At 37.2% G+C, this 72,089-nt stretch overlaps 2 protein-coding genes and 2 pseudogenes across 2 annotated transcripts; 1 reads left to right on the top strand and 3 right to left on the bottom strand.

Annotated features, from left to right (window-relative positions):
- Nucleotides 1-19,063: 19,063 nt before the first annotated feature.
- On the bottom strand, nt 19,064-20,829 carry LOC107766410 (alkane hydroxylase MAH1-like; annotated as a pseudogene).
- Nucleotides 20,830-24,676: 3,847 nt separating this feature from the next.
- LOC107766409 (rhomboid-like protein 20) lies at nt 24,677-38,353 on the bottom strand. Its single transcript, XM_016585188.2, has 8 exons — nt 38,110-38,353; nt 37,894-37,994; nt 35,704-35,844; nt 35,408-35,474; nt 28,399-28,547; nt 28,206-28,307; nt 27,270-27,398; nt 24,677-25,221 (listed from the first exon to the last, which is right to left on the bottom strand). The coding sequence occupies exons 1-8, from the start codon at nt 38,132-38,134 to the stop codon at nt 25,054-25,056; spliced, it is 882 nt and encodes a 293-aa protein (XP_016440674.1). The 5' UTR covers nt 38,135-38,353; the 3' UTR covers nt 24,677-25,053.
- Nucleotides 38,354-55,294: 16,941 nt separating this feature from the next.
- Nucleotides 55,295-55,744, top strand: LOC107805690 (uncharacterized). Its single transcript, XM_016629763.1, has one exon. It carries the CDS (start codon nt 55,295-55,297, stop codon nt 55,742-55,744), a length of 450 nt encoding a protein of 149 aa, XP_016485249.1.
- A 15,704-nt stretch (nt 55,745-71,448) lies between these two features.
- On the bottom strand, nt 71,449-71,581 carry LOC142181397 (U1 spliceosomal RNA; annotated as a pseudogene).
- Between the last annotated feature and the right edge of the window lie 508 nt (nt 71,582-72,089).

Raw genomic sequence — 72,089 nt, forward strand, 5'->3', positions numbered from 1 at the left:
ACCCGACCCCAGGGCCCACGTCTCAGAATTCGATAAAATTTTACATCAACAAATTCCTTATCTCGCCACGAGTTCATACATATCAAAAGTCCTAAAATCTGACTACAAATGGCCCCTCAAATCCCCAAGTCAAGATCTCCAATACCAAGCCCTAATCCCCAATTTTTAACCCTTGATTTCCATTAATCGTAGGCTAAATCAGTGAAATAATGCCATAGGATCGATTATTAGGTTCAAAAATCTTACCTCCAAATGTTATCCCTTGAATCCCTCTTCAAAATCTCCCAAAAAGCTCCAAATCCGACTTGAAATGATGAAGAACAACTCAAAAATCGCGAAGGAAATCTTTTATACCTTCTGGCCCAGGCTTTTCGCACCTGCGGACCATATCTCGCTCCTGCGCAACCGCTTCTACGGTCCGAGCACTGCTTCTATGGTCATCACTTAAGTGGCCATTTACGCATCTGCGATGCAATTGCCCGCACCTGCGCTATCGCAGGTGCGCTCCCTTACCGCTTCTGCGGTTCTAGGTGATCCTCCTCTTGGCCGCATTTGCGGCTCCTTCCACGCTTCTGCGAGCCTGTACCTGCGGTCCCCTAGCTGCAGATGCAGTTATGAGAGCAGACTTAGCTTCAGCTGCTACATCCAACATACAAACTTTCCACCAACCATCCAAAATCACCCCGAGGCCCCCGAGACCTCAACCAAAAGCACCAACAATCCATATACTACTATTCAAACTTACACCAATCTTCAAAACACCTCAAACAACATCGAATTAACCAAAACACGTTGAATTCAAGCCTAAGGTTCTCAAAATCTCTCGAATTACACTTTTGATCAAAAAGTCTACCAAACCACGTTCGAATGACCTGAAATTTTGCACACACATCTCAAATGACACAACGGAACTACTGCAACTTCCGGAATTCCATTTCGACCCCTATATCAAAATCTCACCTATCAACCGGTAAACGCCAAAATTCCAATTTCGCCAATTCAAGCCTAAATCTACTCCGGACCTCCAAAACACATTCCGATCATGCTCTTAAGTCCCAAATCACCTCCCGAAGCTATCTGAACCATTGGAATTCACATCCGAACCTTTAACACATAAGTCAACATTCGGTTGACTTTTCCAACTTAAGCTTACTCAAAAGAGACAAAGTGTCTCAAACCTTACCAAAACCTCTCCAAACCCGAGCCAACCAACCCGATTACACATGATACCGATAACCAAAGCAAAGAAGCAGAAATGGGGGAAACGGAGCAGTAACTCATGAAACGACCGACCGGGTCGTTACATCCTCCCCCTCTTAAAGAAACATTTGTCCTCTACCGCTCAGTCTCCCAGGTAGCCTCCTTTACGGGCCGACGTCTCCACTGCACTTTCACTGAAGCTATATCCTTTGATCTCAGCTTTCGAACTTGACGCTCCAAAACAGCTGTTGGCTCCACATCATAAGTCAAATCACCATCTAACTGCATCGTGCTAAAATCCAGAACATGAGACGGATCCCCAATATACTTCCGGAGCATAGAAACATGAAATACCAGATGCACACTCGACAAGCTGGGTGGCAACGCAAGTTCATAAGCCACCTCCTCAATCCTCCGAAGTACCTCAAAAGGCCCAATGAACCGAGGACTCAACTTACCCTTCTTCCCAAATCTCATAACACCCTTCATGGGCGAAACCTTCAACAGAACCTTCTCACCAACCATTTAGGACACATCCTGAACCTTCCTGCTGACAATTAAGACACCGAGCTACAAATCCCACAATGTCCTTCTTCATTCTCCTCCACCAATAATGTTGTCTCAGATCCTGATAAATCTTCGCGGCACCCGGATGAATGGAATTCCGCAAGCTATGGGCCTCCTCCAGAATCAACTCTCAAAGTCCATCTACATTGGGCACACATACCCGGCCCTGCATCCTCAATACCCCATCATCACCAATAGTCACATCTCTGGCATCACCGTGTTGAACTCTATCCTTAAGGACAAGCAAATGAGGATCATCATACTGGCGCTCTCTGATGCGATCATATAAGGAAGACCGAGAAATCACACAAGCCAAAACCCGACTAGGCTCTGAAATATCTAACCTCATGAACCGATTGGCCAAGGCCTGAACATCAACTGCAAGTGGTCTCTCCCCAATTGGAATATATGCCAAACTCGCCATACTCACCACCTTCTGACTCAAAGTATCGGCCACCACATTGGCCTTCCCCAGATGGTACAAAATAGTAATATCATAATCCTTTAACAACTCCAACCATCTCCGCTACCTCAAATTGAGATCCTTCTGCTTGAACAATTTTTGGAGGCTACGATGATCAGTAAGTACCTCACAAGACACACCATACAAATAATGCCTCCAAATCTTCAATGCATAAACAATGGCAGCCAACTCCAAATCATGAACGGGTTAGTTCTTCTCATGGGGCTTCAACTGACGAGAAGCATAAGCAATAACTCTACCCTCCTGCACCAACACACACCCAATACCAACTCTCGAAGCATCACAATACACGGTATATGAACCTGAATCAAATGGAAAAAGTAACACTGGAGCATGGTCAAGGCAGTCTTGAGCTTCTGAAAGCTCTCCTCACACTCGTCCGACCACCTGAATAGAGCACCCTTTTGAGTCAACTTGGTCAAGGGCGATGCAATAGATGAGAACCCCTGAACAAACCGACGGTAATAACCCGCCAAACCAAGAAAGCTGCGAATCTCTGTGGCTGAGGACAGTCTGGGCCAATTCTGAGCCGCCTCTATCTTCTTCGGGTCAACCTGAATACCCTCGCTAGACACCACGTGCCCCAAGAAAGCCACTAAATTGAGCCAAAACTCACACTTGGAGAACTTTGCATAAAGTTTCTCCTCTCTCAATCTCTACAACACAACTCTTAAATGCACCGCGTGCTCCTCCTGACTATGCAAGTATACCAGAATATCATCAATGAAAACTATGACAAACGAGTCGAGATAAGGCCGAAACACGATGTTCATCAAATGCATGAATGTTGCTGGGACATTGGTCAGCCCAAAAGACATCACCAAGAACTCATAATGACCATATCAGGTCCTGAAAGTTGTCTTAAGAATATCTGAGTCCCTCATCTTCAACTGGTGATAACCTGAACGGAGATCAATCTTGGAGAACACTCTCGCTCCCTAAAGTTGGTCGAATAAATCATCAAGAGAGGCAAGAGGATACTTGTTCTTAATTGTAACCTTGTTCAACTGCCTATAATCAATGCACATCCTCATAGTGCCATCCTTCTTTTTCACAAATAGAACTGGCGCACCCCAAGGCGACACACTAGGCCGAATGAACCCTTTATCAAGGAGTTCCTAAAGCTGCTCCTTCAACTCCTTCAACTCTACTGGTGACATACGATACGGTGGGATAGAAATGGGTTGAGTGCCTAGCACCAGGTCAATACCAAAATCAATATCCCTATCTGACGGCATGCCAGGCAGGTCTTCAATAAACACATTGGGAAAATCTCTCACAATTGGAACAGAATCAATAATAGGAGTTTCTGCACTGACATCCCTCACAAAGGCTAGATACGTAAGACAACCCTTCCTAACCATACGTTGGGCCTTCAAGAATGAAATTACCCTACTGGGAACATAATTAGTTGAACTTCGTCACTCAATCCGTGGCACACCCGGCATATCCAATGTCACTATCTTAGCATGACAGTCCAAAATAGTACGACACGGAGATAGCCAATCCATGCCCAATATAACATCAAAATCCACCATACATAACAACAAAAGTTCCACTCGGGTCTCCAAACCCCCAATAGTCACCACACATGACCGGTACACACGGTCTACAACAACAGTATCGCCCATCAGAGTAGATACATGAACAGGTGAAACAAGAGACTCACGGGGCGTATCCAAATAACGAGCAAAGTATGATGACACATAAGAATAAGTGGAACCGGGATCAAATAATACAGAGGCATCTCTGTGGCTGACTAAGATAATACCTGTAATAATAGCATCATAAACAATAGCATTGGGTCTAGCTGGAAGTGCATAGAAATGGGCCTAACCACCAATAGATCGACCTCCCCCTCTAGGGCGACCCCTAGCTGACTAACCTCCACCCCTAGCTGGCTGGGTAGGTGGTGGTGAAGTAATTGGCGCTGAAGCCGATAGTTTACTCCTCTGTTGAGATGAACCCGCAAGACGACAAGGGCACTACCTCCATATATGACTCATCTCTCCACACTCATAGCAACTCACGGGTGCTGGAGACGGGGACTGAAGGGAACCCCTAGCACCGGAATAACTGGCAGATACACAAGGCATAGAAGAGCCTTGAACTGATAGAGCATGGGATGAACTCTAAGCTGGAAGGGCTTTGAGTGATGACTGGACCTGATGAGAACTGTGAGAACCATGACCCGATGACGCCCCACGATAACCTGGGCGAGCTGGCTGAGCATGCCTGAATGGACGGCCTCTGCCGTGCTGAAACTGACCTCTCAAAGGAGCACCACCATAACTACCAGACACTTGAGGCCTCTTGGCCTCCCTCTTATCTCGCTCCTGGCGACGGACTCAATCTCATGAGCAATGTCTACAACCTCCTCAAAAGTAGCACCAAACACCCTCTCCCTGGTAAGAATACGAAGCTGATAAGTGAGGCCATCAATTAACCTCCTAATCCTCTCTCTATCTGTTGGAACCAACCAAATAGCATGACGAGCTAACTTTGAGAACCTCATCTCATACTGCGTCACGATCATTTCCTCCTGACGCAACCACTCGAACTGCCTGCGCAGCTCCTCTCTACAAGACTGTGGCACATACTTCTCCAAAAAGAGAATGGAGAACTGCTGCCAGGTAAGGGGTGTTGCACCAACAGACCTACACCTCTCATAAGCCTCCCACCAAGTGAAGGAAGCTCCAGAAAACTGAAAAGTAGTGAAAGCGACCCCGCTGGTCTCCATAATACCCGTTGTGTGATGAATCCTCTAACACTTGCCCAAGAAACCCTGCGCATCCTCACCCTCTGCTCCACTGAAAGTCAGAGGCTGAATTCTACCAAACCTCTCCAACCTGCGTTGCTCATCCTCTAGCATGGTAGGAGCTACATAGTCTTGAGCAGCTACAACCGGCTGGGTTGGATGTGCCCCGGTGTCTGAAGTCCATGTACGACCTGCTCAGGTGTGCGAGCAATGGAAGTCTGAGTGCCTCCCTAGGCCTGAGAAGTAGTTGCGGTTGTAGTAATTGAGACCGCCTGAGCTAGGCCAGTGCATACTGATAGAATCTGAGCTAAGGCCTCCTAAAGACCCGGAATCACAATAGGGACAGTTGGTGCCTGAGCTGGTGCTACTGGAGCATCCACAACTGGGACCTGATCCTGAACTGGGGCGGCCGGTGGATCTGTGGGTGCTGCCCTAGCTATTGTGCGGGCCACACCCCTGCCCCTATCGCGACCACGATCGCGCCCTCGGCCTCTAGTGGCCACAGCTGGTAGTACTGGTGGTCGTCCATCCTGACTAGTAGCGCATGTCCTCACCATCTGTGAGAGAATAGAATAACAGAAGTTTAGTACTCGGATCAACAGATTCGCACGACAAGAATTTCAAGAATATAAAGTTTTTCCTAAGGGTTCAGCAGTCTCTCGAGGATAAATACAAACGTCTCTATACCGATCCGCGAGACTTTACTAAACTTGCTCATGACTCGTAAGACCTATTTAACCTAGGCTCTGATACCAACTTGTCACGACCCTAAACCCAGACCCGGTCGTTATGGCACCTCTCATGAAGATAAGGCCAGCCGAACAATACCCAATTAAATTGACAGATAATAATTCATAATTAAGTCATAAAACATGATAAAATCCATAATAAAATGAAATAAAACAACTGCAAAAAACCAAACACATCCCGACATCGGGGTGTCACCAGTCACGAGCATCTAACATAAGTCTAGGAATATGGAAAAGGGACTACACAGTTTATTACAGAAATCCAGTACAAGGGAAAGAAACAATGATATGAGGGAGAAACACTGGGATGCGAATGCCAAGCAGCTATCTAGTGGACTCCGAAAATCTGCTGGAAGCTATCAACCCTCGCTAGCAGGACCTGAAGCGCCTGAATCTGCATACATGGTGCAGGAAGTAAAGTGAGTCCTCCAACTTAGTGAGTAATAATAATAAATGAAGACTGAGCGGTAAGAAATCACGTAAAAGCACAACAACATGCTATAAAGAGGCAGAGTAAAACCAGTAAAGTGCAATAAAATAGTGAAACCTCATAAAAACACCTTAGTTCAGTTTAAGCTTCTTTAAAATACCATTTTAATAGTTAAACAAGTAAATGACATGCAGCTAGAAAAGATAAACACATAAAAACCGCCCATCGAGCACAATACCAAAAGAATCAGCCCCTCGGGCAACAACATGGAACAACACCAGCCCCTCGGGCTATATCTCATATCACAATGGGTACCTGCGCTCACTAGGGGTGTACAGACTCCGGGAGGGGACCCTTACGGCCCAAGCGCAATATCAAGCCATCTCATGGCATAATCAAATAGGCTCTCGGCCTCATAATCATGAATCAACTCAATAACCTCACAATACAGGCCCTCGGCCCTACTCAGTCAGAAATCTCTAAAAGCCACTCGGGCATAGTAAAACATGATGTTCAGTCCAAAATATCATTTAAAGTGTTAAAACAGAGTAACCATGGCTGAGTTATGAAAATAGTATAATATAGCATAACTGAGTACAGATATAAAATCAAAACAGTGAGGCAATAGTAGTTAAATTCCCTAAGGGTCCAAATAGTTGTCACAAGGCCCAAACATGGCATTTAACCCAAACATGATGATAGCAAACCGTTTTCAATCAAATACGCGATAAAATAGTCATTCGGGATGGACTGAGTCACGATCCCCAACGGTGCACGAACCCACGCTCGTCATCTAGCATGTGTGTCACATCAATATAGCACAACGATGTGAAATCTGGGGTTCCATACCCTCAGAACAACATTTAAAATCATTACTCACCTCAATCTGGTCCAAACTCTAGCCCGCGACGCCTTTGCCCCTCGAATCGTCCTCCACTCGCGTCGAATCTATCCAAAATCAGAATCACGATGTCAAAATATGCTAAGGAAATGAAGCCCATGCGAAAATAATCAAGTTACAACATAAATCCCGAAATTATCCAAAACTCGACCCCCGAGCCCACGTCTTGGAATTCGATAAAAATTATATCAATAGATTCCTTATCTCCCCACGAGTTCATACATATCAAAAGTCCCAAAATCTGACCACAAATTGCCCCTCAAATCCCCAAGTCAAGGTCTCCAATACCAAGTCCTAATCCCTAATTTTTAACCCTTGATTTCCATTAATCTTAGGCCAAATCAGTGAAATAATGTCATAGGATAGATTATTAGGTCCAAAAATCTTACCTCCAGACGTTATCCCTTGAATTCCTCTTCAAAATCTCTCAAAAAGCGCCAAACCCGACTTGAAATAGTGAAGAACAACTCAAAAATCGAGAAGGAATTCTTTTATACCTTCTGGCCCAGGCTTTTCGCACCGGCGGACCATATCTCGCTCTTGCGCAACCGCTTCTGTGGTCCGAGCACCGCTTCTGCGGTCATCACTTAAGTGGTCATTTACGCATTTGTGATGCAATTGCCCACACCTGCGCTATCGCAGGTGCGCTCCCTTACCGCTTCTGCGGTTCTAGGTGATCCTCCTCTTGGCCGCATCTGCGGCTCCTTCCATGCTTCTGCGAGCATGCACCTACGGTCCCCTAGCTGCAGGTGCGGTTATGAGAGCAGACTTAGCTTCAGCTGCTATATCCAATATCCAAACTTTCCGCCAACTATCCGAAATTACCCCGAGGCCCCCGGGACCTCAACCAAAAGAACCAACAATCCATATGCTACTATTCAAACTTACACCAATCTTCAAAACACCTCAAACAACATCGAATTAACCAAAACCCATCGAATTCAAGCCTAAGGTTCTCAAAATCTCCCAAATTACGCTTTTGATCAAAAAGTCTACCAAACCACGTCCGAATGACCTAATATTTTTCACACACATTCCAAATGACACAACGGAACTACTGCAACTTCCAAAATTCCATTCTGATCCCTATATCAAAATCTCACCTATCAACCGGAAAACGCCAAAATGCCTCTAAAACACATTCCGATCACGCCTCTAAGTCCCGAATCATCTCCCAAAGCTATTTGAATCATCAAAACTCACATATGAGCCCTTTAACACATAAGTCAACATCTGGTTGACTTTTCTAACTTAAGCTTACTCAAAAGAGACTAAGTGTCTCAAACCTTACCAAAACCTCTCCGAACCCAAACCAACCAATCTGATTACACATGATACCGATAACCAAAGCAAAAAGAAGCAAAAATGGGGGAAACGGAGTGGTAACGCCTGAAACAACTGGCCGGGTTGTTACATACATCATTCTTTATGGCTAAATAATATAGAATATGAAGGATGACATAGAAAGTGGCTAAGGAATAAGGATTGGTTATTGTAACGAGTTACTCATATACTTGTATGTTTAAGACTACGAGTTTATCTATTGTTGATTGAATTATGTCTGCATGAGTGATATGAAATGAATATGTATAAGACATGATCCCTACAGACCATCTATGAACGCGTAGGTATATAGTGAAGCCCTATGGACGGTCTATAAATGCATAGGTGTATAATGAAGGTTGGCTATGGACGGTCTCAATTGTACGAATAGTCAGACCTCAGTATTATGAGCCATACGGACGGTCCACTATGTTACGCGTACGAGCCACTTGTTATTCATGTTTATGAGTGAGCCTTACAAATAGTCTCTTATTAAATGTGTAAGTGCCACTTTTATGTTTCAGTGTAGCTCTAGAGATATTTGTCTGAGGTAAGTATTCATATATAAAGTATGATGGCTAGAAGAATGTTATTGATGAAGTTCCATAATATGATGGTTTCTAATACAGATAGCATATGGGAACAAGTTCAGGTATATCATGACATGAATTAGATGTATATACGACAGTCGCGACATTATATATTCTCGGCCAACGGAGCCTTCCCTTTTCATTCTACATCCTTTGTAAGGTAAGTTGGAAAGTTCAATACTTAGATATGTTACGAGTCAAAATAAGGTAAGTATGATTCCCGAATTTCATTGACCTTCCAGATTATTTTCAATATATCATATATGCATGTCAGTTCAATTTCAGATTAGTTATTCATATGTTATCTGCCTTACATGCTTAGTACATTTCTTTGTACTAATGTCCCATTGTTGGGGCACTGCATTCATGCTTGCAGGTTCAGGTATCTAGTTTGACAGGCTCTTATCATAGACGGAGTTGATATCCGTCTGAGGATTGGCAAAGCTCTATTTCATCCGGAGTACAACCGAGTCTAGAGTTTATCAGACTGTCCTATGTATATATATACTTATGGGTAGGTCAATGTCCTATCCTGACCATATTTTGATGTCAGATACTCTTACAGGCTTCGTAGACATAGGTTCAGTATGTACAGCATGTCAGAGGCCTTGACGGCACGTGTATATCCATGTTCTGAGTACGATGGCTCGCTAATACAGCATTTGCCCACCTACAAATATACATTACAAGTTATGGCCAAGTTGGCTCATGATAGTTACAGAAAGAATGAATTTAGCCAAGTCGGCCTATGTATGTTCTAGTTTTTGTCGAACAATCATGAGTTACAGAGTGTTTCCCTGGGCCAGTACGGCACCGGGTGCCAGACATGTGTCTCATAGGTTGGGGTGTGACAAAGTGGTATTAGAGAAAGTTGAGACCAAGGTTCGTTGCTCCATTCGAGGTGTTGTGGTGAGTTGGGGAGGTTGCTTATGAGCTTGTCTTGCCTCCCATTCTATCATGAGTGCATCCAGTATTTCATGCTTCTATGCTCTAGAAGTATTATAGTGATTTGTCCCATGTGTTAGATTTCATCTTATGTTGAGGAGCCAGTGGCCATTTTGGATAGGCAGATTCAAAAGTTGAGGTCGAAGAACATTGCTTCAGTGAAAGTTCAGTGGAGGGGTCAGCTAGTCGAGAAGGCGACTTGGGAGACCGAGCATGATATGCACAGCTGTTACCCTCATCTTTTTACCACTTCAGGTTTGTCTCTATACTTGTTCGAAGACGAACATTTGTTTTAAGATGGGCAGGATGTAACGACCTGGCCAGTCATTTTGAGAGTATGAGTCACGATCCTTTATTGACTGCTACCTCTATTTCATTTTATGGTTACTTGACTTGCCTAGGATATTGGTGTCGGGTTCGGGAGAGTTTCGAAATAGAATGGGACACATAGTCCCTAAGTGTGAAGTTTGGGTTGTAAGAGTTGATCGTAGTTTGACCTGTGCGAAGATGACTCCAGAATGGAGTTTCATCAGTTCCAATAGCTCTGTATGGTGATCTTGGCCTTAAAAGTGTGTCTGAAGGTTGATTTAGAGGTCTGTAGGTCATTTCCACGTTAATTGGCAAAAGTTTGAATTTGGTAGAATTTTGGGAAGTTTGATCGGGAGTGGACTTTTTGATATCATGGTCGGATTCCAATTCTGGAAGTTGGATTAGGTCCGTAATGTCAAATTTGACTTGTGTGCAAAATTTGTGGTCAATCGGACGTGATTTGATAGGTTTCGGCATCAAATGTGAAAGTTAGAAGTTTGTAAGTTCATTAAGCTTGAATTGGGGTGCGGTACGTCATTTTAGCATTGTTTGATGTGATTTGAAGGTTTGACTAAGTTTGTATGATGTTTTAGAACTTGTTGGTATTATTGGTTGAGATCCCAGGGGTCTCGAGTGTGATTCGGACCATGTTCGGCGCATTCGAAACATTTTTGGAGCTGTAGAAATCCTGGTTCCTCCAGCTCTGGTTTCCTCTTATGCGATCATGTAAGAGGGGACGTGATCGCGAAGCATTGAGTTATGGAAGTCATATTTTGTTCTATGCAATGGCAGGTATGCATACGTGATCGCAAAGCTCGCATGGGCCAGTGAATCACGCATGGCCTTTGCCGCGTTCACAGTGAAGAAGGGAGGATTTGGGCAGTGGAAGGATTTGCTCTATGCGGTCGTGTGTGGTGTTACGGGATCGTGTAGCTTGGAATGGCAGTGGTCCGTGTTTGAGACCAGTCTTCCACGTTTGCATATAGTGTTTTTGAGTTGATGGAATTTTGTTCTAGGCGATCGTGTGGGAATTTCCGTGATCGCGTAGTGTAAGCACCTGGGCAGAACTTAAATATTCAAAATCGAGGTTTTCCTCAAAATTTGATTTTTAGGACCTTGAGAGCTCGGATTTAGGCGAGAATTTGAGAGATTTTCATAGGAAACATTTGGGTAAGGATTCTGAACTTATTTTTTTATTATATTCCACTAATCTATAATTAATTTCTTCATTTAATTAAGGATTTGGGTTGAAAAGTGGGGGAAAGGGGTGGAAAGTTCTTAGATAGAATTTTGAGGTTTTGATTGAGGTTTTGGAATTGAATTTGAGTAATTTTGGTATGGGTGGACTCATGGTTGAACGGGTATTCGGATTTTGTGACTTTTACCTGATTTCGAGACGTGGGCCCGGGTCGACTTCTTGGGACGATTTTCTAGTTTCTTGTTAAAATCATGATTTCATTATTTAGATTAGTTTCTTATAGTTATATTTTTGTAGTATGTAATTACATTTGGCTAGATTTGTGTCGTTCTAAGTCGGAAAGTCGAGGGAAAGCCATTATTATCGATTGATTGGCAAGGTTTGAGGTAAGTGACTTGTCTAACCTTGTAAGGGGGAAATCTCCTTAGGATTTTGTACTGATGTAACAATTTGTGATATGTGAGTAAAGTGTACGCGAGATGACGAGTGCGTACACGAGCAAAATATTGAAAATTCCGATCTTTGCTAAGTAATTTCCTTTTTATGCCTCAATTGAGTTATTCTAGCATGTGTAGTCATTATGTTTAGCCTAAATTCACATGTCTACGTGTCTCATCTCTTAATTGCAATTTGTACAACATGCTTAGTTGAATTACCTATTTCCTTGATTTCCGTGTTCGTTCTTTAATTGTAGGATTCCTTGCTTGTAATATCATTGTTTCATTTACTACGTGTTCACTTTTATAATTCTTGTTGAGGTAACTGTTTGTTTGTGACACGAGGTTTCTTCCGTGCGGAGTGTTACTGGCATGAGGTTTCTTCTGTGCGGGTTGTTATGTGGCATGAGGTTTCTTCTGTGTGGAATGTTATTAGCACGTGGATTCTTCCGTGCGGAGTGTTATTGGCACAAGGTTTCTTCTATGCGGAGTGTCATTAGCACGAGGTCTCTTCCGTGCGGAGTGTTATTGGCACGACGTTTCTTTCGTGCGGAGTGCTATTGGCACGAGGTTTCTTCCATTTGGAGTGTTATTGGCACGAGGTTTCTGCCATGCTGAGTGTTATTATGACACGAGGTTTCTGCCTTGCGGTTACGGTTTTCCTCTATTTGTTGTATTGTTTGTTGATGTTGTTGTTCCTTAACTTGTTAGACGTTCGTTCCTTATGTGTTGTAATTGTCTTCTTGTTTTCCTGTGTTGTTGCTTTCCGTACATTCTTACTGTTTCATTAACCTACCATTCCTTTTTGTCATTTCACCTTCTGCCTTATTTCTTATATTCCAGTAGAGCCCTGACCTGACCTCGTCACTACTCTAATGAGGTTAGGCTTGGCACTTACTGGGTACCATTGTGGTGTACTCATACTACGCTTCTGCACATATTTTTGTGCAGACCCAGGTACATCTTATGAGCCTCGATAATAAATTATCGGCTTCCATGATTGCTACAGAACCTGCAAATACAACCTCTTTTTGAGTGATGCACAAATCAAAAGATGGCCCATCAAAATTGAGGACTTTAGTGGGTATACCTCATGTAACCCTCTTCGGCATGCTTAAATCAACCATTAATGTCAAAAATTGAAGTTTCTTCTGAAAACCCCAATAATGGCAGAAATTAAAAAGAGGGTAAAGAGAAAAAAAAGAATGACAGAGAAGTAAGAAACAACTACCCAAAGCTTTACCAATTTTTGAGGAACCACGATTTTTAGGAGCAAAATCGTGGCGGATTCATAGAGAGATATCCACGCTTGAATTTGATTTGAGAATCTTGTTGTGTGTGAGAGAGAGTGTGTGTGTGAGAGAGAGAGAGAGATTGTGTGCTAACCCAAGGAGGAAAGAGAACGTAACTGGCGTATTTCATGCCTATACTGTAGTATATATAATAAATATGTATTTTGTTATATAATATAAAAGATAGCTATAAATAATAATATTTTAAAAGTGTTCTGGTTTATAATAAATAGGGTACAATAGTTAGCTATAGGACATAAAATTTCCATATAAATTTGCTAAAAATCATGTCATGCTTGAAATAATTTTTCTCGCCTTTATACTTGGTAGAGTTAGAGGGTTTTTGGATTGGCTTTTAAAAAGTACTTCTTCAATTCCACTTTAATTAAGTTTTTGGTTATTTTCACACATATTGAAAAATTCAACTTTTAGCATTAACTAACAATAAAAAATGACCATATTAATCTTAATTTATTCATTGAAAATATAACAAATACCCCTAGTCTCTTTACTCCAAAGGTAACTTTGGAAATAAGAAGTTAATTAATTCTTGATATCTTGCAAAAAATCAAATATTGTGGACCACAAAAAAAGGCCAAAAATTTTCTTAAAGTGGACCGGGGGAGTTAATTGATTTTTTGGTTGTTTTCACACATATTAAGAAATCCACCTTTTAACATTAATTAATAATGAAATTGACCATATTAACCTTAATTTGTCCATTGAAAATATAGCAAACACTCCAAGACTCTTTACTCCAAGGGAAATATTGAAAAAAAGAAATTTATTCTTTCTTGATATCCGAAAAGATCAAATATATTGACCACATAAAAAAAGGCCAAAAAATCAATTAAAATGGACCGGAGGAGTAAGCATTTTGTTATCATTGTCTAATACCACAAAAACTAAAAAGTGCTTTAAAACTAATAAACAAGCTAATCCAAATACCACAATAAGTCTATTTTTAAAAATAAAATAAAATTTCACGCAGTAACTTGCCATGATAAAATGTTATCCTAACAAGGTTGAAATAATAGATTATATATGATCTTTGCTTAATGAACAGTTGAACCAACAGAATTATACCATCACTAGTTTGAGCGGGTATCTTAGCTTATGCCAGATTGAAACCTTCCTTTAATAATTTTCCCACAAAAAAGCAAAATTACCAGATTCACCTATCGTCGCCGGCATAACCATAAAAAAGATCATTAAAAAAGCATGGCTGAAGCCTGTCTCCTTCTATAGTTCGTCTGTAAGGCTTCACTCAGAAATGAAAGGGTCGCCGGGCCTAAGCCCTGATTAACTGAAAGTTAAAGGTATTCCAGAGCGTCTCTTTGGTAAAATTCAAAAATAGCCAGATTTGTAATTAAAAAATAACCACAGTTTCAAAAGTAATCAAAATTTAATCATTTTTCATGTAAAGATAAATCTGAATGAAAACACTGTTCAAAATCCGAAAAATATTCGAGCATAATATATTGGAGTTCGAATTTTTTACATGTAAACTTCCAGCAAAATATACTGGAGTTCCAACATAATATGTTGGAAGTTCATACACAGGTGCTCCAATCTCCAGTATATTATGCTGGAATTTTCCGTGTACTGGAGTTGTAGCATAATATGCTAGAAGTTCATACACAGGTGCACCAATTTCCAGTATATTATGTTGGAACTTTTTGTGTTGCAGCAAAATAGTGGCTATTTCTTAATGACTTTGCAAATGCTAGCTATTTTTCAATTATCAGTCCGAAAACTGGTTAGCCCATGCTATTTTCACCTAATTTATAGCAACTAAATCAACAAAATAACAACAACAAGCGCAGTAACTTTTCAAAAGTGGGGTCTGAGAAGGGTAAAATGTACGCAGCTTTATCCCTACCCTGGAGGGCAGAGAGGTTGTTTCTGAACAACAACTAAATCACGACACTACAAAACAAAAACAAAAACAAAAGAGCTAACTTATGACATATGATTAAACCGATAATTTAATTTAAATTTGGCATGAAGAATAAAGAATTGGTTCTGTAACATAAATGGAAGCTGTGGATGCAGAACAAAAAACTGAGTTACTATCGATAGACCTGGATATGGGTCAAAAGAACATAAATTTGGTAAAAATCACATAAGAAATCACGTCAGTCAAAAAAATGTGTCTCAACTTTTATAATAAATAGAATTAGTACCAATGAATCTATTTTTCATGACACAAAAAAGTCATTTTTTCCACACAAAAAAAAAAAGAATATATTTCATGTAGCACTTGCCATGAGAAAAGATTCTTCAATTATAGTATAGCCCACAAGAAGCCCATTTCGTTATGGGTTTTTAGAAAAGGACTCAATTCAAAGAGTAAACACAGGGAGAAATTCAAAAATAGCCAGATTTACGACTGGTCGTTTAAAAATAGCCCAATTTTAAAAGTAATCGAAATTTAGTCACTTTTCAAGTAAAGATAAATCTGAGCGAAAAAACTGTTCAAAATTCGAAAAATACGCCAGTATATTATACTGGAGTTCCAGGATAAGTATGCTAGAACTCCAGCATAATATGTTGGAGTTCCAGCATAAGTACACTAGAACTTCAGCATAATATACTGGAGTTTCAGCAAGTATAATTGTCCAGTATAATATACTGGAGTTTGAAGCACCGGTGCTTCAGTTTCCAGTATATTATACTGGAGTCAGTAAAGTATACCGGTCCAGCATAATTTGTTGGAGTTCATACACAGGTGCACCGAACTCCAGTATATTATGCTGGACCGGTCTCTATTGCAGCAAATTAAAATAGTGGCTATTTTTCATTGACTTCGTAAACGTTGGCTATTTTTGAATGACCAGTCCGAAAACTGGCTATACCGTGCTATTTTTTTTTACGTAAACACATGACCCTTTTTCGGTTCTATTGCAACGAGCCCCCGAAACTAGACAGTCCCACACCCAGTGGCGAAGCCAGAAAATTCAATAAGGGTGTTCAAATTTTGAACACGCTTTGTCGGTGGGCTATACAAGGGTGTTGTTTTTAATCAATAACAAGTACGTATAGTATATTTTTTCGGAAGGGTGGTCAGTCCGCACCGACCACATAATGAATATCTTCAGACTTGATATAGCGGAAGCTCAACAATGGGATTCGTCTGCGCAAGGATGGCACGCACAAATCGAGAAATGGTCCAAATTTTTTTTGCTCCTTCGCCAGCGGTGATACTCTGATACCAAAAATGTTTTGCCGCTCGGCGGCGGCGATGCTCTCTCACAAGATTTCTTGAGGTTCGTAAACTATTCGGAGTTTATGTCGTTCTGTTTAATTTCATGTTTCCCCAAATTCAGCTGATAGCCATGGGCATATTATTTTTTATGCTCTACTGTAATTTTTTAGCGGCGGCGATGCTCTCTCACAAGATTTATTGAGGTTCGTAAACTATTCAGAGTTTATGTCGTTCTGTTTAATTTCATGTTTCCACAAATTCAACTGATAGCCATGGGCATATTATTTTTTATGCTCTACTGTAATTTTTTAGCGGCGGCGATGCTCTCTCACAAGATTTCTTGAGGTTCGTAAACTATTCAGAGTTTATGTCGTTCTGTTTAATTTCATGTTTCCCCAAATTCAGCTGATAGCCATGGGCATATTATTTTTTATGCTCTACTGTAATTTTTTAGCGCCGGCGATGCTCTCTCACAAGATTTCTTGAGGTTCGTAAACTATTCAGAGTTTATGTCGTTCTGTTTAATTTCGTAAACTAGCGGCGGCGATGCTCTCTCACAAAACATTTGTTTCCTGCTGAGAAAGTATACAATTGTGGGTTGTAGTAGATGCAAGAGTCCTAGTTTATGGCTCTGCTCTTCTGAATGTTAACAGCTCATTTATTTCCTTCTCAGAGTGCACTTTGGAGATGTCAGTTCTTGAGTTCAATAGGATTTGGAATTGCTCACACGTTAGTCCTGAAACTATGTTCAGGAAACGATTTGTGAATAATTTTCTTACTTAGGGAAAGGTATAACTATGGTATATTATTTTCTTCTTGTCTATGCGCTTTAGAATATGTCATTTTGCGAAGCTAAATTTCATAAACTAAAGGGAAACAAAAAAGAACTAAGATGGTGTATTGATAATTTACGCATAATTTTAGTACATGAACTAAAGGTGAGCAGATATTAAAGTAAAATGACGAAAAAAAGGATAGTACTAAAGTAAAATGGAGAAGACGCAAAGTAATTTAAGTGTCTGAGCAAGACTAATACTACTGTTAATTCTTACTCAAAAGGATACTAGTGCTCTATGCTAACCCTCATGTAACGTACTACTGACCTACTAGTTGGGTTTGTTGGAGATTTCAACGTTGGTTGAAGGAATGAGATGTGTAGTCTCTTAATGAGGTATTAGGCAATCTTCACATCTTGAATTAGATTTTGGAGTTGAGTTAAGGCCCATGTTCATTTTCTTTGCATTTTATCAAAACCATATGCATCCGATCGTTGTCTTATCCAATATTAGGCCTCATTTTAAAACATAGCATTATCTACCAACCAACCCTTCCGTCAATTGTCTAACGGTGCTAGGCAGTTAGATAGATGCCAACTTCCTAACATTAGGATTTGGTATGACAAAATCAAACTACTTTTTTTTTTTGTTAGTTGAATTAATGTATGGAGAGAAGGAGTTGCAATTTGTAAGATTTCTGTCCATATGATCTCCCTCTCTATAAGTTTTTATATTTATTGTTTTGATAATCAGTGTGGTAATTTGAGGTTAGGCTTAAGTGTTAGGATCGAAAGAATCAGGTGTCAATCCTTGAACGACGATAAATCATACAACAGAAGAAAAATATATCGACTTACGTCAATAGATGGAGATGAGTAATCCACTATATAAAAGAGAGTACAAAATATCGAGAGAACAACTTCACAAAGAGGCAAACACAAGTGACACGCTAACACTTGTCCCATAAAGTTTTTTCCCTAAACAAGACTCTCAAATCCCAAATGGCTACATTGTGGCTGATACTGAATGAGAAGGAAGGATCCTCAATTTATAGAAGTCTAACCCTTTTCCTTCAAGAAAAGAGATTACCCAAACATGGGAGATTTATAATTTCCTTCTACTAGAAGGAAAATTCAATTATGGTAAATATGTTGTCATTTCCTTCAAGGGATAGAAAAATCAAATATGATAAGAAAATCAGGACAACACCTAACACTAAGCACCCTCCTGTGCTGCAGATTTATATACAACATATCCTAGAATGCTTACCGGGTGAAAGTTATAAATAAAATAAAATATCCACATTCTTCAAATTCTCTCGAGAAAATAATAAAAGTGATGCTCCGTGTGACACAAAAGTTGTACACTTGTGCTCCACGGGATTAGAAAAATGTAGAGATGTCTTTGTCAGGGAAAAGAATTGAAGGTGGGAGAAAAGAATTGTTACATCAACCATGCATATATAAGAAGCAATGGAAGATGATAGAAATATAGAATTGGTTGTATTACACTCTTTATTTTGAAACTTTTAAATTACTTAATATTATTCTATTTGAAAAATAATTTTCACAACTTAATTCGAGTTCATTAGCTCTTTAAAATCTTTTACTTTGAAATGATATTTTCTCAATCAAACTAATTATTCAACCATCATCTTTATATTTTCGTCTATTATCACTATAATCAATAAATCAAAGCTAACATCTTAAACTACATGAAATATCACCACATATGAGGAGATTGAACGAGATTATGTAATGAAACGGTATCTTATTTTCACAAATAGTACTTCACGGATGGTACTTCGAATGGAGCTAGCATAAATAGATTAACGATACTTCTTTGATTTTTAAGATACTTCTTTATTTTTTAAGTTATTCTATCAAATCAATCACATAAGATCTTTGTCTTTGCTCGAACAGATGAAAAGATGAGATCACTTGTATTGGACAAATCTAGCATGTCTCTCCATTTGGACCAAGAGAAACCCTTTTGACGAGCCTAACTTTCAGACCATGTTTTATTTGAACGATTATAGAAGCACTTGGAGAAATTGTTTGTGGTTCCACCATTTGGATATGATAGTGGCTGCCACCATTTTCATTTGAGTGAATGCCATTTCCTTCCCTAAACAAGTCCTTGGACCCGCATTAAATGCAGGAAATTTGAAAGATGACACATGATTGATTCTTCCTTGCTCTGAAATCCATCTTTCTGGCTTGAATTCTAAACAATCTTTTCCCCATATAGTCTCCATTCTCCCCATTGTATAGAACGATAGCACAATTCTCGTGTTTGGGTTAGACACAATGACCGCTTGGAAGTATGTCAAATTCAAGTGGAACTTTATGCTCCAAAGAAGGTGATGGAAATAGCCTAAGAGTTTCACACAAAGCACCATGTAGATATATCAGTTTTCGTGTTTCTTCTATGTTGAAAAACTTGAGGTTTTCATCTTCTTTTAGATGCAATTGTTGTTGAATCTCTTCCCTAATCTTTGTTCATCAACTCCTCTTGCTCACTTGAAATGCAAGGATATAGAAATTGATCAATAGCTTTCCATGCTTGAACAAGCTTCTTTTCTTTACCAATGTGAGGCCAATTTTACAATTTCCAACAACTTTCTGGTAAGATATATCTGTACAAAACTGCATCCACAATGTTGTTGAAAGCCTTTTCGCATGGCACATGAGATAAACCAATGGACAAACTTGTCGGATCATGATCAAGTAACAACTTGGTAATAGAATCAAAAGTGAATCTCTGAAAAATATCTTGCAAATCAAATGTACTGGTGCCTTGTTTTGCAAAAGCATCAAGAATTGGTTGAAGCCCTTTTTCAATAGTGTCCCACGTCTTCCTTTCTAACAAAGTTTTGAACTTGGCATGATGCATTAGGGACATGGTGGTCTTCCTATGAATCTCCCATAGTTCAGAAACAACATTGAAAATCCCATTTCCTAATATATAGAAAATTTTACGGAACACAAAACCTTTTGGATAGTTAGAGAAATTTTTACTAAGGATATGGTTGATATTTGCAAGATCACTAGTAACTAATATGTTTAGATTGGTAAACACGAGACCACGAAACTCGAAAGTGCCCCCAGTTTCTCCAAGAAAAGCAGTTACAAATTCATGGACACGATGAGCATTTCGAATAAGGGCAGGTAACATTCCAAAGAGAGGCCAATTTGTTGGCACTGAGCTTTTCCACCATCTATGTATAAGTTTCCGCCATGTAAAATAAGTGAAAAAGAGGATTATCAAGAGAGAGAGAGAGAGAGAGAGAGAGAGAGAGAGAGAGAGAGAAAATTCAAGGACATACATTGGGTTGGAGTTTCTTTTTCAACTAGCTTTTGTTCTGTTAGTATTTTGTAAGATACTATATGAGCTTTTTCTGAATCTACCCATGGAACATGAGAGTGAGAGAGAGATACTGAATCTAGTAAGAGACTCAACTTGTTTAAATAAGGAGCATTTCTTTGTTTTGAAGGGATAGGAACTTTAGTTTTACAACGGAAAGTTGTAATTTAATAATTACAAGTACTAAAAGACTGAAATGGTTAGCTTCAAAGAGATTGCAATCAGCCAACTTAATTTATAAAGCACCCCTTACGTACATCTTCCATTACAAATATAAACCACACACACACACAAAAAAAAAAAAAAAGGACCCGCTATTAGGTATTGAGTTAACTAGAAATAACAAACCAATGTGTTACTTAAAATAGCCATTAATTAAATAGAGAAATTACAAGGAATTAAAAGCAAGACGTGCATGGCCTCATAATTGAGTTATTCATTTTCCGATGAGAGGCGATGTCAGAATTTATAGTTTATGGGTTCTGAAATTATCATTGAACTCATAATTCATTGTAGTTCTTGGTTAGCAATTAAATTTACACTAATAAATTTTTTAATACAAATCCAGGATCCAAGCAAAAGCTTCTGGGCTTGCTTAAATCCGTACCTAGTACTCTAGCTCTACCCCTATTTCCGATCGCTATGTTGGAGCCCTAAATGAGTATTGGCAAGTACAAGTGTCAATGTCATTTGGCTGGGAAGATAAAGATGTGGGAATTTGGCAGGGGGATTATACATATCAGTTCTAAATAATGAGTTAGATATTGGTGCCATTCATGTCCTCTCAGTTCTCTCCTTGTGGAAAATCTCTAACAGGGAAGGAAGGTTCATTATGCTTATAATTTTAATGCACTTCTACTTCTTCCCAAATGTTTCACTTCAGTAAATTTTGGACATTATTTGAATTGAAATTGAAGATAAAAGTACTTAAAATTAAAGAGTTAATAAAAGTTATCTGGGAGCAACAGATTTTAAGAAGGCAAATCCAGCTGACGACCAAACTAGTATTTGCAGCTACTAATTTCAGTATTCATGTTTAATTGATATAACGAAGTTTAGTATTTACAAATTAGTAGTATTTGCAACTATTAATTTCAGTATTTGCATACTCTGAAAGAGTATTTTATGACTAAACGGGCTAATGTCGTATCTTGTACAATCTTATCCTATAATTCCAAATGTACCCTGGACAAAACGATGGTGACTAACTGAGCTTAACAATATTACAATTTCTGTCGAAACAACAGTAAAAGGGATAATGCTCCATTTGTCTGTGACCAAATACTTGATAAAGTGTGGGAAAAAGGACATGAACTGCTCGAGTACGAGGAGAAGTTTTATTTTGTGTCTCATACAACGTACACTAGTTGTATGAGGCTTCTTTTTATCTCATAAATTTGTGGACCTCAATCTTATACTTCTGGGTCCACAGAAATCTGGGTCCATAAAACTGTAAGACAAAAAAGTTGTCTCATATAACTAGTGTCAATTGTACGAGACACAAAATAAAATTTTCCGAGTATGAGTTTAGTTATTGATGTGTAACTTCACAAACCAATCATGCAAACTGATGTATTACAATAGTATCATTTTTAGTCTTTGATTGATTAGATAATTGAAACAATCATACTAAGGACAATTCTGTAAAGAGTTGATCAGAGACATAGGACCAATATCATGTGAGATTCTTTCTTATCCGACAAATTGGATCAATGTATTTGTCGCCATCCTGTTCCAATAAATCCAAGGGAGTACCTCTTTTATTATGACCTTTTTTAGTAAGGATTTCGGATGACACCTATAAGGCTGTATTGTGGTCCGGGCCTGGCCCGGGACCGGCCCAGGACCGCTGTCATAACGGGCCAAACGGCCCGATTCAAGCGGGCATGGGCTCTAGTGGTGCAAAAGCTCGTGGTGGGCCGGTTCAACACAAATAGCCCGTGAACCCGGGACCGTTAAGCCCGGGACCGGCAGGCGGGCCTGGGCCGGTTCAACCGGGCCCAACGGGCTCCAACGGCTAATTTTAAAAAAAATTAAAAAAAGATCAACGGTCAGATTTTTAAAATCTAGCCGTTGGCCTTCAAAATTTATCCGTTGGGCACTTTAAAAAATAGTCATTTGGCCCCCAAACTTTTTATAATTACACTTTTTCCCAATTCTCAACTATAAATATCCCCTCATTCTTTCATTTTTACTCACAAATTCATCAATCTCTCTCATTTCTCAAACTCAAATTAAAGTATTCAAGTCTTCACTCATCTCTTATTTCTCAAACTCAAATTCTTAATTCAAGTTAAATCATGCCCGGTGATTCTACATTGCACCCATTTGTTTTGGAACACTTTAATGTGGTAGAAAAAAATGAAGAAGTTTACATAATAAAGTGCAAGAACTGTGGTCGAGTCTACACTCGTCGTCGAAAGGAGGGCACGGGCTCTTTAAGGAGGCATATAAAGAGTTGTCTTGCGCGTTCTCCAGACACTCGTATTTAAGATTTTAAGTTGATTTGAGACATTTGTGTTATTTAAAATTATTAGACGTATTATGCTTAATGTTCTAGTTTGTTAGATTAATTTGAAGTATTATGTTGAAGGTATTGAACTTTAATTTGAAGTATTAAATGTAAACTTTAATTTGAACTATATCTATAGCTTATAGATATATATAAGCTATAAGCTTATATAAGATATAGATATAGATATAGATATAGATATATATAAGCTATAGATATAGTTCAAATTAAAGTTTACATTTAATTATATATATATATATATATATATATATATATATATAAACTATATATAATATTGTTAAAGCTATATACCCTCCTCAAGCACAAGCTCTGACCACGTTTCAGTTTTATAATCAGAAACAGTCTCAATTTTATCAATCCTTACGATTCTAGAACATTTTAACGGTAGATTTACCCTTGAGCTTATTAAGCTCTGACCATGTTTCAGTTTTATAATCAGAAACAGTCTCAATTTTATCAGCAAAGTTTTTTTATAAATCAATTGGTCTAATATTTAAACCAAAAAGTTTCTTATCAAGAAGGTTTGCTAAGTCATCAAGAGATTTGATGATAAGTCTGCTATTTTTAATAGACATTTAATTATATAAGGCAATATATATTACATAAGGCAATATATAATTATATATACACATAATACACCGTTATATATACATACTATGCATACTATATATATTATATAGCTATATATAAGCAATTTATAGTAGTATATACATATATAGTTTACAAGAAAGTGCCTTAGATAAAAAAAAATAGCCCGAAACGAAAAAAAAACGTTAGGCCCGTTTAGGCCCGCGGGCCCAGCCCATTTAGCCCGGGACCATGTGGGCTTAGGATCACCGTGGGCCGGTTCCACACATTGGGACCGTGAAGCCCGGGACCGCCAAAGCCCGGCCCGCCTAAGCCCGAGCCCGTTTGGCCCGGGCCCGGGCCCGGACCACAATACAGCCTTAGACACCTAGTGTTAGTTGCCGACAACTATTTTTCAACCATTATTCCAATGTCTTTTGAGGTGGAAAGCTTTGGTGTAACTGGTAAAATTATTTTCACGTGACCAGGAGGTCACAGTTTTCAAACCATGAAAAAAACCTCTTTCAAAAATGCAGAGTAAGTCTGCATACAATAGACCCTTGCGATCCAGCTCTTCCCCGGACCCCGACGCATAGAGGGAGCTTAGTGCTTCCACGGCTCTCTTTCAAAAATCCAAGGAAAAGTTGCATACAATAAGAATTGCGTACAATAAACCCTTATGGTCCGGCTCTTCCCCGTTTCCAATGCATAACTGGGGCTTAGTGCACCGAACTGCCTTTTTTATTCCAATATCATGACAATCTTAGCCTGTGGAACAGATTTGTTTAACTATATTATATATTTACATTTGGCATAAGGATTTACAGGACACCTTTGATTCTTGAATTTCATCTAGAACAGAAATAGAATTCACCGAAATTCTCAGGAAGGTTAGAAATCCTTTAAGAAAGATTGGTGCCCAACAGTAAAGAGTTGCCATCAAGTTTAGACTAAACATAAGCCATCACCAAGCTGATGAATATATAAGTAGTTAACATTCAGGCTCCAAAAAGAAGAAATAGGAAAAAAGACAAAAGAGGAGATTTCAGGATTTGAAAAAATCAAGAAACTATTGTCAACCTATAGGAGTAATTTGGTCAGATTTACAATCACCAGAATACCAGCAAGACCTCAGTCCACTGGAAATATACATGACCTAATCTTTCAAAATGATTTGAACCCTGTATATGCTGATTTTAGGATTATAATCACCTAGGGTGGTTCTGGAATGAGACAAGTGCATGAAGTGCTAAAGAAACAGAGGAAACTACAAAACTAAGAGCAGTTTGAAAGATCGGTAGGACGAGTGTAATCCAACTTTTCCAGAAAATACCAAATGTTGTTTTAACACCCTCAAGAAACTGGTGTAAACCTAACATCTGGGGCTTCATTCCCCCTAGAAAAAGATCTGATTTCTATTTCAGTGCGATTGCGACTCAAGAAGGATATTTGTGGCTGTATTAACATCATTTCCAGCATGGATGAGTGCCTGCCTTGCCGCATTCCTATCAAAGCCCATTGACATCAGCATCGCTATAGTGTCTTCTGGTGGCTCTACGGTGGACGGGGCTGGAGCAGGATAATTTCTCTGAAATATGCAGGAGAAAGCAGTACATTCATGTTAGTGTGGGCATAATCTTTCAAAAAGGATCTAAGAAGTTTAAGTTGTCACTGGAGTTGGTTCCCATTGGAACACACCAAGAATCAACTCATTGGTTATGGCCCATCAGTTCACTCATCTTTTGAACAAGGTGACCTCTCAATCCCATTGGTCTAGATTAAATGTGAAATTCAATGACATAAGTGAAAAAAGTGAAAGCTAAATTTAACTGATAAAGCTCTAACATAATAACATTGCTTCCAGAGTGCAAATATCAGTTCATTTAGTTCAATCACTTGGAGTAGCGATCTGGACATTTTGGCTGAACGTACACTCAAAACACTTGAAGGCTCAGAATTTTCCAGTAGACATCAAGTGGACAAGAAATGTTAAATCATTTGCATGCATTGACTATTCCACCGACCACCTGCTACCTCTCAGGCTCCAACCATACTCTAATTTGAACATCAAAAGAATGTAATTTTCCAGTAAACTCTACGCAATAATTGTGCTATCATCATTTGATGGATTGAATAACTCTATGCAATAATAAACTCATTATTCTCTTTTTCTTTTCTTTTTTTGTTTGTTTTGAAGAGTAAGAAACTCATTTGTTCTGAATTTGATTTTCCATGTGTTGTCGATAAGCTATAACAGGAAAGAAACTCGCATCATCCAGATGAATAAAAGGGGGCTAGATGAGGTGGTTAATGAAAGCATCAAACATGGAACTATCACTTAATTGGAATCTTTATAAGAGAAATTTTAATGTCACAGGTTGTTTTATCCACACACACAAAAAAAAAATATGATGTCATGGGTTGCCTCTTTGTATAGCTATAACAAAAAAGAAATGATGTCTCGAAAATGAAACTGCAAAGACAAACAGTACCTCTTCACCAAAGCCAAGTTCTGCTAGAATGTCAAAAGCTTTAACCTAGAATAGTAAAGATAGAACCCTAGAACTGAGGAGATGGAGGTTCAGCTGTCTCTGTGTAAGACTAAAGTTACCACACGTCACTAATAAAACACAAATTTTACTGAGCATACCCATGTGGAGTTACAACCATATATCAGACAGGATACCAAATCACAGAATCTGATTGGTTCTTCTACGACGATGCAAAGGGCTATGCATACCTAAGTCAACATAGAACATGAGAATTAAGTCAAAAGAGGTCTAGATGTATATCCTAGGCCTAAAACCTAAAATAAGGGCATCAGGTTGCTACACCAGTTACAGAGAGATATTAGCTCAATCTAGTTCCTGATGCCTTGTCATCTGAATAGCATTTGCTAATTATGTGGGATTAAGGCACTCATTCTGTGAAAAGCAGCTAATGTCAGATTTGTTAATGTGATATGCCAATATGAGGCAAGCCTACTAATATCATACATGGCTAGGACATAGAGAGGGAGATACCCGGAGGGACAATAACAACACATATCACATATCACATGCACAATAGTAGTTATGAGGAAGCTTACTAATGTAGGATTGCCAAAAAAGAAATAGCAAGTGAAGGAGGGTTATGGACAACATGGTTTTAGCTGCTGAACTAGGAGAAGCAAAAGGTGTTCTTTACACAAGTTCTTTCACTTGAAGGCAATGCATACAGAAAGCTCCAGTATTCTCAATTCTGTTTGATGGCAGGAAATATATATGTTGTAGATTAAAGATGGCCAGGGAAAGGACGTGAGAATTGATTGGGAAATTATAGTACTTATTTTTCTTCAGGATTTGGTACTCGTGGACACCTTGATCTCTAACAACCATGAAGAGACATCTTATTTGGGACATTAAGTGCTTTATATTTCATCAAGCTGGAGTAATACTGCTTCACTTTCAGGCCAGCCAACCCAAGGAAGATATGCGTTTTAGAGGACCAACACAGTCACACAAGCAGGAGCTCTTTTGCTCTTCAAGGCAATAACTGAAATCAAACTTTTCTTTTGACTAACCTGATATTGAGACAAGTGCAGCTTTCTATTAACTAACTAAAGCATGTGACCAAGGCATCGAAAACAATACTTGCCTCCATCTGGCGACCTGCAAAGGATGGTACATTTCCTGGAGAGCTCCTTGCTGGCGCTGAAGGTGGTGGCACGTTACCCATCGATGGCCAAGAAAGTCGAGCAAAGAAGGATGTAATAAATTCTGGGAACTATAAGAAAATAAATTAATGGAAGTCAGCTTCTTAATAAGAAATCATGGGAAGTCGTGTCTAATAAAAGGTCCAACATAAACACCTCAAGCAAGAAATTATAAGGAGAACGTCATTTCAAAACCATAAAATCAGTTTGCAACTCTACAGTGGTGATCAGAGTTCTTTACTTTTACGAAGCTCATCACTTGTTTCCTGCATTGCATTATGATATGTTGATATCTGGGCTAACAATTACCTTCAACCTATGTTGCGCGGATTCTCCAAAATGATGCCGCACCCATGTCGGATCCTCCAAAAATACACTATTTTTGGAGGATCTAACACGTATCCGGTACCATTTTCGGAGAGTCCGAGCAACATAGCCTTCAACCACCGTACAAAAAGTAAAGTGGAAGGATTAGCTTTGCCCTCCAGCAATAGCATTCAGCCTATACGACACATCCATATCTGAGCAATTGGTGAGATATGGTGCCTTATTTCTTGTAGTCATTCAGAAGTCAGAACAAGGTTTATTCCGAGCAACTTAGAAGGAGAATGTCCAAGTGCATGGAATGGGTATGTTGTTGTTGCAAAACCCCAAAAGCCAATAGTATTGACTAGCTAGAATATTCTATATTTGTGCATGCAAGACTAAGTCAAATTCTCCAGCCATATAACAACAGTGAAGTGATTAAGTGTGACATAAATACTTAATACCATGTGACTATGAAGACTATTACAAAGAATGCTATCTCAATAAAACGGAACTTTGACAGAGAGAGAGAGAGTATTCTGAAGAAGAAGAAGAAGAAGAACAGCGCAAACCTTCACTCTCCTAATACGGAAAATGTTCAAACGATACAAGCAACCTGCAATTATTCCACAGAGCCCAGGTATAATAGATCTTTTCCAGGATGAGAAAAGAAGCTGCAAGACAAAATATCAAATGAATATTGGTGAAAAAAACTCAATCTAGGGACAAAATGTAATTAGAAGTCGTGATAAAAATATAAAATACCTGGAGACCAGCTAAATAAATGAAAGCCTTGTCAGAGAATTGTATACTGAATATGCGGAACCGGGTAGAAGCCGGAATGTCGAGATAAAACGGCACAAAGGATGAAAAGATTAGTCCGTAGGGCCCAGACAGTGTACTCAAGGAAGGATCTGACAGAGAAAAATTAAAATATATCAATGGCTAAGAACCTATTTCTCCAATTCAAGAATAGCAATAAGAAGGGTAGAATGCAAACTGCATAAAAAAAGCTACCTATACTAATGGAAACTACGAGTGAAACCGGAACGATGTACACCAGAGGGTGTGAAAAAGATCAAAGTAAGTAGATTATTATGGTAATATGGTATAGTATCATCTCAAGCACCTCTTTCACGCAAACTTGAGGGAAAAGATCCCTTAAAAATCAAATGCTTAGCAAAGATTTGGTACCTAGAAAATAAAGATTTCCAATTTCCAGCAGTTATTGTCGATTTCTACTCCTTCATGTTGCTCTCTATTTGTGATGACCCAAAAATGTCATCTTTAAATTAAATAATCATCTCGGTGTTTTAAGATATTGAAAAGTGCTATCAATAATTCCTCGACTTGCGTGTACATTACGTATAATTTTCCGGAAGGTTTTTATGTGAAAAATGGATTAAATTGTGAACTAGAGCTTTAAAACTCAACTGAGTTGACTTCGGTCAACATTTTGAGCAAACGAACCCGGATAAAAGATTTGACCATTCCGATAGTTCCGTATCGTGATTTGGGACTTGGTCATATGCCCGAAATCGAATTCGGAGGTCCCTAGATCAAAGCATCGCCATTTAACGGAATCTAGAAATCTAAGGCTAAAGATTTCTTAAGTTTGACCGGAGATTTGACTTTTGAGAAAAAGACTCCGGAATGGAATTTTGATGATTCCAATAGTTTCGTATGGTGATTTTGGACTTAGCATGTTCGGATTTGGATTTGGAAGTCCGTAGGACAATTTAGCGCATTTTGGCGAAAGTTGGAAAATAGAAGAGTTTTGGAAAAGTTTGACCGAGAGTTGACTTTTTGATATCGGGGTCGGAATCCAGTTCTGAAAATTTTCATAGCTTCGTTATGTCATTTATAACTTGTGTGCAAAATTGAAGTCAATCGGATTTGATTTGATAGGTTTTTGCATCGGATATAGAAGTTGGATGTTCCTAGTTTCATTAGGCTTGAATTGGGGTGTGATTCATGGTATTAGCGTTATTTGATGTGATTTGAGGTTTCGACTAAGTTCGTATGATGTTTTAGGACTGGTTGATGCATTTTGTCGAGGTCCCGAGGGCCTCGGGTGGATTTCGGAAGGTTAACGGATATAAAAAGGCTGCTGAAATTTTCTGGGCAGTTTATGCATTTTTCGCACGTGTGAACAGTGACCGCACCTGCGTGAACAGTATCTCCATTTTCTGGACAGTACCCGAAATTTTCTGGACAGAATGTTAAGTTCCCATTTTCCATTTTTACCAAATTGGAGCTCGGGGAGAGGCGATTTTCGGGAGATTTTCAGAGAAAACAAAGGGGTAAGTGTTCTTAACTTAATTTTGGTTAGATTACCCGAATCTATTACTAGTTTTGGCATTAAATCTGTGAATTTAGTTGGAAGAGTTGAAAACCCTCTCGGATAGATTTGAGGATTTGAGGGTCGAAATATTATCGAAATTTAGTAATTTTGGTATGGTTAGACTCGGGGTTGGATGAGGTTTCATATTTCGCAACTTTCGTCGAATTCCGAGACGTGGGCCCCACGGGCGAATTTTTAGTGCAATTTCGGATTTTTAATGGAAAATGTAGAATTCCATGTGGAATTAATTCCTATATTTTTTATTGACTGAATCGAATTATTGTGGCTAGATTCGAGGCATTCAGAAGTCGATTTGAGAGGCAAAGGCATTTCAGAGTAGGATTTTTGCTCGGATTGAGGTAAGTAACGGTTACAAATCTGGTCCCGAGGGTATGAAACCCCGGACATTGTGTCGTATGACTATTTTGGAGGTGACCATGAGAGGTGACGGGCGTGTGGGCGTGCACCGTAGGGATTGTGACTTGGTCCGTCCCGCGAGACTGTGGAATTAATTGGCCTACTGTTTAATACATGTTCCCTCTGTTTTCATAGTTGATTGTACTTCATGTTAGAAATCATGTTTAGGCCTTATGTGATCACTGTTGAGACCTGCGAGGTCGTGTGCTTGCTGAATTAGCTGCTAATTGCTGTTTTGTACTCAGTCATATCTTTTCTTGCTTAGTATGCCTCCGTCTCTTGCTGTTCATTGTTGATACATGACATTACCTCTGTTTGGACTGTTTATATGATTTTTTGAGAGCCCGAGAGACTGGAGAGATTGATGACTGAGTGAGGCCGAGGGCCTGATCTGTGAGGATATTTATGGGATCGGGCTGCATGCCGCAGCATGTTGTTACTGATTTATGACTGAGTGAGGTCGAGGGCCTGATCTGTGAGGATATTTATGGGATCGGGCCGCACGCCGCAGCATGTTGTTACTGATTTATGATTGAGTAAGGCCGACGGCCTGAGTGATTTATGCCACGAGGTGGCTTGTTATAGCGCTTGGGCTGAAGGAGCCCCTCCGGAGTCTGTACACACCCCAGTGAGCGCAGGTACCTACTGAGTGCGAGTGCTGAGTGCGAGTGTCGAGTGCTGAGCGACTGGGAGGAATGAGTGAATGCGAGAAATGAGTGATTGTGAGGTTGGAGTGAATGGGAGGACAGAGTGACTGTTATTCTGAGAAAATACATTTACTTCATTACTGTTGCATTGCAGATGTCATATCACTGTTTTGAAAATTATTGGAAGATATTATTTACTGCTCAGTCAAATTTGATATCTGGTTTATTGAGTACGTACTGTTGTGACTTAAACTATTAAATTGAAAGTATGACTACTCTTATTTGAAAGTTATTGAGATAATTGTATTTGCATAGCTCGTCACTACTTCTCAGTTCCTTATTTATTTCTGTTACTTACTGAGTTGGTGTACTCACGTTACCCCCTGTACCTCGTGTACAGATCTAGACACTTCTGGTCACGGCGGTTGCTGATTGAGGAGTCAGACTCAGGAGACTATTGAGGTAGCTGCATGGCGTTCGCTGACCTTGACTCTCCTTTCCTTTCATATTCTACTGTTCTATATTTTCAGACAGTGTTTTATCAGTCGGATGTTGTTATCATTTAGATGCTCATGCACTCATTGACACCGGGTTTTGGGGATGGATTGTTTAGTACTTTTGGAGTTATATTCTGTTCTAAAAGGTTTATTTAATATTAACTGCTTCCGCCTTTATTTAAAGTTCTACTGTGTTGAGATGTTGAGTTGAGGCTTGCCTTGTACCACGATAGGCGCCATCACGACAGGTGAGATTTTGGGTCGTGACACTATTATGCACATCATACTTCTCAAAAGACCAGCTTTGTAGCGGCTCTCTAAATTTGGAGCAGGTTCTGATGACACACTATAACTAGCCTGCTGCACGACTTATAAAATTGCACCAAATAAGTCTATATTTGATTCAAAACACCTTGTATACAAGGATCTGACACTTCCCTAGTAAAGTACTAGGTACAAGCAAATGTCGTGCTTTGTCGCAAGATATCTCCAAGAAGGTTCTTTTACATAATTATCAAAAGGAGGTTCTTTTACCGTTATCAACCATATTAATAACAAGATAACTCAAACCACGCAATCTAAAGGAGCACTAGTATTGTTCAAAGCCTCTAAACCTTTCGAATAGAAACATACTGATTGCTTCCAAACTCTAATTATATCAGCTTCACAATTCCTTTTCCTCGTAGCATATTATGTGGCATTATAAATCAGAGATGATGAAGAGTTGACCAAAATGAGCAGTAAATTCTTTCCAAGAGATGACCAATTGTATACTAAAGAACAGTTGGAGTTAGCCCTTAGCAGCGGCTTCTCTTACCCATTGTTGATTTTGACTTTCATTTGAGTAATCACTATAACTAGCCTGCTGAACGACTTATAAAATTGCACCAAATAAGTCTATATTTTATTCAAAACACCTTGTATACAAGGATCTGACACTTCCCTAGTAAAGTACTAGGTACAAGCAAATGTCGTGCTTTGTCGCAAGATATCTCCAAGAAGGTTCTTTTACATAATTATCAAAAGGAGGTTCTTTTACCGTTATCAACCATATTAATAACAAGATAACTCAAACCACGCAATCTAAAGGAGCACTAGTATTGTTCAAAGCCTCTAAACCTTTCGAATAGAAACATACTGATTGCTTCCAAACTCTAATTATATCAGCTTCACAATTCCTTTTCCTCGTAGCATATTATGTGGCATTATAAATCAGAGATGATGAAGAGTTGACCAAAATGAGCAGTAAATTCTTTCCAAGAGATGACCAATTGTATACTAAAGAACAGTTGGAGTTAGCCCTTAGCAGCGGCTTCTCTTACCCATTGTTGATTTTGACTTTCATTTGAGTAATCACTATAACTAGCCTGCTGCACGACTTATAAAATTGCACCAAATAAGTCTATATTTTATTCAAAACACCTTGTATACAAGGATCTGACACTTCCCTAGTAAAGTACTAGGTACAAGCAAATGTCGTGCTTTGTCGCAAGATATCTCCAAGAAGGTTCTTTTACATAATTATCAAAAGGAGGTTCTTTTACCGTTATCAACCATATTAATAACAAGATAACTCAAACCACGCAATCTAAAGGAGCACTAGTATTGTTCAAAGCCTCTAAACCTTTCGAATAGAAACATACTGATTGCTTCCAAACTCTAATTATATCAGCTTCACAATTCCTTTTCCTCGTAGCATATTATGTGGCATTATAAATCAGAGATGATGAAGAGTTGACCAAAATGAGCAGTAAATTCTTTCCAAGAGATGACCAATTGTATACTAAAGAACAGTTGGAGTTAGCCCTTAGCAGCGGCTTCTCTTACCCATTGTTGATTTTGACTTTCATTTGAGTAATCAACATAAGATACGACAAAGCAATTAACAGATTTGACTTTCTCGCTACAGTAATAATACAGGAAGCAGTCACAAATCATAAATTGCATATTCTCTCAATACTTCAACTTATTTTATTTGTTTGTAAATTAATTTGTTGATTTATTAACAGCTCTTCATATGGAGTCCAGTGACTTCTCATCACTATCTCTAATCAATGATGAAGCCAACGGAATTCAAAAAAATACTATAATGGCATGGTTGGAGTACAAAGTTGTGACTTAAAGCAACTTTTGAACCCCTTTATCACTACACTAGAATTATAATTTATGTCAAGGGGATTCAGCAGTTTATATATGACCAAAAGCTTTTATATTTACCCTATTTGTGCAGTAATACTTTTTACCCTTCCCTCTTACTAGCTCCACCCATGTCTCTAACAACTTGCAGTATCCCAGGAAATTCTACGCTTTTGGAACTTCTGCTATCACTCTAGGCTGGTGCTTCTCTATGAATATCAAGTCACTAATGCAACTTGATCGAGATCATTTGATATCCCAATGTTTCAAGATACTTTTAGCCACATATCTGCATAATATCACCCTAAGCATCTGATTGATCTCATTATTTTTGTGTCAGACCCATAACGCACGAGCAACATCCATCTTATGCTATATGTATGATCATGTCCATCCTACCTCAAATACCCAATCCATGAGCCATATTTTACCCAAACCAGTATGTAATTACAGAAATTCAAAGCACGGTAAGTGGAAAAATATGGGGAAGAGTGAATATTTATCAAAAGCAAAAATAAGGAAAAAGAAGATAATCACAGTTACATATTTTGTTTAACATCTTTACATGATATGCTGCATGGTTACTGTAAAACAGGTATAACTGTTTGAAGGAGTTGCAATCACAATCTACAACTATAAAGGAGAATGAAGAATATAGACCCCTTCAGGCTGTCATTCCTATATATCAGTCCAGAGTAGTAAAAAATAGTCAAAAGCAACAAGTGCTCACTATGCAACTTATGTCATATGGACTAAAAATAATTATTACAATGAAAACCATAAAACCAAGCATGGAAAAGTTCAATCAGATACTTCAGGGGACTGAATCATGATACCCAAATAAAACATCCCCTTCACTAATGCAGATATTATGGCCAGAAAGTTTGGGAAATCTAATAAGGACAAAGGGGAATCTGAATTTAGACTTCGTGTTGCTTTTGGAAGTTTTCTACACTTGTAATTGTTAAGTGCAGTTCATTTCTCAGTTTAGCTATTTATCTATTTCTGTCTGTGTTATAAGGGCATTTCATCATTTTATGTTTAAAAGGCGTATTTTTTATATTTTGTATTTTTTGAAAAGATGTTTAAAGGTGTATTATATCTCTGTCTTCTGGATATCTCCAATTTGTGGTATCTTTGAAACTTGGGCAGCAAGCTAAGAGCCTTGCAAATGCATTAGGCGACTTGCACAGCAAGTCAAGAGTCTTTAGCAGAAAAAGACGGCTAACAAATTACTCAGAAGAATCTGCGAACAGGCTTCTGGAGAGCCTTCCCTCCAAGCTGTCGTCCTACTAGGTTATGACTTATGCAGATGTATCCTTATAAGCATTTGAATTAGGATGAAGAATATACTTAGGACTATTCCTCGATCTCTTTCTTATCCTTTTCTCATGCCATACCTCTTATTTGTTCTCTCAATTTCTGCTTATCACCTCTCGGTTACTGTACTTTCCCATATCTGTACAACCTCAAAACATCACTATTTCTTATCTCCCATATTAGCCGCATCTCATCCCCCACTTCCACCAGTTTAGGAGCCTAAAGAGCCGATTCTCTATGTTAAACCTTTTTCTCTTTGTATGATCTACCCGCATTGTTCTGAAACTGCTTTCAATTATTAGTTCTTTCAAATGTTTGATAGCTTATTAGATAAGCGTCAGGATGAATAACCCAGTAAGAAACTCTAAGCACTTTCTATCAATTCATATCTGATGATTAGAAATGACCAATACCTTTAATAAGTTGTAGAGAAAGAACCGCGAGCAATAAAGAGAGTACAAAAGAGAACAGCAGGAAAACCTGCAGAACAAGAGGTAAAAACATAAACTACACAATGTAAAAGAGAAAAAGAAAAAACAGGTAGAAAAGACAATGAAACCAGTATCTACTGTGGCTTTTATTATTTGCCTAGTAGTTGATTAACACCTGCAGCTTTTATTAATTTTCCATTAGCTAATTAAGAAAGTTGAAGATAGTACTGTCCCAATAACTTATCCAAAAAAAAACTACTACCCCAATAAGCACTTACAGAATATTTGTTCGAACCGATTTGCCTCTCAAAGACACGGAAGTAGTATAGCAGATATAATCCAAATAATAGTTCAGGAGTAGATGAAAAGGTAAAAACAGATATGATCAGCTTCCAGATTTGAAGCTTCTGGAAAATATCCTGGCACAAGCAAAAAAGATGCATCAATTAGCAGTTCTACTATACTCTTTAAGGTATCCACTAAGAGCATGCCCAAAATCCTACTTAAACAATGAAATTATACCTGATAAGACAGCAAGAGAGAACAAATCTGCTACTCCCTCCATTTCAATTTATGTCTCTTACTTTCCATTTTAGTCTGTTATAAAAAGAATGTCTCTTTCTATATTCAGTAACTCTTTTACTCCAGCTTTCCACATGGCATATTTAAGACCACAAGATTCAAGAACAACTTTGGTACATTACATACATCTTTAGTTTAAGAGCATAAGATTTAAAAGTCTTCATTACTTTCTTAAACTATGTGCCCAGTCACACTAAGACACAAACTGAAAAGGGGGGAGTATAATACAAAAATGTAAACTAGGAGAAAAGAGAATCCTATATTCTGCAAAATTTTACAACTCAGAATGGATGAGCTGAGACGAAATAAGTACCACGTTAAAAGAGAATCCTATATTTCTTAAGTTCCAAAGCTCATAAGAGATGAGCTGTAAAATGAAAAAAATACATTAGAACCTATTTCCCTTAAGTTTCCAGAACTCATAGATGGAGTTGGGTGCTTCTAAAACCATTAGTAGCTGTGTGGCATATCCTTTGCTGTTACAAAAAAGTTATATGTCTTTACGCGGAATTGGGAAATCTCATATCCCTTCAGATTCGGATGTTTGGAGTAAGATAGGATAAGACCATATATGATCTTGTATTGCTATTGGATGATCGATAGAGAGTACTAGGCGATTAGCAACCCTATCAGGAAACCATATAAAATCTATTACTATTGGATAACATAGCTTGTCGGTGTCATAATCACAAACAAATTGTGGTTGCATTAACACCACGTTACATGGTACAAATAAAACCACTAGATATCAATATGTTACATGGATTCTTTTCAAGTGGATATGACATTGGTATGACCACTTTATAAGGATCCCTCGAAAGACATTAAGAGGCTACTAAAAATTGAATGTTAGATCCATAGACAAACCTGTACTCAAGCCTAATCAATTGACATAGTCTAACACGTGGACTCAAAATTAGCAAGTTGTATCTGCTAATTGTGCTTAGTCATGGTCTACCCTCTACTATCAAGTTGGCGAAGGAGTTTGTATTGTTATATGTTCATAAACAAGCCATTTATATTATCCAGGGACTAAACTGTAGTAGCTTCATGTAGTGACAAGCCCATCTCAAGTTCGAGAAATATAGAAGATAACCTATTTCCTCATGGCCTCAAAACGTAAATATTGGTGAATGGAAAATGACCATGAATGTTGTTAACATAAGCATTCATGACCAGATGAGCAAACAGGGTGCACTTGTATGCTCTTAGACATTAAAAGTCGGCAACAACCACAAAATTACTCAGCCTCCATTCCCTCTCCCCCTCTCAAAAAAAAATGTGTACACCTTAAACAACTAACCAGCAGCATCCACTAGGCTTATAATTGGACAAAGGTTAAACCTAAAAAACCTCTTTCATGAACACAAGATCAAATCAGGCGTGGTTCTCATTTCAAACACAAATCTATGAATCTCCAAGACCAATTGCAGTTATGCACTAAAAAAAAAAAAGTAAAACATATTGGGTGTACACTATAGATGTGTTCATTTCCATCTGGTTTTTGAGACTTTTTTACGATGGCGGCGTCTGGGCCAGCTTGCCATACCTCGACTAATTCCACGGGGTACTTGCTATATCTCCCACCAACATAGGTACCCGGTAGCTTAGACAGATGGGAAGAAATCACATAATGTTTTTTTGTCAATATGGAGATTTGAATCTTCGTTGACCATTAGGCCACACCCTTAGCTCAATATACACTAAAGATCCAATCTTATATCCTTCTTTTCACAGTCCTAGAAACCCTAAAACTTAATTCAACTCAATACTTAGCCCCATTCAGTAAAATTACACAGAAAAAAAATACCTAATTCACAGTACTAGAAAAATTATCAAAAGAAAAAAGGATCGAAATTAAGAGAAACCCAGAAAGTAACAAGTACCTGATAAGACCAACCCAGCTGATTTGCACGGCCTTGGGTACCAAATATGATGGTGAAGAGGGTACACGCAATTACTAATGCCCTTGTCACTGGCGCATTGTCTATTGTTAAAATTACAACATCAAAGTGAAAATTCGAATTAGAAATCAATTGCTATAATTCGTGCATCAAAATAAAGTGTATAAAGATAGAAATTGATGAGGGATTAAAACGTACTGAAACCAGATGGGCCAACGTTCATTTTTGCAGCGATTACAACGAGCTTTTTCCCTTTACTATTTTACCACTTTGGCCAAGTCCTGCCTCTTCTGACTTCTCTGTTCCTCGGCGAGATCAATTTTTCGCAAGTCAGAAACAAACAAGGTTGTTGGAAAACAATTGGTCTCTATTTAAAAAACAGTTTTCCTAATCCTTTCCCAAACTATGTTTAGACTGGAACTAATACGGTTTTCTTTTAGTTGTTTAAATCCTTGTTTTCTCACATTTATTTTAAGACCGTCCTCTTTTTTTTTTTTTTTGGGAGTTGTAGACCGTCCTTTACTTTTTAACAAAACAACATAAATGCAAATAATATAGTTGTACCTCTTTCTAACACTATTCTTATTATTTTAGCTTTCTATAACAATTTTTTACCTATAATAGCAACAACCATTTTTATATCAACTAGTCTTTAAGGAGCGTGACTTGCGCGTATACCCTATCTCGATGAGTGAATTTTATATATATATTAAAACTGTTTAAAATTATAAATAAAAATTTCAGCTCCAGAGTTGATGAATTTTGATCATATATATATCTAACTCAATAAAGAAAAAATTCTGCTTCATAAAATTCATAGATCATCATTCCACATATTTAACTTAAACTTAATTTTATTTTTATAATTTTATCATCTCAACTTTACAAACTATCTTTTTAATTTATACAAGAATATATAGCATTTTAAAATTTAAGAGTGTATACCCTTATTAATAAAAATAAATAATCAATATTCAAAATATGTGTTTGAAAAAATTACTAAGCTCCTAAAAATAATAATATCACGGGTAATTACAAAATTTGTGTTTATAATTTACCAACAATTGAGAATTCTTTACTCACATTACCTTTCGCATTCCACAAAATTCGTGAAGTGGTTGATTTAATCAAACTAAAAGCGGACAAAATTTTAATTAATTAGTTGAGTTCAAAATCTTATATAATAGTAAAGTTTATTAATTAATTGTGGTATGGTTTCTCTCTCGTTTTTCTTTTATGATCTTAAATATTTTCTTAGTAAACTAATCTCATTATTGAAAAACCGGTAAAAAACAAAGGAAATTTTCCCTCCTATAGCAAAGTTTTACACCCTATTTATTATAAATAAAAATCTTTGTAAAATATTATTTTCTTGTCACGACCCCAACTCCGGTCGTGATGGCGCCCAACACACTGCTAGGCAAGCCTAACCAACTGACAACCCTTTCTGTTTTCTTATGAAAATCATTATCAGTTAACACAGTTAAATTGCTAAATTACTCCAATAAGAGTTTAAGACAACGAGTTAAATATGCAGAAAGTCAGATGATAATACCACTACATAGCCCATACAGATCTGGTGTCACAAGTCTCGAGCCTCTAGTACAAGTTTAACAACCTAATACATGTCCATCTAGGGAATACTAATTAATAACAAGGATAGAAGGGAGAGATCAGGGCTGCGGACGCCATGCAGCTACCTCGATGCTCCCGGATATGCGCTGCTCAACTGAAATAATCCTCACTCAGCCTCAGATGCACCTGGATCTGCACGCAAGGCGCAGGGAGTAATGTGAGTACTCCGACCCAGTGAGTAATAAGCATAAATAATGACTGAGAATAAGAAATCACGGAAAACACAGAGTAATCTACACTGCGGTAGTTTAAAAAAACAAGTAATATGAGAGTAATAAACCAATGGAAGCGAAATGTAGAAATACTACAACAAATAAGCAGTTAAGTGACAGACATATAAAGAGAAATCAACACATAGAACGGTACCCTATAGTACCCGCTGCGGCGTGCAGCCCGCTCCATTTATTTATCGTCGACGGCGCTCACTGGGGGTGTGCAGACTCCGGGAGGGGCCCCTTGCGGCCCAAGCGCAATATCAAGCCATCTCGTGGCATCAAATCTAGGCCCTCAGCCTCATATCAATATCAGTATAACACTGCTGCGGCGCGCAGCCCGATCCCATAGTATCCTCACATCTGGCCCTTGGCCGTACTCAGTCCATAAATCATATAAGCTCCTCAGGCAATAGTAAAATAGTAGTTCTCAGCCCAAAATATCATTTAATATATCTTTTAATTTCAAAAATCGAGTAAAAGTGGCTGAGTTGTAAGACAGTAGAAAACGGTACGACTGAGTTCAAGTAGTAAGTCAAACAGTGAGAAAATAGTAAATAAACTCCCCAGAGGGTTCAAAGAATTGGCAAGAAGCCCAAATATGACAATCAATCCAAATAATGATGATAACAAATAAGCTTTAATCAAATACGCAGTAGAAGCATCACTCGGGACGGACCAAGTCACAATCCCCAATAGTAAACGACCCGCGTTCATCATCAAGCGCGTGTCTCACCTCAATATAGCACTACGATGTGCAAATCCGGGGTTTCAAACCCTCAGGACATCATTTACATTCATTACTCACCTCAAGCAGGCCGAAATCCTAGCTCGCTACTCCCTTGCCTCGCAAATCAACCTCCTCGAGCGTCGAATCTGATCAAAACCACAAGTAATACGTTACAATAGGCTAAGGGAATACAACCCAATCGAAAAGACTCGAAAAATATCGAAAATCACGAAGTTGGCAAAACCCGAGCCCCGGACCCACTTCTCGAAAAATCAGAAAATTGATATCACCGCATTCCTTATCTCGCCACGAGTCTATACATATCAAATTTACCGAAATCCGAGCTCAAATGCTCCCTCAAACCCCCAAATTTCTATTTCAAAAGTCAAGCTCTAATCCTTCCCTTTTTAGTCAAATTTCCATGAATTTAGATGTTGAATCTACAATTAAATGACGTTTTTAGGCCATAGGACTCACCTCCAATCGATTCACAGTCAAAACCCTCTTTAATACTCGTCAAAAGCTCCCAAGGTTACTCAACAATGGAGGAAATGGGACTTGGTTCGCGGGTGAAATGTTTATTAAAACCCTTCTGTCAGCCCAGATTTTACTCTATGCGATCGCATCCATGCCTCTACGATCGCATAGCTCAACTTTCCCAGGCCTCCAAAATGTCCTATGCGAATGCGACCCCTTAACTGTGATCGCACTGCTTCACCAATCAAACCTACGCGATCGCATACACTACTCCGCGATCGCATTGAACAAAGTACCCCTCAGAACCTCAGGTTCATTTAACATTACGCGATCGCATTACTCCTCATGCGATCGCAATGAACAACCTCCTCAACCTATGTGATCGCATACCCTATTCCGCGATCGCATTGAGCAATCAGAACGGCCTTCCCCAAACCTTCTATGCGATCGCAATTGCACTCCTGCGATCGCAGAGAACAAAAATGTTCTGCAACACTCAGCTGAAATCTGCAACTTCAAAAACCAAGATTGGTCCGATTGACCATCCGAAATCACCCCGAGGCCCCCGGGACCTCAACCAAAAGTGCCAAACCATCCTAAAACATTATTCAAACTTGTTCCAATCATCAAAATACCACAAACAATACCAAAACTATCAAATTACATCGGATTCAAGCCTAAATTTCTTTAAAACTTCCGAAATATGCATTCGATCAAAAACCCGACCAAAACACCTCCGAATGATCTGAAATTTTGTACACACATCCAAAATCACCTAACGAAGCTACTGCAACTCTCGGAATTTCATTCCGACCCCCGTATCAAAATCTCACCTACCAACCGGAATTCGCCAAAATACTAACTTCGCCAATTCAAGCCTAATTCTACTCCGGACCTCCAAAATCAATTCCGATCACACTCCTAAGCCAAATATCAACCCCCGAAGCTAACTGAATCACCAGAAATCACATCCGAGCCCTCTAACTCAATAGTCAACATCCAGTTGACTTTTATAAAACAAGTCTTCCTTAAAGAGACTAAGTGTCTCATTTCCTATCAAAACCAATCCTATTTAACTCTAACACACTGAATACCGATAACGAAATATGAAGAAGCATAAAATGGGGGAAACGGGGCAGTAACTCATGTGACGACGGGTCGGGTCATCACATTCTCCCCAACTCAAACAAACGCTCATCCTCGAGCGTACCCATAGTTGTCCTAGAAGCCAACCAAAAGCTGAATGACCTTATCAAGCATAAACCCGGGGATGATCCCACGTCACCCTATCTCACATGGGTCCGATAACGCGTTTTAACTAAAATCACACAATCTAGCCTAGCCCATAAATCATAGAGCCACATTTCACCTTTTCGGAATCATACACAAGATCAGAACCTCACACCTACATTCAGAATAAGTCTGAACCAGCTGTAGTAGACCATGCCTGCAACCTTAGGTGCAATTATATGATATACCAATAACTCAAACAAATGCAGCGATAACTTCCATTCATGGCAGCTGCCCACAACAACCAAATACCGATAGAAATCTCTTATTAGCCAAGGTCTCATTCCAACACTCTCATATACTGCCAACGATAATTGAAACACGCAATAAACCATAACCATTGCTCAGATCAACCATTCATGAGGCCATTTCTCCTCTAGCAATTATCATAACAAATTTTTGAACCGAACCTCGATACTTACCCATCCAACATGCTGAAATCAAATCCGTTCGTATTCATTAATGACCCTAACGATCACTTCGAACCCAACACACCACTCTGGTGACATGACATATCAATACATGCCTAAGCCACAACTTGCATAGTACGTGCACCAATAAGAAACGGTCCGAACATACTCAAATCATGAAAATGACTCAACTGAGAGAGTTGTACCTCAAACTCACCAGTACTGCCACAACACAAGGCTGAGACCCTGTCTCACATCATAGAAATAGGACACACAAATTTGACCCGCAAGGTCATGTTTCCACACAGCTTTGCTGCAACGCGCGATCCTATCCAAATACTACTCCACATGAAACACCTCAAGTCACTATGCTTGAAATCGACAACCATGCTCAATTGATGTTTGGAGCCAAAGCAAATCATTACACCCACGGTGAAACAAATAACACACACCACACAAACCTGATAGAACATAACCGGTACGTTATTCACCGAGCAACACCCAATTACTCATCCCGCTCGACTTCCACTGCTACAACTCCTATCGGAGCCAGACGATCCAGTGCCCGGCACCAAATTAATACCGAAATCAACAACCTCGCCTGGTGACATGCCTAGCCATACGAAACGCATCCAAAAAGTCCCTCAACACCGGAACTGAATTAATGATAGCAACCTTTGCACTGACATCCATCACGAATGCCCAATTAAGAAAGTAATCCTTCCCAACCGTCCGCTGGTTCTTTGAAATATAAACCACTCTGCTAGAACATAATCTAACGCACTTCATCACTCAACCCGTGGCATTTTCGGTATTGCCCGTAGCGCAATAGTTCAGAATCACTCAACACTAAGACAACCAGTCTGAATTCCGACATCACATCATAAATCTAACATACCAGCAAACAAAGATCCACTCGAGCCTCCAAATCCCGATTGCCGCTAAACGGTGCTGAATACACACGATCCACCACTATAACCTAGCCTGTACATGAGAACTCCCAGTCTCCAACTCCATATGGCACACAAATCCTCATACCTGATTTTAGTTTCCACCGTGCGAATACATGCACACCTTTAATACCCAATCATCCCCCGATAAATACTCTAAAATTTCCATGTGCCATACAAGCAACTCGAATATCAACAGTCGATCCAGCCTTAAAGTGCCGCAATACTATTGAAGTGCCATCAACTTAATCACATTGGCCTTTTTCTGAAACATATACCCTCTACAAATCACTATGATTAGAAATACAATTTCCTTAATCATCTGAAGATCATTCACCCTAATCATCTGAAGCTCATTTCTCTAATCACCTAAAGCTGCCCGTACTGCCTAAGAATGTTATGAATTTCCATTCAGAACTGAACCATAACCTTACACACGCAAATCTCAATCCTTCACAACATATCGCATATACCATATCATCCTAAGGTAACATGAGGACTTCACCTCCCTTCCAAACCATGAACGTTTACGTACTCAACTAGTCAAGAACTTCCATTGATCCCATCTAGAAGAAAAATCATTACACATCCCATGCTCTGCATGACATACATAGGTCTTGTTCAAATTCTTACAATACCGACACGACGGATGAGATATGTATAAATTCATAACACCGTCGAATCAACAATTTATTGGGTCTATACTTCTGACAAGAACTATCACCTCATTATGAACCAAACAATGGTCTTAGCCCCTTAATTTACTTCATATACTCAAATTGCACTGATCTCGAATTCAATGATCTCGTCTCACCCATTACGAACTGCCCAGGCAATAAGTCACCCCAGACATAATCAAAAGCCGCATATGATGCCCTAATATGCCAATAGGCTACCAATTCGAACGCGATACAAAAAAGAAAACAAACTCTGGAAGGAATTACCAATCCCACGCACTAATACGGATTTTCCTTAGAAAACAGGAAGCAAGGCATACAAAATAGCATATAGAAAACTATACTCAACATCACACTGTTGCGGTGTGCAACCCGATCCAGATAACATACCCATGGCGGCGTGCCACCGATCCACACATAGATCTCACATAAGGAGATGCACATCGAGCCAAATTTGCTCATTACAACAAAATACCGAGTATCGGTCGTAAGCATGCTAAGTGCATAATAATATCTCTGAGGGACATATAGCGTTATAAGCTACAAAACTCAAGCATAACTGAGGTGCGATGTACAATTTGAATTTCAAGAGCCAAGATGCTCATATAACGTCATTCCTACGCGGATTCTCAACACATAGCAATTTCTCAAGCCGTCTCACAACTCACACGGCGCAATGCATCACTACGCGAAATATCTGACAATGAAACATCAACCTAACTACTCCTCCATGAGGACCGCGTTACTAGAATGCACACATCTGGCCTGATATAGAGTCATTATTCACATTAAATCTATCCACCGACTTCAAGCTGATTCTGATCACACCGAACTAGTCTGATAACCTTTTAAAGGTCCATAATAACTCCCATTTTTCTCATAACATACAAGAACAACCATCACAATCGGAGTAATCCTCCCCAGTTCACAACCCAATATGCCAAGTGCCCTCCAGGCATGAATCTTCAATTTAACGACACCATCACAAACTTCATACTTGGTTTACATCTTTAATCAATCAAGTGATCACATGCCACACTTATATAATCTTCCCGTGGGACACACTCCCACAACCTACCACAACAATATCTGGAGCGTACCTCCAAACCACCGGTCGCACTAACGCTGAAGAGCGATCAAGAATCATTAACCAGGACGCAAAACCCTTTTTACAAAACACCGATCTTAGGTGACGCTGAAGACAATACCAACTTACCGTAAACATCGAAACTTATCTCCTGCTCATCCGAGCTCATGACATCTTGTCAAAAAAATTCCTTCACTCGTGCCATTCTCGGCCCAATTTCCACAACCAGAACTGATTCACCAACATGCATCAAATCGGAACTAACATAGTACATAACCGCACAAACCACTAACCAATATCAAGCTCCCCAACTTGGCTCGAAGCCATAGATCACAACACACTATACTCATAATGCATATACTCCATTGTTGCCTCAATACCATAGTGAGGTTAAACTCAAATCCTCTGTAAACTTGTGTAAACACATTTCATCTAGTACTTCAACTCTTTGGCAACCTCGCAACAGTTAAACTCACTCTCTTAAGTGAACCAAAAATTTCAAACTTCAACACTTACAATTCATTTGCACATGAGACCTTCTGTCATTCACATGAGGACACACCGCCTCAGCACACTTCACGGGAGATAACCCACCTGATTCGCCTCAATATAACATTTCCGTATACCTTCCACCGCCATAAGCATGACGCAGTCACTTGATCTTCCTGAGTCTGTACTCATACCGCAACATAAAATTTACTTCACTCCCAACTAGGAGTCATGAAAAGATTCTTCAAACGCCCATAACTCGGGCTATAACTTGAATCAAGATAGACTTCAAGCATCTACTAATTCTTCTATCATTCAACAGACCCCTTCTCGTCGCTTCCAATTCATATAGATATGCCTCGTAGTACTAACATACTCCTCGCATAGCCACAGCTGTCATTTCCACTAACGGGGACACTACCGAACATATAAGTTCAAAAACACTTGTTTACACAATCAGCACCTCGGCGCTCCAGCCATAGGCAAAGATCCATCCACAAGTCCTTCAGACTGGCCCACCATAAACTAACAGAGATTACACCTCGCCCCTCGATCGGGGAATCACAAGCCATCGAGGCACATCTGATACTGAGCGCTCATGCGCTCATACGAACGTGTGGAAGGAATTTCAAAAGTTTCTTTTCAAGATGAATCAAGGACGCATGATAAGAATTCAAGAATGTGAAGTTTTCCTAAAGGTTCTGCAGCCTATCGAGGATAAATACAGACGTCTCCGTACCGATCCGCAAGACTCTACTAAACCGACTCATGACTCGCGAGATCAAGTAACCAACTTGTCACGACCCCAACCCCGGTCGTGATGGCGCCCAACACACTGCTAGGCAAGCCTGACCAACTAACAACCCTTTCTATTTTCTTATGAAAATCATTATCAGTTAACACAAATAAATTGCTAAATTACTCCAACAAGAGTTTAAGACAACGAGTTAAATATGCGTAAAGTCAGATGATAATACCACTACATAGCCCATACAGATCTGGTGTCACAAGTCTCGAGCCTCTAGTACAAGTTTAACAACCTAATACATGTTCATCTAGGGAATACTAATTAATAACAAGGATAAAAGGGAGAGATCAGGGCTGCAGACACCATGCAGCTACCTCGATGCTCCTGGATATGCGCTACTCAACTGAAATAATCCTCACTCAGCCTCAGATGCACCTGGATCTGCACGCAAGGTGCAGGGAGTAATGTGAGTACTCCGACCCAGTGAGTAATAAGCATAAATAATGACTGAGAATAAGAAATCATGGAAAACACAGAGTAATCTACACTGCGGAAGTTTAAAAAAACAAGTAATATGAGAGTAATAAACCAATGGAAGCGAAATGTAGAAATACTACAACAAATAAGCAGTTAAGTGACAGACATATAAAGAGAAATCAACACATAGAACGGTACCCTATAATACCCGCTGCGGCGTGCAGCCCGCTCCATTTATTTATCGTCGACGGCGCTCATTGGGGGTGTGCAGACTCCGGGAGGGGCCCCTTGCGGCCCAAGCGCAATATCAAGCCATCTCGTGGCATCAAATCTAGGCCCTAAGCCTCATATCAATATCAGTATAACACTGTTGCGGCACGCAGCCCGATCCCATAGTATCCTCACATCTGGACCTTGGTCGTACTCAGTCCAGAAATCATATAAGCTCCTCGGGCAATAGTAAAATAGTAGTTCTTAGCCCAAAACATCATTTAATATATCTTTTAGTTTCAAAAATCGAGTAAAAGTGGCTGAGTTGTAAGACAGTAGAAAACGGTACGACTGAGTTCAAGTAGTAAGTCAAACAGTGAGGAAATAGTAAATAAACTCCCCGGAGGGTTCAAAGAATTGGCAAGAAGCCCAAATATGACAATCAGTCCAAATAATGATGATAACAAATAAGCTTTAATCAAATACGCAGTAGAAGCATCACTCGGGACGGACCAAGTCGCAATCCCCAATAGTAAACGACCTGTGCTCATCATCAAGCGCGTGTCTCACCTCAATATAGCACTACGATGTGCAAATCCGGGGTTTCAAACCCTCAAGACATCATTTACATTCATTATTCACCTCAAGCAGGCCAAAATCCTAGCTCGCTACTCCCTTGCCTCGCAAATCAACTTCCTCGAGCATCGAATCTGATCAAAACCACAAGTAATACATTACAATAGGCTAAGAGAATACAACCCAATCGAAAAGACTCGAAAAATATCGAAAATCACGAAGTTGGCAAAACCCGAGCCCCGGGCCCACTTCTCGAAAAATCAGAAAATTGACATCACCGGATTCCTTATCTCACCACGAGTCTATACATATCAAATTTACCGAAATCCGAGCTCAAATGCTCCCTCAAACCCCCAAATTTTTATTTCAAAAGTCAAGCCCTAATTCTTCCCCTTTTAATCAAATTTCCATGAATTTAGATGTTGAATCTACAATTAAATGACGTTTCTAGGCCATAGGACTCACCTCCAATCGATTCCCAGTCAAAACCCTCTTTAATACTCGTCAAAAGCTCCCAAGGTTACTCAACAATGGAGGAAATGGGACTTGGTTCGCGGGTGAAATGTTTATTAAAACCCTTCTGTCAGCCCAGATTTTACTCTATGCGATCGCATCCATGCCTCTACGATCGCATAGCTCAACTTTCCCAGGCCTCCAAAATGTCCTATGAGAACGCGACCCCTTAACTGCGATCGCACTGCTTCACCAATCAAACCTACGCGATCGCATACACTACTCCGCGATCGCATTGAACAAAGTACCTCTCAGAACCTCAGGTTCATTTAACACTACGCGATCGCATTACTCCTCATGCGATCGCAATGAACAACCTCCTCAACCTATGCGATCGCATACCCTATTCCGCGATCGCATTGAGAAATCAGAACGGCCTTCCCCAAACCTTCTATGCGATCGCAATTGCACTCCTGCGATCGCAGAGAACAAAAATGTTGTGCAACACTCAGCTGAAATCTGCAACTTCAAAAACCAAGATTGGTCCGATTGACCATCCGAAATCACCCCGAGGCCCCCGGGACCTCAACCAAAAGTGTCAACCCATCCTAAAACATCATTCAAACTTATTCCAATCATCAAAATACCACAAACAACACTAAAACCATCAAATTACATCTGATTCAAGCCTAAATTTCTTAAAAACTTCCGAAATACGCATTCGATAAAAAACCCGACCAAAACACCTCCGAATGATCTGAAATTTTGCACACACATCCAAAATCACCTATCGAAGCTAATGCAACTCTCGTGATTCCATTCCGACCCCCGTATCAAAATCTCACCGACCAACCGGAATTCGCCAAAATACTTACTTCGCCAATTCAAGCCTAATTCTACTCCGGACCTCCAAAATCAGTTCCGATCACACTCCTAAGCCACATATCAACCCCGAAGCTAACCGAATCACCGAAAATCACATCCGAGCCCTCTAACTCAATAGTCAACATCCGGTTGACTTTTCCAAAACAAGCCTTCCTTAAAGAGACTAAGTGTCTCATTTCCTATCAAAACCAATCCGATTTAACTCTAACACACCGAATACCGATAACGAAACATGAAGAAGCATAAAATGGGGGAAACGGGGCAGTAACTCACGTGACGACGGGTCGGGTCGTCACATTTCTATAGCTACCTTTTAGTTTTTATAGCAAAATATGTATTTATGATCACTTCCTACAGTTAAGCTATTAAATACGTGTCTAATATTTTTCTCTCACATTCTTTCAGTTTATTCTCTCCCAAAATTACTGCATAGTATCTTATTTCTCTCTATACTATCTCTCTCTCATAGCACCATTGTCTTCCTCATTGTTGAACCATGAAGTTCTCTCTCCTAGATTGTTCTCAAACCCTAGAATAGATTTTGCGGATGGGTGATGGCAAAAATTTGTTGACGAATTCCTTATAAACTTGCAGTGTAACAGCAGCACCATATTAAAACTCCACCTTGATTTCCCTTTCAAATGTTGTTTCTCATCCGATGTTAGTGTCTCGGTCCTTTTCGCCATCACCCATAAAGTCAAAGAATTCAATTTGATTTTATCCAATGTATTGACAGAGGAGATTTTATCCAGTGTACAGTGGTTTTGCTGAATTGATTTTGAATGTTGACATGGGAGAGGAAAGGATAGAGGAGACGGTGGCAGCGACTAATGAGATTAGGATTAAGTTTGAGATTTTTAGTTTGTACAGTGGTTTTTTCTTCTTGTATTTATATGTATTCGATAAGGCATACATATTTATACAGTGGTTTTATCTTCTAGTATTTATATGTACTCGATAAGGCATACAATGATTTTTATTTTGTACAGTAATTTTTGGCTATTGTATTTAAATGTAGTTATATGTATTTAAGTTCATACAACAATATTTTTAAATACATTGTTAGTTCTATCATTTTGATGTTATTCATCAATTAGTTATCCATTCAATCTTACTATATTCATCTGTATTTTCAATTTAACTGTATACATATGTATTTAAAATAACAATACAATAAAATACAGTAAAATACTCTCAAATAAATAGAAAATCAATGAATACAACTAATGAAATATACTCAATAAAGCAGTAATACCATGTATTATGAATAAATAAAATATTGTGAATACAAAAATAAACTTGAATACATCGAACAATGTCAGAAAGGAAAAAAAACTCGAACAATATCAGAAAAAAAAGGTACTGAAACTCTAAAGAATGCTCTGTTTTTTTGTGTTTAGCGTTTGATAAATCTTCTCATTAATTGATTGATAATGTTGTGTGTTATAATTGATTTTGGTGAGTTATATTAGGAGCGTATCCCGTTAAATTAGCAACGTTCCATTATTAAACAACTGAAGAGACTTATTATTACGTTGCATTCATGAATACATGGTATGAATACATGTGAATACAGCGGCTGACAGCTGGACTGCCTGTTTTTTAGCCGATTTTTACTGTTGTATTCATAAATGCAGTAGCTCGAATACATTACCATAACAACTGAAAGGTAGCTACGGAAAGTAATTACGTATACGATAACTATATGAAGTTAATAACTATTAAACAATAGTCATTTCTGAAAATTCCTCAAAAACAAACATTGTTTAAGTAGGAAAGGAGTCCAATTTTAATATGAATTATGTTGTTACATGTAATTATCTTTTTTGATAACCTAATGAAAATTAAGTTTTTTTTTTTTTTACATTGTCATTGTATGAAAATTAAACTCTTAATATACATAAAAGATGAAACTTACTTGAAATTGGAGCTTTCATGGTAGAATATCCTATAAAAGTTTTGTGGCAGTGGTGAATAGAGTAGCATTGCAAGCATAATTAATTTTTTTTAAAATACAAGATCGTACTCCATTTGAACCACACAAAAAAAAGATGAAGATAAAATGACAGAACGTTAATGATGAATTTTACCATCCAACTATAGATGTTGGGTCGATTTAGAGGGCGAACGAGGTTTACATGAATCTGTTTCATCGAAAAATTACATTGTACGTATAAATAAAATTCGTTTTGTGCTTTTATATATTATATTTTAAATCCCTATGAGACAAAACAAAAGAATAACTTAGTGGTCAAGGGGTTTCAAAACTATTATGAGGTTGTTGGTTCATAATTTTTTAAAATTTTTTAACTTTTCCTTTTTTAACCCCTTAGCAAAATTTTGCCTCTGTTTGCATATCAAACAACTACGGCTTTCATTCTTTTTCATTCCAAGCGTGCATATCTCTCTTTTTTTTTAAAAAAAAAAAATATTGCTTAACTTTGTAATAGAATTTCATAGATAAAAGAATTGCTTAACTTTGTATTACAATTTCGTAAGACAAAAGAAGCACAACACCTTACCATGATTGACGATCCACTGGTCAATTAGCAGCAAGAAAAAAAAAAAAAACCAATAGCACACAGAAACGAGGACCAAGCTTGAAATTAAAGAGTCTTCATCATTATTATAGAAATCGAAAAATAGGCAATGTCCTTATGAATTATTGGTGGAAGAAGTTAGCTTTTATAAATTGAAGTAATTAATTGCAATACGACTATATATAATTTTAACTCCATATTTAGTCATAATGAAGAAAACAATAAAGAAAAATAATCGATTCTAAAGTTCTAAATATAGAAACAACAACAACAACAACCCAGTAAAAATAATCGATTCTAAAGTTCTACATATAGAAAATTAACTTAAATTACAATTTTGTCTAATGTAAAATTTATTTTTAAAGGGTAAAATAGGCGAACGACATTTCGATAGAGACATCGTGCTTTTAATATAGTTAGATATGCTCTTTGTAAAATTACCCTTTCTATAATATCCATATAGAATTCCTAAGATTACCGATAAAATAAGCTTTAAAGATTTGAATTTGATCAAATCTTAGTGCATCACTTACAATAGCAAATATTATGTTAGTACATAGTTTCATAATTAAAGGTTTCATTTAATTCAATTAAAAGATATGCTTGCATATTTTTATTCTATTGCACAAAAGATTCTATCAAGCATAATGCCTAATATTTGAAGTTTTACACGTATAATTTTTTCATTCGACAAAGTTTCATCTTGTATAATACTTAAGATTCGAAGACTTGCACGTATCTTTCCTAGAGTTCTTCCATCAATCTTGAAAGAATTTAATTTTCTAGTAGCTTTAAAATATGTGGCTTAAAGTCCAAATCTTTATATATTTAGTTATGAATTTATTAATAACGTATTAATTTTCGTTGATATTTAATTAGTAAAATATGCATATCTTTTAAGTTTGTAAATTTGAATTAATTTTTTATCCTTTATGTAACATAAAAAAGGGAAAAATAATTTTTTGATAATTTTTGTCTAAAGCATGTGATAAATTGTAATGTAACTTCTATTTTTTTTTCCCAGTTAGATACTTGTTTATTCTGTAATATTTTCAGCATTCTATTTGTGGTCGCAAAACTATCAACTTAACAAATATTGAATCTTATTTGTCAAAAAGTTATAACGTACAAATAGGATAAAATTGAACTTTTTGGTTATAAATATATTATAAAAATCCTTTTAACATAGAAAGATTCTAATGAAATGATAACGAGGATTCAAATTTTGGTTTAGCTCACAAGTTTAAATTCATGTAGTATTTTTTTTGGGATTTTTATCTATCTATACTATAATAAAAACTTATTTACTACCTTTATTTAGGTTCCTTATTAATTACTTTATATACCTATATTTACAAGTTTTATACAAAATCATAAAAAAGAGGAAATGAAACATACCTTAAATATTGGGTATTAGTTACACATCATCTCCTACATTTAAGATACTCTTCCTTTTTTCAAGAAAAACTATATCTGTCTTTGTACTTACCCAAAATCATTACCTCTCTTTGTACTTACCTAAAATCATCACCGTAAGAAACCCACTGGACCCCAATATCATCACCTCTCTTTGTACTTACTCACAATAAGAAACCAATTGATACCCATAATCTTTCTAACCTAAAAATCTCGCTTGTTCACTCCTCTTCCACTGTTATCCCACCCACAATTACAGATTCTTTCCTCTTCCAAAGCTGTTGATATACGATTTCTCTCTTTAATCGTCCAAAATCTCTTTCTTATTTATACAATACATAAGAAATTCGAAGATTTGTTCTACAATTAAGTTGTGGGTAAGCTTCACTCTACATTAAAGTTGGTTTTAGGTTGAATTTCATAATGAAACTCGAGTAAGATGAAGTTTCGGAATTGTATTACGTTTGTATGATAAAGATATCATAATTGTATCTGAGTTGTATTTGATACATCAATACCTAAGACAGTTCTGATACAATACTAATACTATTAAAATACCATATTGTATTATAATTTAAGTTTAGAGTTGGTTCTAGGTGGATGTTTTAAATTGAAACTTGAAAAGATGAAGATCAAAGTTGTATCATAATTTAGAATTGTATCACAATTTGTACCTAAAACAATACATGATACAATACTAATACAAGTATAATACGATATTGTATCGGTTTAAGTTTAAAGTCGGTTTTAAGTTGTATCATAATTGTATCAGATATGTATAAGAATTCTTTCAGGGTTGTATCAAATTTGTATTTGAATTATGAGCAGTTGTGATCGTGATGAATTTTACAGTTTGTATCACAAATATATGATAATTATATATTAATTTATTAGTATTCTATCAGGTATTATTTTGAATATTAATGTACCATCTACAAGTTATATACAATTGTGATATAAGTATGATACAGTTACATTTTACGTATTGATGTATCTGATACAATTTAAATACAATTATGATACATTTATCATACAATTCCTGAATATTTCTTCATTTTCAGTGTTGTCCGGTCTCCCTGCAAAAGAACGATGTAATTGATGATTTAATAATATAAAATTATCGGCAACAGCGGGAAGAGAGAAGATAGAGATTATGGGCGTAGATTAAGGAATTTTGTTGTAAAAAAGGAGAGAGAAGAGGAGAGGGAAAAAAAAGGAAAGTGTTATGATAAATATCACATTATGTTGGATGTCTACTCTTCTTCCATGATCTTCATCTCAAATGTTTAATGACATATTTTGTATGTTCAATGACATATTCCATGACATATTTTCTTCACATTTATGCCTACATAAAGACCTTGTAATAGATAGAAAAATACACACAATTGAAGAAGAAATAAGAATCTCTTCTCCTCTCCTTCTCTCTATATCTCTTAGTTTGTTTTTACTTGTTCTATATTATTATTTTGGGTTATATTTTATAACACGTTATCAGCACGATGCTCTACCATCTCAAGAAGATCTTTGAGAAAATTAAGGTATAATTTTTCTCAAATTTGTATTTTTTTAATTATGTCTGATATTATGAAAAGAAAGTTCGTTGCCCTTGAAATTTCGGGCAAGAACTATATGACATGGGTATTGGATGCTGAAATCCATTTAGATGCAATGGGTCTTGGAGACGACATTAAAGATAAAGATAAAGCATCTACCCAAGACTGTGCTAAGGCCTTGATTTTCTTGCGCCATCACCTGGATGAAGGGTTGAAAATTGAATATATCACAGTGAAAGATCCACTTGTTTTGTGGAATGGTTTAAAAGAAAGATATGACAACTTAAAGTTGGTCACTCTTCCACAAGCACGATATGATTGGGCTCATCTTAGGCTCCAAGACTTTAAGTCTGTTTCTGAATATAATTCTGCTATGTTTAGAATTACTTCTAAATTGAAACTCTATGGAGATAATATCAGTGACTATGATATGCTTGAAAAAACGTTTACAATGTTTCATGCCTCCAATATGGTCTTGCAACAGCAGTACCAAGAGAAAGGCTTCACAAAGTACTCTTAGTTGATTTCTCTTCTACTTGTGGCTGAACGAAACAATGAATTGCTTATGAGAAATCACGAAAATCGACCCACTGGGTCTACATCATTACCTAAAGAGGATGAAGTGTATTCCCATTATGCTAATCGTGGAAAAGGTCGTGACCATATTCGTGGTCGTGGCCATATCCAAGGAAGAAAATTTCCTGGTGTTAATCATCCTCCACCGAAAAATAACTTCCAAAAATGGAAAGGGAAAGATAAGAAGCGAAACGCAGAGGGTTCAAAAACTAAATGCCATCGTTGCGGTGGAAAAGGGCATTGGGCAAATATTTATCGCATACCAAAATATTTGGTTGAACTTTATCAAGCATCTCTGAAGAATAAAGGTCCTGAAGCCAATCTTGTCTATGACAATGAATTTGACATCACCCACTTGGATGTGACAGATTTTTTTGAGCACCCTGATAAAAAAATAAACCACTTGATCGGTGATGGATCTGTGGTAAGAGATGATTGAGCAATTTAATTTTTATGCTTTCATATTCGTAGTATGTAATGAATAAACATCTCGTAATATTTATTGCACTTTATAATTCTTCTTATGTAGTTCTTAAGAATATTTTTATTTCCGAAATTTTATAAATTTCACAAACAAGGAGTAATATCCTATTAATTAGTATTCTAGTCTCAGTGATCTTTTAACAATTTTAACTTTCCTTTGTGTTGCTTTAATTCTCTTTAAGAAAATGTTTACAAGCACCCTGGAACAACTTTTGTTACTTCACCCTCAATTTTTTTTTATGAGTATGTTCTTTTCTTACATGAATCATTTATTTTTCATACAATATGTAGGAAAATGCAAATAATTTATACATGTAAATAAATTTGTTGTAGTTGTATTAGTCATATGTGTACTTGTATTATTTTTTGCGTAATTATTTGTATAATAATTAGAATTTGCCAGAAAATGCATTAAAGGCTGCTATTGAATTATTGGTTTAACTTTATTTCTTTTCCATTTTTCTCTAAAAATACTAATATTTATACATATACTTCTTTTGTATGTCAAACTACGGGAAGCAAATATGGATATCTTTTAAAGCAAACTTGGATCAAAGTTCAATTGTAAAAATATTTGCTTAATTGATTCATGTACGACACATACAATATTCAAAGAGAAGAAATATTTCTCTCATTTAAGTATGTGTAAGACAGATATTACTACAATTTCTGGTAGTAGTAATCTAATTGAAGGCTCTGGAAGAGCTACTATAACTCTGCCTATGGGAACAATAATTATCATAGAGAATGCAATGTTCTCCTTTAAGTCCAAGAGGAACTTGTTGAGTTTTAAAGATATCCGCGGAAATGGATTTCATATTGAGACAATAGATGAGAATAATATGGAATATCTCATCGTTACCAAGAATGTCTCTGGCCAAAAAAGAGTTATTGAGAAGTTCCCATCTTTATCTTATGGCCTGTATTGGACAAAAATTAGTGCAATTGAGGCACATTCTACCTTAAACCAAAAGGTTACTGCTTCCAATACTTTTGTACTTTGGCATGATCGATTGGGCCATCCTAGATAATTATGATGAGACGAATCATAGAAAACTCAAATGGACATCCATTAAAGAATTTGAAAATTCTTTTAAATAATGAATTTTCTTGCACTTCTTGTTATCAAGGCAAGTTAATTATAAGGCCATCACCAACAAAGGTTGGGATTGAGTCTCCTGCGTTTTTAGAACGCATACAAGGGGACATTTGTGGACCTATTCACCCATCTAGTGGGTCGTTTAGATATTTTATGGTCTTAATAGATGCATCTTCTAGATGGTCTCATGTATGCCTATTGTCATCTCGCAACCTCACGTTTGCAAAATTAATGGCACAAACAATCCGATTACGGGCACGATTTTTCGATAATCCAATTAAGTCTATTAGACTTGATAATGCTGCTGAGTTTTCATCCCAAGCATTTAATGATTATTGCTTATCAATTGGGATAAAAGTGGAACATCTTGTAGCTCATGTTCACACTCAAAATGGCCTTGCAGAGTCTTTAATTAAACATCTGCAATTGATAGAAAGACCGTTACTCATGAAAATGAAGTTGCCCACTTCTGTTTGGGGTCACGCCATTTACATACAACAATGCTAATTCGTCTCAGACCGACAAATTATCACAAATATTCCCCGTTGCAATTAGTTTTGGGTCATGAACCTAATATATCTCATCTAAGAATTTTTGGATGCGCTGTATATGTGCCTGTAGCACCCCCCATATCGCACCAAGATGGGTCCCCAAAGAAGTTAGGAATAAATGTTGGGTTTGAATCGCCCTCCATTATTTGCTACCTTGAAACATTAACGGGAGATTTGTTCACTGCTCGTTTTGCAGATTGTCGATTCGATGAGGCATTTTCCCCAAAATTAGGGGGAGAAATTAGTGAAACCAAACGTGAAATTTTGTGGAAAAATACATCATTGTCTCATCTTGATCCACGTGCCTCTATTTGTGACACATAGGTGCAAAAGATTATCCATTTGCAGAAAATAACAAATCAAATGCCAGATGCATTTACGGATCTGAAAATGATAACAAAATCACATATCCCTGCAGAGAATGTTCCAATCCATATTGATGCCCCTATTGGACAATCTTCTAGTGTCATAGCTAATGAGTCAAAAGCACGCCTAAAACGTGGCAGACCATTAGGTTCTAAGGATCGAAATCCTAGAAAAAGGAAAACAAATGATCAAGATGACACTACGAAAGAGTCTCATAAAGAAATTCACGATTTAACCAATCCTGAGATTCATGAGGAAATCAATGAGCCTGAGACTCAAGAAAATAAGGAACTATCAATAAATCCAATCGATATTGAGACAAATTTGAATCGAATGAATATAGTGGTGGATTACATCTTTGCATATAATGTTGCATCTAGCATTATGCAAGAAAGTGAGGATCTTGAACCTCAATCTGTTGGAGAATGTCGACAAAGACTTGATTGGCCAAAATGTCAAGAAGCAATCCAATTAGAGTTAAGTTCACTTGCAAAACGTGAAGTTTTTGGGCCTGTAGTCCAAACACCTAATGGTGTTAAGCCTGTTGGCTATAAATGGGTCTTTGTACGCAAAAGAAATGAGAAAAATGAGGTACAAAGATATAAGGCACGCCTTGTTGCACAAGGATTTTTACAAAGGCCTGGTGTCGATAATGAATAGACATATTCTCCTGTTATGGATGCTATAACATTCCGTTATCTCATTAGTTTTGTTGTCCATAAAAAGCTTGACATGCATTTAATGGATGTAGTTACGGCCTACTTTTACGGCTCACTTGATTATGAGATATACATGAAAATTCCCGAGGGATTTAAAATGACTAACGCACAGAATTCAAAGTCCCAGATTTTCAATCAAATTGCAAAGATTTTTGTATGGTTTAAAGCAATCAGGAAGAATGTGGTATAACTGTCTTAGTGAGTATTTATTAAAGGAGGGTTATATAAATGATGCCATTTGTCCATGTGTTTTTATAAAGAAAACAACAACGGAATTTGTTGTATTTGCCGTATATGTCGATGACATAAACCTTATTGGAACTCCTACAGAACTCCAAAAGGCAATTGATTATTTAAAGAAGGAATTCGAGATGAAAGATCTCTGAAAGACAAAATTATGTCTCGGTTTGCAAATTAAACATTTGACAAATGGGATTTTTGTTCATCAATATACCTACATTAAAAAGGTATTGAAACGGTTTTACATGGATGGAGCACATCCATTAAGTACTCTGATGATTGTTCGATAACTTAATGTGAATAAGGACCTGTTTCGACCTCAAGAAAAGAATGAAGAGCTTCTTGGTCCTGAAGTACCATATCTTAGTGCAATTGATGCACTAATGTATCTTGCTAACACTACAAGGCCTGACATAACTTTTTCGGTTAATGTCTTAGCAAGATATAGCTCTGCTCCTACAAGGAGATACTGGAATGGGATCAAACACATATTGTGATATCTAAAAGGGACTACCGATATGGACTTATTTTATGGCAATGATTGCAATCCCGATCTTGTTGGTTATGCCGATGCTGGGTATTTATCTGACCCGCATAAGGCTCGATCTCAAACAGGTTATGTGTTTACATGTGGCGGCACTGCCATATCTTGGCGATCAACTAAGCAATCAATCGTGGATACTTCTTCTAATCATGTTGAGATAATTGCTATTCATGAAGCAAGTCGAGAATGTATTTGGTTGAGGTCTATAATATATCTTATCCGAGACAAATGTGGTTTGAAGTGTGAAAAACTACCCACAATTTTGTATGAAGACAATGCAGCATGCATAGCCCAATTGAAGGGGGGATTCATAAAAGGAGATAGGACAAAACACATTTCACCACAGTTATTTTTTACACATGATCTTTAAAAGAATGGTGATATCAATGTTCAACAGATTCGTTCAAGTGATAATATGGCTGATTTGTTCACCAAATCTCTACCAACATCAACCTTCAAGAAACTGGTGTACAAAATTGGGATGCGAAGGCTCAAGCATGTGAGTTGATGCTCTCATAGGAGGAGTTAATACGCGTTGTACTCCTTTTCCCTTACAAGGTTTTGTCCTACTGGGTTTTCCTTGCAAGGTTTTTAACGAGGCAACCAAAAGGCGTATTTCTAAACATGTGTACTCTTTTTCCTTCACTAGGATTTTTTTTCCCATAGAGTTTTTTCCTAATAAGGTTTTAATGAGGCACATTATCTATGGACATCCAAGGGGGAGTATTATGATAAATATCACATTATGTTGGATGTCTACTCTTCTTCCATGATCTTCATCTCAAATTTTTAATGACACATTCAATGGCATATTTTATATGTTCAATGACATATTTTCTTCACCTTTATGCCTATATAAATGCCTTGTAATAGATAAGAAAATACACACAATTGAAGAAGAGATAAGAATCTCTCTTCCTCTCTTTCTCTCTATATCTCTTAGTTTGTTTTTGCTTGTTCTATATTGTTATTTTGGGTTATATTTTATAACAGAAAGGATATAATTGAATCCCTTAATTGAAGGCACTAATAATGGGGTGAGAGCCTTTTAAGGAGCAATATACACAATTTGTAAGAAAAACCTAGATACTCCCTCCGGTCCAAAATAAGTGATTTTTTAGCTGTTTTCTTGTGGTCCAAAATAACTGATTTTTTCATATTTCAAGAATGAATTAATTATTTTTTTCCTACATTGCCCTTGGAGTAAATAATATTGGAATATGTGTTAGGAGTATTTATGTGAAAAGATAGTAAAGGTTAATATGGTCAATTTTATTGCTAATTAATGTTAAAAGGGTGGATTTCTTAATATGTGTGAAAACAACCAAAAAATCACTTATTTTGGACCGGAGGGATTACTTATTAAAAATTACAAAACATAAAGAACATTGGTAAATAAGTTTCTAATATAGTATAACTAGGTAAAAGTCACTTTTTTTTTATTCCGCTTTAAGTTCTTGGTTTCACCGTTGTTCATATGTTCAACTTTCTTCCACATTAAATTTATGTAAGAGTCTTAAAAAAAATTAAGGAAAGTGCTTAACTACCCAGATATTGAGTTATTGTTAATTATATAGATGTCAGATATTTTACTATCTCAATATCCTCCTTGCAATTTAAAAAGTATATCAAATTACTGAGGAGTAGTTTGTTCATCCCTCTACATATCTTAAGTGTGCTAGGTTGCTTTCAAATTAAGTACTCCTTACATCCAGACAAATATTATTCGATATTTAAAAATAATTTTCATTCATTTTTCTACTATAAAAGTATGTTGTCTATATTACGGAGTAGTTCCTCAATTCTCTTAAAATTTGTATATATCATTATCAGCTCTAAGTGATGGCTTGATAACTGATATTAGTCGTTCCTATTCGTAATTGCTTGGCAGATGCAGTCTAATCTAAATATACATGAAAATTTAAAAATTAATTACTGATGGATGTCCTATAACAAGCTTTATTATACACTACTTAATGGGCCAAAGAATATTGGGCTTACCCTATAACAGTATAAAATTGGACTTCGAATTGGGTAGGGGCGACGCGAACACAGGCCCCCACTACCACAAATTATGACAGAAAAACTACCCTGTATAGCCCTTTAAAATTTTAATAGCCCAAAGTTTTTCCCCTTGGACCCGAAATGTCCCTCCGACCCAAACTTATTACATCTACTAGCCCATAATCCATAAACCACCCACGCTTTTGAACTCGCTCCTTTAACTCGGCTCTCTCAAAACACCTTTCTTCTCAAACACAGCTTCTGCCTTTTTACTCTTGATTTCAATGTAAGTCAAAATTTCAGTAGGTTTTCCGATTTTTGTTCATAGTCGACTCTAGGTTTTCCAATTTTTGTTCATAGTCGTCTCTATAATGGGGGGAAAAGACGTCTTTGAAGAAAAAAAAAGAAAGATGAAGGCATCTCCAAATTCTCTGAAATTAGCCGGTCAATTAGTGAAATATAACCCTAATTTCATTAGCAATGACGATGACGATTTTGAAGATTTACCAGATTTTGGGTGCGATTTGGGGCATGCAACCCATAAATCTGTTGAAGCAATGCAAAATACCCCTAGTGAAGGAAAGCAAAATATCCCTGTTGATAGAAGGACTCGTTCTCATAGCGAGACTCCCAGCGATAGAGTAACGAGGTCACACACTGCTCATCATGTAGTTGTTGAAAAAGGCACAAGTTACAAAAGAAAGATTAAAATAGTGGGAAAGGATGTTGTGAAGGATAAGGGTAAAGGTTCTAAAAGGAAGGCTAAAAGTGATAGGGATGATGTTCCATCAAAAAAGAGAAAAGTTCATGTTGATCAAAATGTTCTAGCTCATCTGATTTGAAGGTATTTTTTAATGATATAACTTTGACTTGTGTGCGCTTAGTTTATTTTAATATGTAGAAATTTAACCAATATGGCAGTTATGTTCCAAATTTGTATATAAAATGTATCATTCTTTTTTATATTGTATATAATGTGTATCAAGTCAATAAGTAATGTACAACTTTTGTATATAAAGTGTATCATCTATCCACATATTGTATACGTAATGTTTAAAGTGTATATTTGTGATTGTTATGAAGCTTATATATATTTATATTTTTGTGTTGTTTGCAGCTTTGGGATTACTATGTTCCTTTGGATGATCATTATAGTACCCGTATCAGTGTGCATACAAACTGCAGTATAGTAAAATATTTGAAAGATAATTTGGATGATCAGCAGATTGAGATGTTTAGAAGAACATGTTTTGGTTATTTTGTGGACTTGCCCGAATTTTTTATACAGAACCAACTTATCCATTCACTATTGATTAGGGAAGTAGTGTCACCTAAAGATAATGAGTTATGGACTAAAGTGAATAGCACCAAGTTGCGCTTTGGACTTGTAGAGTTTTGTATTATTACAGGTTTAAAGTGTAATGGTGATCTCCATTTAAAGAAGGGATTTTTACCTATCTATACCATATATCAAACTTTATTACCCTCAATGTTTAAGGTTTGTGTTTATTACATTTAAGCATACCAAATTACCATTTCTATACCATAATTCAAATTAGGGATATAATTAAGGGTTCATTTATATTAGGCATAATTATAGGACTATCTTCCCACTTTCTCTTTCCTTTCATCTCAACTGTTCATAACACACACACAACTCACGATGCTCCTATGCTTCCTCTCGTTGATCATCCCCAACTTCCCACCACCGTCAAAGAATATCATATTTTCAGATTCACAAGAAAATTTAAATTCTTTGATCCAACCGCTTGAATTCCCACTGGAAATAATAATGGCAGAGAGTTCGAAATTATTTGACCTATTTTTTTTTGGGCAGTGGTTGAAGGTTACTGGTTAACACAGTCGATTGAAATTCGAAGAAGAAGAAGAAGAAAAAGACATATTTCCAGAATTTGTAGATATTTTGTAGTCAAATTGTAGTCAAATTAGAAAAATTGTAGATAAATTGTAGACTGTTTTTTGCAGAAGATTTTGTAGAAGCTTTAGTCGTTTTGGATTTGTGAAAACAGAAAATAATGCATCTACAATCAGAATACAAATAATCTACAATTTATCTACAAGATATCTACAAAATAGATACATTGAATTTTAATATCCAAATTCTCATTTCAATTGTAGCATAATTGGCATTTTCGACATAATTGTAGAAGATTTGTAGAAGTTTTAGTCTTCCCAATCTACAATTCATCTACAATTTATCTACAATTTATCTACAATATATCTACAATTCTATATTTTAACTACAATTTATCTACAATTTCTGGAAATATGTCTTCTTCTTCTTCTTCTTCTTCTTCTTCTTCTTCTTCTTCTTCTTCTTCTTCTTCTTCTTCTTCTTCTTCTTCTTCTTCTTCTTCTTCTTCTTCTTCTTCTTCTTCTTCGAGTTTCAATCTAAAATTCAGTCAAAACCAAGTCTAATCTTCACCAAAACCCCTCAAAATTGAGATATAAACTCCTAAACATATTCCAAATTATTTACAACAACACCCAATCCAAACAAATAATGATTTTTGAAAACCCAAATTTGAATTCAAAGCTTTCAAGCTTTTTAATGGCTATCAATGGTAGAAAATATATGGAAGAACAGATGAAGATGAAGATGAAGAACATAAATCTCCTTTTCGTTTGATTACTGGAGCTTCAGTAGCTTGCGTTTTTTGAGAATTGTAGTTGAGTGAGAGAAAAGAGATCTCTTTCCGTTGAGGAAGGAGAGAATTACGCAGCAATTCTAATTTGATGTTGACAGAATCACACGCAGATCTGGTGCCTTCATTTTAGCGTATTTTTTATGGCAAAATCTACCTATTTTTGGATTGGTATATAATTTATAGTAAAAGTGTAGACTACACGGGTAAATAACAAATTATGAACATTTTTGGTAATAAAGTTTGATATATGGTATAGATAGGTAAAAATCCCTTATGAATTTGTCCAGTCAAGTCGGTTGATGGAATTGTACTTTTCAAGCATGTCGAAAGTGTCTAAGAAATTGTTAACTGACTGTTTCTTAAAAAAGATGTGGAAATCTGATGAGGATGCATTAAAGATTGTAGTATTATATTTCAATTTCCTGTTTTCTATTACGAATGATTATTTGATAACAAAGAATGATTTTCTGTTGGTTGAATCTGGTGATTTTGAGACTTTCCCTTGGGGAAAAATGGTTTTTAATGCTACGTTGGAGTCAATGAAGGATAAGGTTCGTAGCAGGAGAGAGATGTACCGATATGGTGGTTTGCCTTTGGCATTCCAGTGTTGGTTTTATGAATGCTGCCCCTATACTCGCAAAAACCTCGCTTACCGGATTGGAGATCTTGTGCCACACATACTTAACTGGAAAGTAAAGAAGAAGGTGACGTTTAAGAGGTTGAGGAAAGAGTTTTTTCTTTTAAGTCAGGGGCTAGTAAAAAATATACATTTCTGATTCATAAATTATATATTTATGATACATGAATTATGCATTTCTGATACATGAATTATGCATTCTGATACATTTCTGATACATTAATTATGCATTTCTGATACATTTATGATACATTTGATGATTGCTAACTTTTATTTATTTATTTGTAGTTGGTGTTTGGTAACATTTCTCCAACAAATTATGAACAAACAAGGCTTTAATTGCATGACTTTGTCCCGGTTTGTGAAGATAACAATGAGATTCATATTGAATCTGGAGTCGTGGCTGAAGTTAAAACAAAGAAGCACTCCAAAGATAAGCCGGAATCACAATCTATCAACAATGAGAATCCGGATCCACAGTCCAGTAACTTGAATTCAAGCGAGAAAGAGTTGAAACTTTTGAGAAGTGAAATCAAGAAGGTACAATTCTATTTTGTCTTTGAGCAGTTCTGACAACTTAATTGATATTCAGTTTCACTTTTCCTTTTATAGGTAAACGACAAGGTTTCATCTTTGGAGAACTTAATGATTTCCTCATTTGAAAAGGTTTTTAAAGCTCTAGGTGTACGCGATGCTTCAAAGGTATTCTCATGACTACGCTTATTTGTTATTTTTACCTTTTACTATAATTTTACAACTTTTTGTATATTTTTTCTGAACAAGGTAATCAAAAAGATGACAACCATTATGATAAGGAAGTTTCAGAGAATAATTTTGGTAGTGAGGAAGTTATGGAGAAAAATATTGGCATTGAAGAAGTTGTAAAGAAAAATGTTGACAATGAGGTAAGTCTAGAGCAAACTGTTGATGTTATGGAGGGTGTGGTGAAGGATTCTATACAAGATGGTAAAAGTAGTGAAGGAGTTGGTGATGACGAAGCCTGGATTGAGGATGCCGAGCCTGAAATCACGGCAATCACCCAACAGTTTTGTGACAAAAATACTGCTAATATAGGGAGTTTGGTGGATGATTCTGTACAACTTGGTAAAAATAGTTGTGAGGAAGTTGGTGAGGACAATAGCTGGAGTAGTGATGCTGAGGCTCAAATAACTGCAATCACCCAAAAGTATTTCAATCAAAATATTGTACATGGTGATTATTTAGGAGTGGAGAAAAATATTGCTACTATGCAGGAAGATCATATAGTTGTTGTTGATCATGACACACCTGAAATGAACCCTAGAGAAAGGAAACCAGCAGGGGTCATGAAGTCACCATTCATAAACACATTTGACTTTGGTGGCACCATCCAAGTTGTTGAAAATAAGCCAACTAAGTCAAAGAAGCCCATCTTGACTATAAAGTATCCTTTTGAGGGAAATGTTGACAATCATGTTGATTTCAGAGTATTGTGTAAGTGGAACACTTTCATCAATAGAGGCTTAAGGACTAATGCGCCGTAAGTTTTATGTTTCAGTTTTTTTTTTCTTTTTTTTTTCTTGTTTATTTTCGTGTTTCGTGTTATGAACCATATCTTTTTATCATGATTCATTAGAGACGGTATTTATACAGAGGCTAGCAATAAGCTAAATAAAATATTTGAATTTGGAGTTGATGATATTGGAGAAAAAAAATGGTTCTTCACGTTTGCATATCCCGGCCTACCCTTGTGTGATTCAGCAAGTCAACGCTTTAACTGTAAAATATAAACTGGTGATATACATTTTTAGTTTTCTCATACTGTAATTTTCTGATTGTGTGTATATTCTTCATATTTCAGCATATTGATGTAATTTTTTACTATTTGAGAAAGAAAGGGAAGTACGGTGTTGATGTTCCAGTAAGATTCACAACTAATAACTGTTGGTTTAACTGCTTGATTTCGAATTTGTACAAGGAGTTTTTGGAGAAAAACAGAGACATGAATTTGATTACTGAAACAGATCCAATTGTTGAGTATATACTTGGGTATTTTTTAATATGTAATGTTCCTTGGTCTACTGTTGATGAAATCTTTTTCCCTATAAATCTGTCTGATAAGTGGCACTGGATATTGGCGAGATTGTCATTCAAAGATCTGTGCATTTATGTATATCATTCCATGAGTGGCGTGCGATAGAATAGTGCAGTTCGTAGATCAGTTGAGCCATACTTAGTGTTGCTCCCATATTTCCTTCATCGTATTGGTTTTTGGGACACAAAGGAGAATCCTATGGGAATCCCTGCCAATGATCCTTTTGAGATTCATGTCGTTGATGGGTTGCCAACGCAAGATAACACGTAAATTATTATTGAATATTTCTGATTCTTATTCATTTTTTGTATATGAATTCCTATTTGGATATTATCCTAACTTTTATTCAATGTTTATGTGCTACCTTGTATGTAGTGATTGTGGTATTTATGTTGCTGCATTTGCTGAGTACATCATTCAAGGCAGCTGTATTCCTAAAGCTATTATATTGATGGGATACAGAACCGATATGGTATATTTCTATGGGATTATGGAGTGAAGAAACAAAAAGGATATGCAGCTAGTGATGATGAGTCTACTGGTAGATTGAAGGATCAGATAAAAAGGATAACAAGAAAAAGAGCAAGTCGCATTCCGTTGTTGATGACAAGTCTTTGAAGGATAACAAGAAAAAGGGCAAGACGCATGCCGTTTGTGATGACAAGACTTTGAAGGATATCAAGAAAAAGAGCAAGTTGCATGATGTTGGTGATGACGAGACTTTGAAGGATATCAAGAAAAAGGGCAAGTTGAAGGGCAAGATGAAGTAGTTTGGGATAGTTTAACAGAATACTCACATGTAGTCTTAAGATGAAAGTAGTTTGGTTCTGATATTGTCTATGATTGGATGCAGTTGCATACTTATATCACATTTTATGCTTTTTGTTTGGGATGTCTTTGAACAATATGTTTGAAATGTTAATGTTGAATATTACTTTTAATTGGGACTTGTTGTGTAGTTTTCAGTTAATAGTGAAATTATGAAAATTTCAGTTTTTGTGTAGTTTTGACTTTTCTACAGTTTTAGTTTTGTAATTTATACAGTTAATCTATTTCGGCAGCTTTTGCATTTTCGACAGATTTTGCAAATTTAGCTGGTGTTGCTAAGTTGCTACAGGAAGTTTTGTGAATGATGTTTTGGGGGCAGCTAACTGTATATACACTGCATAGCGACGGTCTATTTTTTATAGTGATATCTATCTATATATTTTTTGGATAGTCACAGTCTATTGTATGTAAATTGTATAAATATACAATTTCTATTTTGTATATTTAATTGGTAATCCCTCTTTTTGTATATTTTTTGTATAATGACATCTATTTTGTATATTTTTTGTATAGCTATAGTTTATTTTGTATTTTTTTAGTATAGGAACAAAATATTAGATATAAATTGTATAGTGACAGTCTATTTTGTATATTTTTGTATAGTAACAGTCTTTTTTGTATATTGTCATCTATTTTGTATATTATTTTGTATAGTGACATCCATAATAGTATTTGAAATAAAACTTCTACCAATACTTTCATTATGACAAAAAGTAGCATCTTAATTCATACATCAGAGAGAATCTGATTGCAAATCTTATTATTTTTCCAATATTCTAATTGCAATATGCAGAAGAAAAAATGTTACAAAATACTAAATCATTGTAGCAGCATCTACTAGTTGTCTTGAGCATTCCTGCATGTTCTTCTGTTATGTCCTTGTTATCCACACAGTCCACATGTAACAGTTTCAGTATACAGATATTAATAAAGTCCCTTGCGTCGCGACTTCGTCGGTCTTCCTAGTTTGCCCTTCACTATCGGTGGTAGGACCACATTATCTAACACCTCTGTTGGAAGGTCCCATGTAGTTTTATGGGGAAGTGGATTAACTGACACTTCATATGTCTTCTTGAAGTATTCCTTGGTGTAATAGGCAGAACAATATTTGGGTGCTTCCATGTGTGTGTAGTCCAATACTGCCATAGCATGTGGACAAGGAATCTTATCCACTTGAAATCGTTTGCACGAGCATTATCTTTTTTGCATGCAGACTATGTTCCGCCTTTGTTCAACATCCATTACGACATATACATAATCGGTTGAAGGCTTCACCTAAATTTAAATAGATATCATTAGTAAAACTAAAATAGGGATATGACAAGTATTAATGCAATTTTGTCAAAGTATGTTACTCCGGCATATGAAGTAAGCCATGATAAAAGAATATTTACCGTCATCTTCTACTACAAATAGCTATTTTCCTTCAGTACTTCATGATATTTTTTTCCTATGCCAATAAATGTACTCATTGCAGTCATTCTATTTGTATTATTCCATTCCATAACCAAATTCATAATGTAATCTAGCAAACTCATGATTGGTAGCTCTCTTGCCTCTCTGTTCCTTGCATTGAGTGACTCGGCAATATTTGAAGTCATCACCATGGATCTATTAACAGTGGAATGCACTATAGACCACTTTTCATAACCAACTTGGAATAGGTAACCCCTTACCCTTTTATCAATGCTGTCCATATCTTCCATGAGGTGATTAAAATCTTCAATTTTATATGCTCTGGCCATTGCAAAAAATACTCCCTTCAGTCGGTCATGGTTCTTCTTGAGCTGCTTCTTTATGTTATTCCAAAGATGAAAGATGCATACACAGTGAGATACCTATGGATACACAATCGAAGCACCCCTCAATATGCTTGCATGACGATCCGATACGATGCACATCCTTTCCCTTTCTCCAAAAGCCTGTCTAAACATTTCAAAAAACTATTCCCAGGAAGCATCATTTCAGAATCTACAACAACGTATGCTAGTGGAAAATTTTTTACCTGGTTAAGCAAATAAGAAAGCATCCACATATTATTTTTATTATACACAGATAAGAACTATCTATACCATATATAATTATTATATGAGTCTGCAACATATTCACCTTCCGCATCTTGTGCGCTAGCTGTTAACATTGTTCCTCTATGTGATGATTTGAGGAATGTCCCATCAAACACTACAATAGGGTAACAGTATTTCCATCCTATGATTGATGCATTTAGTGCGACAAAAACATACATGAAGCGCCCGTCCTCTGATTTATGTAACCTTGTGACAGAACCAGGATTTGTCATATTTATCATATACAAGTGACCCGGCAGTTTTCTATAAGATTCGCGTGGTATCCTTCTTAGTAGTTCAAACAACTTTTCTTTTGTTCTATAAGCTTTTACGTAACTCATATTAATCTCATACTGTTATTTCATGTCGCTCATGATGTCTGCCGGAGTGTATATTGTTTTTGGATTGGTATATTTGTTGCAAATCATTTTTGCAATGTCTGACGAAGTAGCATGACGTTGTGAAAACAGTCTACTCATCTCTGGGCAAGTGTGAACATCATTGGACCGTCTAACCTTGAAGACATTTGATTTGTGTAGTCTTGAAGATCTAAGACTCCATTTGCAACTTTCATCCACGCGTGTAAGACAATACCTATTTAAAATATAGTGTTATGCTAATGCGTTTCTTCAGATTTTTACACTTTTGTCTCAAATAAACAAGCAGTATACATATGCAATCTCACTATAAAATAATTATACATTTTTATACAAATCTGTATACAAAAAATTACAGAGAAGTGCAATCTCACTATACAATAATTATACATTTTTTATACAAATCTATATACAAAAATTACAGAGAAGTGCAATCTCATAAGTAGAAATCATACCTTGTTGTAGATGATCTATCCACTATAAATTGACATTTTTCGTATTGTGTAGTGCTTCATTACACTAATGAGTGTATCTTTGTCCCAATATAACCGACCTTCTGCAATATCTTCATGTTGTGGATTGTCTATTATACAATTTCCCTTCAATATCTCAATTTTGTCTTCCTTTACACGATTATCCATCATCTCAACAATATTAGTTTTTATGTACTTCTTCTACGTTCTGACATTGTAAACCAACTGAAGTTGTTGCGAGTAAGTTTCCAGCTGAAGTTGTTGCGAGTAAGTTGCCACCCAAGTATGAACTTGAATATGAGCATTCAGCACTTGAATACACAGTTTTCAATGTTATGCATAATGGATATTCAGTGATATCCAAGTTTTTCTTTTTCATCTCCATATACAAGCGCACACTCATATCATTGTATATTGGAATTGCTATATAGCCATCCTTCACTGTGTATTTTATCTCCATTGCACTCGTAATTGAATCTCTACCCAATTGCTTGTATTTCTCATCAACAAAATAATCATAGCTACAGTCCGAATTGATCAACACGCCATTAACAAGGAAATTAACAAATTTACTCTCACTTACCCATTCACCACTGTGTTGAAGTAAAATCGGAATCAAAATTGGAACGGTAGTTCCAACATTCACAATCTCCATAGACATTAGTTGATTTTGTCGATTTTGTATCAATTTCACAATTTAAGAACGAAATCTCAATTCTATTAAGCTGATTGTAGGCAGCAATTGTGCAAAAAAATTTGAATTTGAGCGTGAATTTTTGGGAGCTCTTCTATGGGTTTAGTCTTCAGAAACCGTAGAATATTTTTCACAATGTGAATAATTGGGCGACTTTTATAGTGTTTGAAGGTTGAAGATCCCATACTGAACGCGTGAATTTAGGATACAAAATCGATTAGGATTGCTTTCCTTTTCGTTTGCGTTGAACGTATAGTTTCGGCTTTTTCAATTGCTAGTCGTGATATAAGTTTGGCCCTAGTGGTTACAAATGAAGTTTGCTCAATTATGACGTAGGCTCGACCGCTTGGGCCGACCTTAGGCGGGCACCTACCCCTCCAAAGTGCAATGGAGGTCACCAACCTAGGCCATGGGCCTTATTGATCGCCCATTGACCCCGTTCAGGTAAGTATGTTACTCGGTTAGCTCAGCCCATCTCTTATACTAAGCCTTTCGTTTCCCCTTTTCCTTCAAACTACCGATGTGGGAGCAATCACTCACAATACCTGCCACTCTTTAGTTTTTCTCCTGCCAATTTGTTCATGATGCTGATGATTCGCTAAGTAGGAAGACTCATTTCCATACTTCTCACCACTCCCAACAAAAGTTAAGTCTGAGACGCCGTCACAAACTCAAATGAGTGCAGCATGTTTTAGAACAATATTTCTTACTCAAACTACGAGAATGAATTTGTAGAAACATACAGAGAATTGAAACTAATATCACTTAAAGTTCTTGAAAAATTGACTAGTTGGCCAAGAAAAACTGGACTGGCAAATTGAAGGAGCACATTCCATGACAGGAACCTTTTCACTAAGATGAAATAGTGCCCTTTTTTCAACTGGACATTATACTTCATGCTTATAAGCTCCATCCATTTCTGCAAAAACAAGCTAATTTCATCACACCGATATTAAACAT

Source organism: Nicotiana tabacum, chromosome 5, assembly GCF_000715075.1.
Source record: "Nicotiana tabacum cultivar K326 chromosome 5, ASM71507v2, whole genome shotgun sequence".
Taxonomy (NCBI): Eukaryota; Viridiplantae; Streptophyta; class Magnoliopsida; order Solanales; family Solanaceae; genus Nicotiana; species Nicotiana tabacum.

What these genes read in the sequence shown, in the direction of transcription:
- LOC107766409 (XM_016585188.2), bottom strand. Translation starts at nt 38,134, where the DNA reads ATGAACGTTGGCCCATCTGGTTTCA. An exon ending in AGCTGGGTTGGTCTTATCAG is followed by an intron (nt 35,845 to 37,893) that starts GTACTTGTTACT and finishes TGCTTGTGCCAG; the next exon opens with GATATTTTCCAGAAGCTTCA. An exon ending in TTGCAGGTCGCCAGATGGAG is followed by an intron (nt 25,222 to 27,269) that starts GCAAGTATTGTT and finishes TGCATATTTCAG; the next exon opens with AGAAATTATCCTGCTCCAGC.
- LOC107805690 (XM_016629763.1), top strand. Translation starts at nt 55,295, where the DNA reads ATGAGAAATCACGAAAATCGACCCACTGGGTCTACATCATTACCTAAA.